This window comes from Anomaloglossus baeobatrachus, chromosome 10 (genome assembly GCF_048569485.1).
Source record: "Anomaloglossus baeobatrachus isolate aAnoBae1 chromosome 10, aAnoBae1.hap1, whole genome shotgun sequence".
Classification (NCBI taxonomy): Eukaryota; Metazoa; Chordata; class Amphibia; order Anura; family Aromobatidae; genus Anomaloglossus; species Anomaloglossus baeobatrachus.
Window position 1 is genome coordinate 156,366,683 of NC_134362.1, and position 72,089 is coordinate 156,438,771.

Genomic DNA, 72,089 nt, shown 5'->3' on the forward strand with positions numbered 1-72,089 from the left:
CTGAATGGGTGGGTGTGTGTGGGGCCCAATTTTTTGAAAAAAAGGGAGACTCCGCTTAGAGTAATCCTTGCTTACATTGTTTTTAAAAATGATCCAAGATGCACAGAGCTGGGATCAGGAAAGACTTTGCTACCTACCCCGGTGTTATCCTGGGGACGGTTAAGAATGGCGTATTTTTGAATGTGCTTGATGCAAATCTAGCTGTGAAGTGTACAACTGGGGCACAAGTGCTGCCACTGAAGGGGTGGGTGTGTGTGTGGCCCAATTTTTGGAAAAAAGGGAGACTCCGCTTGGAGTCACCTTGCGGTGTTTTACATGATTTTAGAAGGGCGTGCCATGCCTATATCTGTGTCTCCTTCTCTTTTTCCTTGTCCTGCTCTTTTGTTTTCACATGAGTATATGTCCTTGTCACTTTCCCATGTGTTTGTGTTGTGTTGTGAGTTGTTTGTCACCTTTTGGACACCTTTGAGGGTGTTTTCTAGGTGTTTTTATGTGTTTGTGATTGCCTCCCATTGTTTCCTATGCGGTTTGAGTGGTTCACCGAACCGGTTTGCCGAACCGAACTCGAACGAGACCTCCGTTCGGCGAACTGAACTCGAACGAGACCTCCGTTTGGCGAACCGAACTCGAGCCGAACCGCGGCCGGTTCGCTCATCTCTAGTAGTGGCCCACCGGAACCGAACCGGTGAGCCAACTGGATACCGGAGCACCAGGCAGGGTACTCAGACCCCGAACTAGGCTAGAAGCCACCACCATAGTCAAATTAACTGATTGCGGGCTGGACCTCAGGGGTTCATTCCCACCTAAGTCCCGATTGAAGGCAACAGCCCAACCATTCCGGATAAGTGCCACTGCCAAGAGCCAGAGATCCAAAAAGCCAGCGTCTGCGGGCAAATGGGCTCCTACGACAGGTACACACTGGGGAGCGGTCTACCAGTGCCTAGGCACAGGAGTCAAGATTCACATATAAAGGTGCAGGAAAAAGGCGGACATTACCAACCTAACCTGGGAAAAGCTGCAGCCGGCTGCGGGCCCCGTTTATCACTCCATTTGGTTTACCAGCGACTCCAGTGTCAGAGTGAGTACACCAGTGCCATCAGGCACCGCGCCGCGCTGCACCCGGGCCTCGGCCCACTGGACCCCGGGACCAACAACCCCTACCCACGGAGGGGTCAACACCTAGCTGCGCCATTACACCGCTCCCGGGATCCCCGTACCTTCACCGCAGCGGTGGTGTCCACAATCACCACAACCCGTGGGTGGCGTCATGAACTATCAACTCAAATCCAAACACCCCAAATCCCCGCGTGTAGCGCCAACTCCCTTGCAGAGCGACGTGACCCCCGGGTCCGTGAGAGGCTTGAGCCACCACCCGCAGTGCGAGCATGGATCCAAGCGACTCGGCGGTCACAGCCGAGCCCGCGGGGCGGTACATTAGCAATAGGCACCCATAACTACTTGTGGTTCTGGGTGCATATTGGACCTGACAGGTTCCCTTTAAATTACAAACAGTTTGACTCAACTTGCTAATTATGTGACTTCTGGAGACAGTGGGTCACTCAGGATTTGATTAAAGGGGGCTGATTACAAATGCACAATGTAATTTTTAGATTTATATTTTTAAAATAATTAGAAAACAATGTATAATTTTTATTACATTTCACAAATAATTGCACTTTGTGATGGCATATCACATAAAATTCAATAAAATACATTTTATTTTGTTCATGTAAAGTGAAAAAACAATTGAAAAGTTCATGGGGTTTGAATACTTTTTCAAGGCACTGTACATGCACTCACACGCTTTGGCATGCTATCAATAAGGAATGAAGCTATTAATAGTTTTCTAGGCAATGTTGTGCTATGCTAAATGTACTTGTGCACACAAATCATCAAGATCCGCTGTTGACAGCTCCTTTTGCAATTGCCAACCAATGATGTCCTTGATGTGCTTAATAGGAGACAGCACTGGAGAAGCTGCAAGCCATGGTAGGACGTTTCGGCCATGCAGGCTCTTCACAGTAGCACAAGTAACATGCAGCCATGAGTTTTCATGTTGAAAAAAAGATCCTGAAACATTTTCACATTCCCTTATGAAGGCCTCTTCATGGCTTTGTCCACCTGGTCTCCAAACCAAACTCTAGCTGTCTCTAAGTCCAAGACAATAGTGAGACTAAAGAGTGATAGACCTCCATTCCAGCCTCCATTCCTGTTTTTCTTTGCACCATAATAGCTTTTCAGAGCAGTGGCATGAGTTCAATGGACACATGTAGCTGGACGTCTGGCTCGTATCCCAATGTCATGGAAACATATTCTTCTGTTTTGTGTGGATACTGTTTGATGCCTTAGGCTTGATATGTGATGTCTAATTTCAATTGCAGACTTTTCCTTTCCTTCTTGGTGTTGCAATTTCAGTCTTGAGGAGTGTATTTGTGTGTACGGGTTATTCATTGCTGGATGCTTGTACATACTTATGTATATATTTACTTTGCTGCTCATATATATTTATTTGTACTTTATTACGTAGCTGGTTGCTGGTGTATACTGTATTTTAAGACGCACGTTTTCTCCTCAAAATTTGGGGGTGAAATGAAGGGTGCATCTTATAAGCAGAAAGAAAAGGGCTGGAGCGGGGGGCGCAGCCCATAGCGGAGGAACGGACATGACAGGGGTTTGTAAGAACAGGCACGTATGGGGTTAATTGGGACTTTGGAAATGAAGGGGTTAGCAAGGAGGGGGTGGGCTGATTTTCAAGACGAGGGAGTGTTAGGGTTTTTGAATAAGTCACGTGGTAAGTGGGTCTGAAATAGGATTGGAAGGAAGTTTGGGGTAGAGGTGGAGAGAAGAAAGTGCAGGTACCTTATTTCGAAGAGGAGGAGCCGTTGGGGATATCTAGTCGTGTGGAGCCAGGACCGGACGAAGACCCACCCACTTGCCCCTTTATTTATGTGTATATAGACTGGATTGATTAATATAATAAAAATTAGTAACTAAAAAAAAAATTTATAACGAAAGCGTTAAAGTGATTATATTTATTTTACAGTCTTGTTTTAGGTTAGATTTATGTCATGGCAGCTGAGGTGAGGAGGTCAGGGATGGCCTTGGTTAATGATGTAAGGGATCACATCGGAGGTATGTTGACCCTTCATACTTGGTTATGGTTTAGTTCCGGCCGGGACGGTTCCCGGGGAACAGGTTTAAAGTTGGAAGGGACAGCACTGTGACAATGGTCAGCCCCGAGTCGATGTGGTGCGACTGGGGATGGTTTCTGGTGCTGTTTCTAAGTGGGTTTAGGCCATCCAGGATCTCCTTAAGGAAAAATTAGAGTTATGATGGTTTAACAGTTTTAATATGTTGTTAATTGTTATTAATAAAGGCTGCTATGGCCGTATATTTCCATCGTCACTCAGCGTTGTGTTGTTATTGTGTGCATGGGGACACTTTATAATACCCTAGTCATGTAGCTTAACAGGTGGTGGAGAATGATCACAGGAGGCAGGGGCAATGATGCGGGCTGTGGGCTGTGCGCAGTGCTACAGATGGTGCTAGTGCTTGCTGTGCACGGTGAGACAGGGGCCATCCTGAAAATGTCGGCAGTGCGGGCTTCAAATAATGGGACCGGAGTCGGCAAATGCGCAGATGTCCATCCCATTGATCTCCCAGCAGTGGACTTAAAGAAAATGGCGCTGGAGGTGGGGTGTGTGCAGATGAAATCTCGGCTCATCATTGAGTCGAAAGCTCAATCTGCATACGCACTGACTACGGGCACCATTTCGTTGAATCCCGCACCGTCGATAGTTTCTGGATGTTCCTGCGTCAAGAGCTCCCGCAGAAAGAATCTGAGACACCTCCCGCACCGCCAACAGCATCACCCTACTCCATCACCGCCCCGGCCTCCTGTTACCTCACTGCAGCCACCCTAGTAAGACACCACTGGATTATAAGACAGATCCCATTTATTTTTTTCCCCTAAATTTGACGTGTATCTTATAAAATGAAAAAAACATTACTTATTTATCATTTTTTCACTACTGTTATGTTTTTATCTGTATGGTTATTTCATTACTTCATTCTGGTACATACTTATACATACAGTTTTTTAATAAAGGTACACAATTGCATGTAAGGTTTATTTATTGCTGGATACTGTTTTGGACAGGAAGGGTGGAATCATATACATTTTTAAGCATCAGAGAAGCTAATATCGGCCCTGTGGGCATCATATTTTTCAGGTGTAAAACTAGGAGAATCACTTGTAGAGAAGGATCTGGCTGTATCTGTAAATCAAAGACTAAATAGGAGCATGCAATGTCAATGAGCTGCTGCTAAGGCCAATGTGGCGCCCCTGACCTGGTCAGGCACCACTGAGTACTGCACCCATGCTGGGGACAGTACAATACAGGTAATCCAGAAGGCTGACCGGGGTGTGGAACACAGGCGCATAGTGATCAGGTCTCACACATGTACCCATGAGAGGACCCCTGGGGATCCCAGGAGGGGGAAAAGCCTTGACCTTCACTGGAATAGTGGAGGGGGCCAAAAGCCTCCATCTCCTCTCAAGGGGTGTGGTAAGAGAATCTGGTTGCTAGGTGGCGTAGGCAAGAACAGGAGAGGAGGGGCAGTGAGTCAGTTAGAGCAGAACTCCATAGGGCTCAGTGAGGAGCAGACCTGTGGGGCTGTTGCTGTCTAACAGCGCCCGCGCAGTGGCTACTGACGGGGGAGAACGGTCGACTAGGAGTGCTACCCGAAATCCATCTTCAGCTAGAGAGAGAGCAACGGAGTGGGAAGTAAGGAGACTGCTAGAGAGCACCAGGCCCAAACGGGCGGCAGATCCCGAAGCGGAGATAGATCCAGCTTTCTTTTGCTAAACCTGCCGGTGTGGGGCTCTCAAAGCCCACGCCACAACACCACAAAAGCCGCAGCCACGTAGCCACAGTTAGGGCCCATAGCTCACAGGAGGCAAGAAGCTGGAGTGATCTGGCCCAGGCAACAAGCACACGGCAAACGAAGGGGAGTGAGGCTTCAGCAACTTCCCTGGGTGACCCCCATAGGGACTCAAAGTCGGGGTCACCCCAAACCACCAAGGGCTAAGGAAGGCGAGTTGGTAGTCACCCTCATAAAGTCAGCCTGAAGGATACCTGGTTCCCACCTGGTTCATCTCAGCTACGCCCGGGCTACTCACCCTGCCATCAAATGTGAGTAAAGCCCTTGAAAGACAGTTCTGCCTGTGTGAGTCATTCTGCGATTTGTAGTACTACGCATCTACACCGGGCCCTGGGGCTTGCCTCACTCTCAGGAGGCTATTCCAACTAACTGCACACACCATCAGCCCCAGGCGACCCTCAACCTGCAGTGGCGGTCCCTACTGGCCGCAATACTGAGAGTGGCGTCACGATCAAACAGAAGATTTCCTACCAGTGACGGAGATCCAGCCGAGTGGAGTCCCTGAAGGTAATGCACCGACACTGCACCTGTGGGGCTTCACATCTGGCGTCACGAACAGGATAAGGACTAGACCTGTTCAGACAGGTGACCATGTGCCTGGGCGGTCCGCTTGAAAAATTGGAAGCGCCGCCATATTGCCACCATGAAAAGCGCGCTGAAAAACAACGGCAGCCCGCGCTGGAAGAAGTTACCACCCACGAAGAGGCGTGGCTACCCAGAGATCCCCTGCAGAGTTCTGACCTTGCCAGCTATGAGAGTGGAAGCGTCCAGAGACGTCGGGACAGAAAGGGAGCCACAAGCCTGCTGCTGGGAGAGGAGCTGCTGAAAGAGGCAGAGCAGAAACTGAACAGCTTGCTATCAGAGGCAACGGCGAGTCCACAGCTGGAGAGTCGTGCAGAAGAGGGCGCAGAAGAAATGGCGTCTGACCGCAGAAATCCAGAACCGGGCTCCGCTGCCTGGTGGTATCGGGAGCTGGCCCAGTTCTGCGACCGACTGGAGACCCGGGTTGTGGAGCAGATCCGGGAAGAACGAATGGAAATGCTGGAGATGACCGCGGCGGTTCGGGCCTATGAAAGGAGAGCCGCGCGCCGAGTGCCAGACAGGACGGCGATGACGCAGACCCCGATGCTGCCACCGGTGGGTGAGTCGAGTGATGCCCCGGCCAGCGCAAGTGCCCCGACCCCTGCTGCCACGCCCGCGGTCCCCGAAGAGGCGTCCGGTGCGGCGACGCTGAAGCAGGCCGCAGCCACGCCAGGTGCGGCCTTCCAAGCCCCAGCGGCCGCAGCGATGCCCTGCTCGGCCCACCAAGACCCGGTCCCTGCAGCAACGCCCAGTCCGGCCCGCAAAGAACCGGCTGCCACAGCGACCCTCATCCGCGTCGCAGGCGTAACGCTGACCCAGGCCGCCGCCCTGCTAGGCCCGGCCCGCCGAGACCCCACCGCCGCAGCAACGCTCGTCCGCGCCGCAAGTGAGGTGCTGAACCAGGCCGCAGCCACGCCAGGCGCGGCCCGCCAAGCCCAGACTGCTGCAGCGACGTCCAGCCCAGCCTGCACAGAGCCCCCTGCAACAGCGACACAGATCCAGGCCGCCGCCATGCCAGGCCCGGCCCGCCAAGACCAGGCCGCCGCCATCCAGGGCGCGGCCCGCCAAGACCAGGCCGCCGCCATCCAGGGCGCGGCCCGCCAAGACCAGGCCGCCGCCATCCAGGGCGCGGCCCGCCAAGACCAGGCCGCCGCCATGCCAGGCGTGGCCCGCCAAGAAGAGATTACCTCATCATTTACCCCGGCCTGCAAGGCCAGAGCAGACACCGCTCCCCAGTCCAAAGAGGTCCCTGCTAGGAAGACCCTGATAGGAGAGGACCCCGAATACTGGAAGCTGAAGGCTGACCTAGAGGCCCAGTTCCCACAAGAGATGGTGGATCGGTATCTGCTCCCTCCGCATACCCCCAAGGAGATTCAGGCAACCCCTGCAGCCGCGCCAGAGAGTCCACCGCCCAGACCAGCTGAGGAACACTCATCCCCAGCGCTGCCACGACCAGAGTGCAGCGAAGAACTAAGGGGGAGGGGAGGCCAGGAAGCTGAGAAGCTGACTCCAGAGCCACCGGCAGTGGAGCAATACTCAGAGCCGGAGATGTTACCCTACTCACGTTGGGATGAGGAGGACTTGACACCGTCTGCTGACGAAGATCAGCCCAGAAACCTCACCTGGGGCCCTGCAGGCATTGAGGTAACAGCCCAGCAGAACCCAGCCCGCAAGACAAGGCGTCGCAACCGAACAACGCTGTCCCCTGCACCACAGTCTCCAGAGCAGAGAGAAGTCACAGCCAGAGACCTACAGGAGAAAAGGTTCCTGAGAAGAGCCAAAGCCCAGGTCAGAGGACCCCTTTGCAGAGGAGTAGTGGAGGATTTCAATTTGAGAAGTGGATATGGATTCATTGTAGCCCCTGGTATCAAAGAAGGGATATTTGTCAACAGAAGAGATGTGAACGCTCATCTGCCTAGAGGACACCCTGGCAGAAACTTAAAGATGGGAAATACAGTACAATTCACTATGCATGAAGGCGAAAGAGGATTGTATGCGCTTGATGTAGTGCCATGTCCCAAGGAAGAAAGAAAAGACAGAGATAAAGAAACAGATGCAGCAAAGGAAACAGATGAAGATCAAGAAAGAAAAGACAAGGAACCTACAGATGAAACTACCTCAGACGACGACAAAGACCAAGAAAGCAACAGGTGCCGCAGCCCAACAGGCCCAAGCCCTGGTATGGAGGAGTAGAGAAAAGTAAAGTAAGAAGAGAAGTTACTGTTTTGACCAGTTTGAAAAGTTTGTTTTGCAACGTTTACGTTTAAGCATGTGCCCACAAAAACTATTGTGAGAAAACCATAAACCTTAAGGCTATGAACTGGCTATAGCCACAAACTCTCGCAGTGTAAATAGTTACACCAAAAGGGCACCACCACCACCAGAGTCAGCCTGTTTAGGGGCTTGGCTCGTCTGCAACCAGGAGGAGCCCGTCCGTATATAGGGCCTTGGCTCACCTGCGACCAGAGAGCATGCCTGTTTATGGGGCCTGGCTCTCCACCACAAAGAGGGTACCTGGTCAGCACCAACTGTGGAGGCCGCCTCTGCATCCTGCCAGAAGAGGCTGAAGGCGCGGATCCACCAGGCCAGGTATACCCTGAAACCACCAGCCCATGTAAGCCGCCTCTACATCCTGCCAGAAGTGGCTGAAGCCGCGGCCAACGTGAGAGGGTTTTGGGGGGGTTAACGGACTTGTGGGTGGAGGGTGGTGATGTATGGTACCTGGTGCTTTTAAAAATGTTTTACATGTTTTAATGTTTTATGCATTTTAAAATGTTGTCTTGCAGCCCGAGGACGTGCTGGTGATAACTAAGGGGGAATGTGGCGCCCCTGACCTGGTCAGGCACCACTGAGTACTGCACCCATGCTGGGGACAGTACAATACAGGTAATCCAGAAGGCTGACCGGGGTGTGGAACACAGGCGCATAGTGATCAGGTCTCACACATGTACCCATGAGAGGACCCCTGGGGATCCCAGGAGGGGGAAAAGCCTTGACCTTCACTGGAATAGTGGAGGGGGCCAAAAGCCTCCATCTCCTCTCAAGGGGTGTGGTAAGAGAATCTGGTTGCTAGGTGGCGTAGGCAAGAACAGGAGAGGAGGGGCAGTGAGTCAGTTAGAGCAGAACTCCATAGGGCTCAGTGAGGAGCAGACCTGTGGGGCTGTTGCTGTCTAACAGCGCGCCGCGCAGTGGCTACTGACGGGGGAGAACGGTCAACTAGGAGTGCTACCCGAAATCCATCTTCAGCTAGAGAGAGAGCAACGGAGTGGGAAGTAAGGAGACTGCTAGAGAGCACCAGGCCCAAACGGGCGGCAGATCCCGAAGCGGAGATAGATCCAGCTTTCTTTTGCTAAACCTGCCGGTGTGGGGCTCTCAAAGCCCACGCCACAACACCACAAAAGCCGCAGCCACGTAGCCACAGTTAGGGCCCATAGCTCACAGGAGGCAAGAAGCTGGAGTGATCTGGCCCAGGCAACAAGCACACGGCAAACGAAGGGGAGTGAGGCTTCAGCAACTTCCCTGGGTGACCCCCATAGGGACTCAAAGTCGGGGTCACCCCAAACCACCAAGGGCTAAGGAAGGCGAGTTGGTAGTCACCCTCATAAAGTCAGCCTGAAGGATACCTGGTTCCCACCTGGTTCATCTCAGCTACGCCCGGGCTACTCACCCTGCCATCAAATGTGAGTAAAGCCCTTGAAAGACAGTTCTGCCTGTGTGAGTCATTCTGCGACTTGTAGTACTACGCATCTACACCGGGCCCTGGGGCTTGCCTCACTCTCAGGAGGCTATTCCAACTAACTGCACACACCATCAGCCCCAGGCGACCCTCAACCTGCAGTGGCGGTCCCTACTGGCCGCAATACTGAGAGTGGCGTCACGATCAAACAGAAGATTTCCTACCAGTGACGGAGATCCAGCCGAGTGGAGTCCCTGAAGGTAATGCACCGACACTGCACCTGTGGGGCTTCACACCAACAAGATAGTTTCATGTATTATTAGAGGCATAGACTCATCTGGTCCCTATCTGGTATATTTAGTTGAGTTCTGGGTTCAACTTCATGGAAAGGAGGCCCTGGAATTCGAAAAAGTATAAAGAAGAGAGGAAAGACTAAAATAACTATGTTTATTTAGTCTTGAGGAAGGAAATCTAAAGGGGGGATATGATTTTTTTGTGCAAGTATGAGCATAGCCCATGCAAAAAAATATTTTCAACAGCAAGGGAGTATTCCGTCTAGAGAAAAAAAATGGTTCAATCTTTTGAGTAGGCAATGTTTTTTTACCATGGATCTCTTAATCTGTTTGAGAAGCCTACCTCAGGAACTGGTCGATGGTTTCAAAAACACCTAGTTGATTTCTTAGAAGAAAGTTTTTTCTTTGGACTACAAGACACCTCAAAGGTCTCTCATATGCCCAACAAATGGCAGCATCATCTCCTACTTGGGCTTTTATAATGGCTAGGAGTCATCAGTGACCTCACACCCATGAGTGACTATGCTGTAGGGTTGGCTGCATTCAAGGTATTATGTTGAAGCTCTTTGGGCTATTCCTAAGGTTTCCATATGATATTGTCTTATGCTCTCAGTAAGACAGTGGTGGTCATTTTTGGGTGATTCAGTCAAAACTAATGGAACGTTATTCAAAATTGTAAATTTTTACAAATTTCAAAATATTTACACAATCGACTTGTTCATTTCTATTTCTAACTATAAAAGAATTGCAAACCATAAATATTCCGAACATGAAGCCATTACGAAAATAGTTTAGTTATCAAGCTACAATTACATTAAATACCCACGAATTGTTTGCATGAGCCCACAACATTTTTTTTTTGCAGAATATATTTCTTTCCTCAGATTTTACACATGATTGTCTCCTCGCTCGACATCAAAGGCCGAAGACAGCCTTTATTTTCTATTTATCTTCAATGTCTCAGTTTGTGAGAGAAAAACAATATAGGTCACTGTCAGATATTGAATGTATAAATCTATTTAGGCTCAAGAAGACAATAGGAGCTAATGAAATATTCAAATAAAGAAACTTCCTTACTTTCCATGTATATTATACGGCACAGTAAGGGACCGAATTAATGATGGTTGCACAGCACTGCGCGAGCCATCATAGGAAGTAGCTATGCCTTTCTCAGTCAAACTCTTCTTACAGATAAAACCGGTATATATCTTACTGGAGTTTTATATATTATTGTACGCATATGGCACACATACCTTTCCAAAAAGTTTATTATCTGCTAAAGAGGACCTTTCACTGATTTTTTTTTTTCATTTGAACGGAGTTTCTTCTCCAATTGCTGCTCCATTCATTCTGAAACAGTTTTTCTTTTTCTTCTGTGCCCTTTCATTCCAAAGCTATGCTCCTTGATAGGTGTACGTTTTCCCTTCAACCAACTGGGCACATACCGCAGAACTTCTATTATTATTATTATTATTATAGCACCATTTATTCCATGGTGCTTTACATGCAAAAAAAGGGGGAGGCATACATAAACAAGTACAAAACTCATGAACAATTCAAGGCACAGACTGGTACAGGAGGAGAGAAGACCCTGCCCGCAATGGCTCACAGTCTACAGGAGGAGAGAGGACCCTGCCCGCGAGGGCTCACAGTCTACAGGAGGAGAGAGGACCCTGCCCGCAAGGGCTCACAGTCTACAGGAGAGAGAACCCTGCCCACGAGAGCTCCCAATCTAACTTCTGTGTGGGCATTTTCTTTTTCTCCTATGATGCTGGCCAACAAAAACATGGTGGCATTCACATAGTAGTTCTATCATATATGCCCAGTTGGATGAAGCAACAATGTGTATATTTATTTCCAAGGGGCGTAACCTTGGAAGTATACAGTGGAAAAACACAAAGTTTCAGAATCAGAGGAGCAGCGGCAATTCGAGGAGACTTAAGCTAAAAAATTCAGTGAAGGGTCCTCTTTAAGTCATGGTATTCATTAACAATCATATGTTTTCTTTTTTAGTATTAGGGCGGGACTGTTGTATTAATTTAAGCCTCTGCTCAAATCTGCATTATGGCCACCAAACTCTTTCAGACCATTTAGTGGAGTCCATCAGGGTTCTCTAGTGATAGGATGAAAAGCACTGCAAGCTTTGATATTAATCTTATGAACTTTGACTGTAGTTACCCATGGTTTCCCATCTCAAAAATGACAATACTATAGGTTTCAAAGTTTCATAGTTTTATAGTGTTTAAGGTTGAAGGTTGACTTAAGTCCATGAAGTTCAACCCATGACCTAATCTAACACCATGTCATACTCAGACTTGGGAAAGGCCAGGCATGGGACAAGACACACAACAATAAGGGGTTCACCAACAACAAACAAGGAGTACACTGGGAACACATAAACAATGATGGGCCCTGGTGTTAGGATAAGGAATAATAGGACACCTCACCTACAGCTGCAGCCTGTACTGCTAGCCAGTCCATAAACAGATTCTGTACCTGTCGACGAGCAGGATACCTGAAGCCCTGATAGACCCTGCAATAACCCTGGCTAGTCAGTTGGCAGATAAGGATCACTAAGTCCCACCACTGCACTAATACAACATGAAGGGAAGCAAAAAATAGAAAATTTCAGCTCCCTCACAGAAGATTTCTTTATCCAGATCCTGTATCAGTAGACGGTGCAAGGAGGTTGGCTCCGTGTTCAAGGAAGCACAATTCCAGTAGCAGAAAAAATAGTAGTTTCAGCATCATGTCTTATAAATAAAAAAAACTATAAATTGATTTTTTAGTTATAGGACATGATGCTGGAACTACTATTTTTTTTCAACATGAAGGGAAGGTACGACAGACAGGGGAAACAACAAAAGGATAAGGTCCAACTTTATGGCTGCAGTCAGCCACCAGGACTGCAGGCTACACTGCTTCACTTTCACAAGGGCTCCAGCAGCTCCTTCCATTTCGAAGCCTAGCTACAGAATGGATTCAGAATAGCCGGTGCTCTCTACTGGGAGATGTTATCAAATATAGGGGAAGGGAGTGGTCACCAACTGGAAGCACCTGAGGTCAGGAGTCAGAAACTGCTGGAACGTGAAACTGATATTAACCCTTTTAGCACCAAAGGAAAGGGAATACATTTAATGTGAGGAGTCTCAGATGTCAAAGAGAGACTCTGGCCCAGATCCTGTCACAAGTCTCTAGTAACAAAGCGAAGGCCATGATACATCACCTCTTTTACTTTCTAAGGGTGTCACCATGTGTAATAGTTAAAGATAAAACTTTAAACACCCAGGCAAATGGTATGTATATTTCCTTTCATTCATGGCGGTGGAGCGGCCTGAGCGAAGAATGGCCATGCCCAAAATGGACCCATGATGTGTGGTTCAGCTATGACTAAATGACAGTAAGTAATTCAACACAATGATATATACTGTTTTAGTCATTTTATTATAAATTTCATATTTTAAACTTATTGTGAATGGATCTTTGAAATTTTCTTTATCCAAACCATATTTATCGTGGATAATAGCAAGGACTAAAACATAGCTTTTAATAAATACATTAAAAAAGGGTACCAAGGTGCTAGTGCATGAATTGTGCAAATAACAAAAGGTGATGCCAAATGGCAATAAATCAGAAAAATCTCACCCAGATCTTCTCCATGGGTAAGATTAGACACCGGTCCAAGGTTGATCACTGGCTGGAAGAATCAGGGCAATGCGTCGGGTGATGGAATAACAAACCCTGTCGTGCCCCGTGATTGGACTTCCGCCCTGACAAGGGCAGCCCCAAATAAGTTGTCTGCCCCACAACCACAAAATGAAAATATATGTCCTCCCAACGCGTTTCCCTCTTAATAAAAAGAGTTCCTCAGGGGAGATAAGGGGGGAGATCAGCCTGCAATGGCAGGAGAAAGAAGAAGAAGATTTGCATAGCTTCGCTATTGCCTATTGGTGACCGTATGTTATTCCACAAGAAGGCACCGACAGGGTTAATCACCCATGTGTTTTAGATGCTTGCGTCACTATGAGCGCCTGCACTATTGGCTTCCTCAATTTTTTGTGCTTGATGCATGTCTGCGTCACCTATCACTAGGGACGCTAGCATTGGCAAATCCAGTTACAACCTATGGTTATGAGCTGATTTAGTAATACACGCCCCAATACTTTCTGATTGGTGACTTTGGTTGTCCCTCTCTTTGTGGGCGTCGCTGTGATATCAAACCAGAAGTCACGGCGCTTGTATTTGAAATACGGACACTGCGTTTATGTACTGTCCGTTACTATATATGAAGTGGGATGCGGCTAAACTTTTAAAGGCACGCTCCTATCAGCTTGCCATCTGATTGCTTGTATTCGCAGTATGGAATGAGTTCCGCTATACCGGAAGTGACCTCATGGTATGTTGTGACTGGGAACGAAGCGTTCCAGGGTGGAACGCGGAAGTCAGAGGTTTGTCAAACCGGAAATGACCTCAGACGCTAATGCTGCACTGAGCAATGGAGTCTATTGTGCCCTTTGAGGATTCTTCTTCACAGTTGGAGGTAATCATAATTATTGAACATGTATAAAGTGGTGGCAGGCTTTAGTGACTGTGTATCACCGTCTACCCGGGCACATAGGTCTTTTTGATCCATTAGCCTGTATTGATCCCTGCCACTGCAGGTCGATCTTCTTCTTTCTACTGCCATTGCAGGCTGATCTCCCCCCTTATCTCCCCTGAGGAACTCTTTTTATTAAGAGGGAAATGCGTCGGGAGGACATATATTTTCATTTTGTGGTTGTGGGGCAGACAACTTATTTGGGGCTGCCCTTGTCAGGGCGGAAGTCCAATCACGGGGCACGACAGGGTTTGTTATTCCATCACCCGACGCATTGCCCTGATTCTTCCAGCCAGTGATCAACCCTGGACCGGTGTCTAATCTTACCCATGGAGAAGATCTGGGTGAGATTTTTCTGATTTATTGCCATTTGGCATCACCTTTTCTTATTTGCACAATTCATGCACTAGCACCTTGGTACCCTTTTTTAATGTATTTATTAAAAGCTATGTTTTAGTCCTTGCTATTATCCACTATCATATTGGACTATTGGGCTATATTTTCTGCTTGGCAGAATCTGCTATTATACTCCAAACCATATTTAGTCTTAATTAACTGACATTCCTGAAATCCTATGCATCAAAAATATTAGATGTTATAATTTTCTTAAGGAAAGTAATCCAATATCATATGTCTGTGAGTGACAAAAAGATATGAACCTTAATGGTTAAACAATAACTTAACGATGAAAGACTGATGTTTTCAATCAATTGATTGATTGTGCATGGAGGATATTAAAGACCAATACTACCGTTCACAGGAGCGGTGAAGCAACAAATATCACTCAAAGAGCAAGGTATATAATAGACTGTAAGATCACAAAGGAACCCAAAATAATCTATAAGCAACCAAAGGCCTCCGTCACATTGCCTAATGAACTACAATGGTGGATATAGCAGGATTGCAAAAAAAAATCTAGTGCTCTCCAAGAAAACATTCTGCAGTTTGCTAAAGATCCTCTGGCTAATTCAGAAGACTGTTGGAGCAATAATTTGTGGATGGATGAGACCAAAACAATTTTTTTTGGGTGATTCTGAATTATGCCAGCAAATTTTAAAGTAAAGTGTCAGGACATCTGTTCATGAGATGAATCTCAAGAAAATGTGGGTTGTACAGCAAGACGATGATACAAAAGGCACAAGTCACTCTACAAAATAATGGTTAAAGAAGAATAAAGTTAAAAACAACCTGTCAAGTGAAAAAAATCAACATTAATTGGCAAATATAAGGTTAATCTGCAGGTTATTAGCATTTTTAACCTGCCCGGCGCCGGGACTGGGAGCCCCTTTATAAGGAGAAAAATAATTTTAATCCTCCTGGCAGCATTTGGGATTCAGTCATCAGGTAGGCGCCTGCACGGGTTCAGTCACCGCTATCGGCATCAAGAGTGCCAGCTGAAACCATGCCCCTCACACTGACTGACAGCCGCTCAACATTATAACAAGCTGTCAGTGCATTTACAGCAGCCGTTCTCAATACATAGAACAGTTACAAAAACCATGCCAGCACCACTCTCATCACTGAAGCCTGAATGCTGCCGGGAGGATTCAAGTTCTTTATCTCCAGGTAGAGGGACTCTGTGCTGGCACCAGGTGGGTTCAAATGTTATTAACCTGCAGATTAACGTCATATCTGCAGTTTAATAGTGTTTTTTTCACGTAACAGATTCCCTTTAAAGTTTTGGAATGGACAATCCTATAGAAATATTGTGAAAAGACCTGAAGCAAAAAGTTCATGGGAGAAAACTCACCAATGTAATACAGTTGAACCTTGTTTGGAGAGGGAAATAGGCTAAAATTCCTTCACACTGAAGTACAGGAGTAATCAGCAATAACTAAACATTTAAATGCAGTTATTCCTGTACAAGAGTGTCACACCAGATACTAAAAGCAAAGTTTTACATACACTACTCGGAAAAAGTTAACGATAGTTGACTCTTGGGTGAAATTTATGTAAAACGTAAAAAGTTCACCCTACAGTGATATTTTATCATGAAAGTAAGGCAATTATGTAGAAGCATGCAATGGTAATTTCCTAATCTCAAACAATTTATTAATACAAAAGCCAACAGTAGTGGGTATGCCCCCCAAAAAATGTCAATGTCTCAATAATTTGTCCTGTGGTCTTGAGCATCAATTACAGCTTGACAACAATATCTCATGCTGTTCACAAGTCGAGTTATTGTCTGCGGAGGCATGGCATCCCACTATTCTTGAAGGGCAACCGTCAGGTCATTGAGGTTTTGGGATATAGAGTTACGAGCCTCTACACAGTGACTTGGCTAATCTCATAGGTTTTCTATGGGATTCAGGTGTGGAGAAAGTGGAGGCCACTGCATTTGAGTCACCCCAGTCTCCAGCAGCCGTTTCCTAATGATGCAACCTCGATGAGTTGGAGCATTGTCATCTATGAAGATGAAATTAGGCCAGTGTTGTTCATGCAGAGGCACAATGACTGGATTGTTATTCAGGTATTAGGGGTAATATTCACAATGAAGCAGTCTATGCCTTTCCGTGACTCTTCCTGTCTCTTTGTATCTCTGTACAGCCTACTATTTGACATTCTAATCTAAGTGGCCCCTTCCATCTTAGAACATCCTGCCTAAAACCTTATAATGGCATGGTACTGTTGATCAATTGTTAGGTGTCGTCTTGCTCTCATAATGTCAAAATGGGAACAGCATGATGAGGAGGACTGTTTAAAAAGCAATTCTAATTGAACCCCAAAATTTATTGGGCGATTCATAGATCAAACACCTATTGTGAATTTTGCCATTAAGCTCCTTGTTAGAGAACAGCAAGTTGTAAAAAAGGTGCATCCCAAAGATTAGAGAAGGTCACATTAAGTTCACATGAAAATGTCAGAGGGCATTTTAGGATCATCTTGAAATTTCACCCGAAAGCCAAATATCCCTACCTTTTTGTGAGTAGTGTACTTTTATCACTCATATATATGTGATATTGGGTCATTTTTCTTAATAATAAAATTATAAATTCTAATATTTTTCATTCAGTTATTTATCTTGGTTCTTTTCAACAGCTTTAAAGTGAGCCATTGTCTCACTTCCGGTCATGCACAGAGCACCTCTTTGAAACCGGAATGCATACACCCAGCTTCAGAGGCTGAATGATGTGAATGAACAAAGGGGTGCGCATGCGCAAGATCTGTATAGCACTGGCGCATACAGCGGCTCTTGTGAAATTATGTTCTCACACCCACAGGTGCATGATGATGGCTTGGTGGGTCGTCTAATCTGGGGAAACTAATTCGCCATCGACTAGTCAAAGGGTTCATTTGTCTATGATAAATGGACTTTAGAAATACTTAAGCAAGGAATTTAGGTAGGAAGATACAACTGTTGGTAGTTCTGGGGGCACGGTGGAATGGCCAGGTTCCCTTTAAGTGCTTGTGTTTCAAATTGATGTAGTTTTAAGTCAAATATTTTGCAGAAGTATGAAACATTTCGAAGACTTCTTAAATGTTCAAGCAGTAATGTACTTGACAATCCAGAGACCTGTCAGAGGAGGATTCATGGGGCACATATAGCCAGTATTATTCTGCATGCTCTGGAGCTAGATGACAATGTAACAAAAACAGGATTTCAGATGGTGGATGGCCTTGTCCTCAGTGATATCTATCAAGCTTGGTTCAGTAGGTTTTCTGCAAGGCCCTTCTCGACTTTTCTCCTGAGCAGCTCCATCTGCATGATTCCAAATAAAGCACGTATGGCAAATACATTTTTTTTGTCAGTTTTGCTCCTACTATTACAGATGAGGATACCTGTAGAATGCAAATCAGGTAAAGTAATACAGTATAGTCATCATTTAAGGATCTAAAAAAAACATGACTATATTTTGGGAAAGTTAGGAGTTTATGGTATATTACTTACATAGTGATAAAACATAGACTGTATTTGGTAATTCTACAAGCTTCACCAAAGTTATTATTTAAAGACATTATTCTAAGTGAGCAGCACGGACTGGAGGCATTGATGCAGTGGAATTGCACATAAATTAGTTAAGATCACTAGACTGGAAATTTTGATTGACAGTTGGATTAGTAGAACTCGATATACTGGAAAGCACATGAATCAGAAGGGCAGAAGATACAGACAGATAACTGGAATAGCAAAGCCGAGTGTGCATACAACAAGCACATTGTAGCAGTGTGCGCTAGTACCCAAATACGAAGGAAGTGGCAAACACCTGAGTGTGCCACTAAAGTTCTAATGAGATGACGTCAAAGATGTGTTCCACACTACCATGAAAAACCGATGTGCATGAGAAAAAAGATAGCTGGCTAGAGAAAAAAGACACGTGAGCCATCACTAGAGCCAGGACAGGTGATTCACGGTCCTCCACTATTCATGAGTCTGTAAAGCCAGGACAGGTGATTAACGGTCCTCCACTATCCATGGGTCTGAATACTGGGAGCTCAATCAACACTGAGAACATTGCACGTATCTACATCGTTAGAATAGTGTGTCACTTCTCCCTTTTTTTGTCTGTTGTTGGACGATGAACAGTATGAGCAGTCCCATAGACTGCACCATATTGAAGGGAGGATGGATGGGGTCATGTATCGTGAGATTTTGGCTAACAGCTTCCTTCCCTCAGTTACAGCATTGAAGATGGGACATGGCTGTGTTTTCCAGCATGACAATGAGCCAAAACACACAACCAGGACAACTAAGGAGTGGCTCCGTAAGAATCATTTCAAGGTTCTGGAGTGGCCTAGCCAGTCTCCAGACCTGAACCCAATAGCAAATCTTTGGAGGAGTTGAAACTCAACAGCCCCTAAACCTGAAAGATCTGGAGAAAATCTATATGGAGGAGACGCAAAAATCCCTGCTGCAGTGTGTGAAAACCTGGTCAAGAACTACAGAACATATCCGACCTCTGTAATTGGAAAAAAAAGGTTTTTGTATAAAATATTCAGGTTTGTGTTCTAATTGTATCAAATAGTTATTTCAAGTAATAAAATACAAATTAATGATTTAAAAATAATACAATGTGATTTTCTTTATTTTTTTTATTCTGTCACAGTTGAAGTGTATCTAGAATAAAACTTACAGACCTTTCCATTCTTTGTAGGTGAGAAAACTTGCAAAATCAGCAGTGTATCAAATACTTATTTTCCCCATTGTATGTGCCCGCTATCCCATGTTCCAGGGCGGTAGTCATGGGTGAGGGATTAACTCCAGATGCCCAACACGCAACATGAAAGACACAGTCCTGGCTGGATGGACTTGTGTAATTTGGCCTGTACGCCCCTATAAGCCACATGTTGTTCAGCTTACCAGGACCGGACCAGGACTAGTTCCAACAAAGAGACCACCAGATCAGTTTAAAAGACAACACTTTTGTTCCTGATTTTACTGATCCTATAAGTCCAGGCACAATATAGCAAAGCACTGTAGTCCAATGTGTGTTGGTCACTTTTCCATTCTGCAGCTTCACGTCTATGCTTCTCGTAGAGAAGCAGGTATGTGGTTTTGTCACCATAGTCTGAGTAGAGCCTTGTTCACCCAGACACTTCAGAATCCACATTTCTTCTCCTCATAGTGGAGAGGGTAAGGGGTTAGCCAGTAGTGCCAGAATAGAGTCTTGCATTCTCAATCCCTTGGGGAGACACCACCCTGGAAAATCGACACCGTCCACGGACCTGTCTCAATCCGTTACCTTTTAGGTTAGGGCTTTGTTTATAAAGTCCCATCCTCTGGACCACTCTGCCTGGGACCACTTAGATAGAAGGTTGGTCTCCAGCCTCAGCATTGTCTCGTGTTCTGTGTCTCGGCTCAGAAACAGACTATCTCAACTCGGTCTCTTTTATCCTTCTTTTGCTGCCACAGGTCACCCACTGCATGACGCCATGATGACCTGTTGCACACTGGGTCTTAATTAACTTTCTAGAAGGGTACTGTCCCTTTCCCTATAAACTAACCTCTCCCATTGTGGACTAGTCTCAACACTTAACTACATCCTGCCCTACAGTCTGGCAACTACATACAAAAGTGATGTACACTATATATTACACAAGAACACATTATTTACAAAAGACGCAGAACAAAATTCACATTACACTACAGCAAAATACAATAACAGGATTGGTGTCTTAGGGAATGGAATGTTTGGTTGTTTGGTGCCGTGCTGAATGCTCTGTTACCCATCACCGGGTGAATACCATGGTGGATTATTGTAACTACCATTATTCCACCAGCTCATATACCATAGGCACCTCTTTTATAAGATAGCATGAGCTTTAACGAGAGGTAAAATTTTTATGTTTACTGTTTAAGGATGGATATCTCAGTTCCCATGGTCACTTCCTGCGACTCTCAGTCATCTCAATATATTTCCTTTGTACTTGGGTATCAAAGCATTTTATGTTCTCACAGTTGATTGTTTTTCTTTTTATTATTTGAAGCTTCTTAAAAGGGATAAAATAATCTGTACACATATGCTCCACTTGGAGGTTGCTCATATCTCGTCCTTTTCAACATGTACATTAGACAGGACATGCTCCCATATGCGAACTAACAATAATGAAGATCAAAGCCAGAGAGAAATTATATGCAAGGTAAAATCTTGAATTTATGAACTGTATTTTTTTTTTTTACAAAGTATTGTATTCTGTATATAGTTTTGAATGTGCAATTCAATGCGTTAAACTAGAGAAAAAAGTAGGTAAGTGTGAATGTAAAGGATATCATATAACAACATTTGCTTCCAATTTTGCTTTGCTTTAAAGGGGTGGTTCACTACTCAGCGGCCACATTAGTGGCCACATCGCTGTAAAGCTCCTAGGGAAGGCTTTTGTTAAATACTTTGTGTAGTACATTCTGCCTCATCCCCTCATGTGACCCCCAGGATCCGTGACCTCTGAGATCCGGTGATGTCACATCAACTTCCAGTTGACCCGACATCAACGAGGTTGGCCCCAGTCTTCCTGAGTGACTGGGCTGTGGGCAAGTTTCACTGCTTATTACAGCCCAGCATCACAGCCCAGCATCTCGCGTGCTCTCCTTCGCTGCAGAGCGCCACAAGCAGGAGCGATTCTGGGCTGTGACAAGCAGAGAAACGCCTCCCGCAGCCCAGTCACTCAGGAAGACTGGGGCGTGCCTTGGTGATGACAGGTATTTGAAAAAAGCCTTCCCTATGAGTTTTACAGCAATGTGGCCACTAATGCCGAGTAGTGAACCACCCCTTTAATTTATCCAAAAATTACTAAAGTTATTTTGCAAATAGTCTGAATTAAAAAAAAAAATTCAAAAAAATTGTCATTACGCAATGTTTGTGTAGTTATTTCTCTTTGTACATGAACATGAGTTGCTCTACTTGCATTACTCAACATCTTAGAAGACATGCACTATATGGGCAAATGTGTTGAGTCACACCATGTAATCATCAAACTGAGGATATTTGCTAAGAGTGGTGCTGTAAATTGAGGACACTGTTCTAAAAAGTCAGCTTGTGGAATATTTAGGAGGGAAAACATTCTCTACCACCTCTAAGTGGTATTATTAAGAAATTGAAGAGTTTAGAACCAAAGTAACTTAGCTACATAGTGATACAGTTCCCGAGCGGAGTCTCCCAAGTTCTGAGGCTCATAGTGCATAAATGTCGCAAATGCTCTGCTGACTCAATAGCTGAATACCTCCTTTGACTTTAACAGGAGCACAAAAACTGTTCACTGGAAGCTTCATTGTGTGGATTTCTATAGCCAAGCAGCTGCATGCAAGCCTTACATCGCCAAGTGCAAGGCCAGTTGGATAGAATGGTGTCCAGCTGCCACCACTGGACTCTGGAGTGGTGGAAACTCTTTCTGTAGAGTGACAGATCGCATTTCTCTATCTGGCAGTCTTATTCGTGAGTCTGGGTTTATCCTACAAAAATAAATATGTCCTGCATTTCTGTCCCCCATATAGTACTACTAATCCTTCTACATGGCCCCCATTGTGTAGCTTTGGTCTTCCGTAAAAATACTCCACTGCTATTCAAAAAACAACCAACTCTCTCATCTGTCTCCACTGCCATGCTGAATGGCTCCATCTCTTCCTTCCTCTCTTGTCTTCCTGGCTGACTTCCAGATTTTACTTTGTAGTCACAGACCAATCCGTGGTCTACAGCTGCATGGTACACTGGTGTCCATAACACCGGCATCAGAGTGCAAGCTACACCTGTGACATTGACGATGTGCTGGAGTCTTCTTCAGGTGCGACCTCTGATAGTGCCAGAGTCTTCTGCAGGTGCAACCTTTGATTGTGCCGGAGTCTTCTGCAGGTGCAACCTCTGATTGTGCCGGAGTCTTCTGCAGGTGCAACCTCTGATTCTGCCGGTGTCTTCTGCAGCTGCAACCTCTGATTGTGCCGGTGTCTTCTGCAGGTGCAACCTCTGATTGTGCCGGAGTCTTCTGCAGGTGCAACATCTGATTGTGCCGGTGTCTTCTGCAGGTGCAACCTCTGATTGTGCCGGTGTCTTCTGCAGGTGCAACCTCTGATTGTGCCGGAGTCTTCTGCAGGTGCGACCTCTGATTGTGCCGGAGTCTTCTGCAGGTGCAACATCTGATTGTGCCAGAGTCTTCTGCAGGTGCGACCTCTGATTGTGCCGGAGTCTTCTGCAGGTGCAACCTCTGATTGTGCCGGAGTCTTCATCAGGTGTGACCTCTGATTGTGCCGGAGTCTTCTGCAGGTGCAACCTCTGATTGTGCCGGTGTCTTCTGCAGGTGCGATCTCTGATCATCCGGCAGTTATAATGTGCAGCAAAGATCATTCAAGTAAAGACATATTCACACGTGATAAAGAATTCTATGTATCAAATACTGTAGTGAAAAGTCCGTTGTGCACGGTGGGCAATAAAGTCCTGGTGACTGAAACCCTATCAAACATGTGCCAGTGACCTTCTATTTAAAGGTCAGTCCATCAAAAACATCCAAAAATACCCTTTAATTTTATATAATCTCATCATTGGGTCTGGGTTGCTCTGAAAGAAGAACATTGATGACATTTTTTGCTTCTCCCATAGAAAATAATACGAAATGGAGAAGGTTGTCTATTTACAATGATTACTAAAATAAACATATACCATAGATTCCAAGAAGGATGTCGCAGAAGTAGGAATCAAATTACTATTTGCAATGTCTAGCAACAAAAGCAAAGATGTCAAAGATACTGTTGGTGAAGGTCCAGTATGAGATAACTTTTTTTTCTATGGCGAGACAGCCTGTGTATCTGACACTATAAAACAAGTTTTAATTATTAGCCTAAATACACAGAAGCAAAGCCAGAATAAATAGTGTAATGCAACGTAAATGCACGGAACCATCAGACAGACGCACAGAATGCGATAGAAGATAAGAAACAACACTTTGATCTTTATAGACCACCGGGGGTCTAAAAAGGAAGGAACCACACATTGTGAACTCGGCCCACAAACAGATCATCACACACAGATGTGTACTGTGTCCTTACTAGATTTTTCTTATGTGTGCCGGGAAATTACTCAGAAGTTTGAAGAAAACCACAAAGGACTTTTTTGGCAACAAAGAAAAATGGCAAAATGCCCAGGGTTAGCAACACAAGTTAAAAGGTATATGAATAGGAGATGAAGAGGAGTTAGACACAATTCTGGAACATAATAAAAAGCCAGGTTTTTAAATCCAGTAGAAATGTTCACGATTAAACATCTCAATAAATGTTGTGGGAGCACAATACAGTCACGTAAAGGTAAAGAAATATTTGTTTTATTCTTGTGGATACACCATACATAAGAAAAGTCCAAAATCAATAACATTGACTTCAGTTCTAGACTGCAATTCTATTTTAAGTACTTTTTGAAAACTTTCGAGCTGTTTATAACTATAGGAAGACTAAAGGTGGCTTTACACGCTATGAGATTGCTAAAGCAATCTCGTTGGGGTCACGGAATTTGTGACGCACATCTGGCCGCTTTAGCGTTGTTGTTGCGTGTGACACCTATTAGCGATTTTGAATCGTTGCAAAAATGTTCAAAATCGCTAATAGGTGACATGCCCCCCTCTTCCCAAATATCGTTGCTGCTGCAGTAACGATGTTGTTCCTCGTTTCTGCGGCAGCACACATCGCTCTGTGTGACACTGCAGGAACGAGGAACCTCACCTTACCTGCGTCCTACCAGCAATGAGGAAGGAAGGAGGTGGGCGGGATGTTACATCCCGCTCATCTCTGTCCCTCCACTTCTATTAGCCGGCCGCTTAGTGACGTCGCGGTGACGTTGCTGTGACGCCAATGCACCTCCCCCTTGAGGGAGGGATTGTTTGGCCGTCACAGCAATGTCGCTGCACAGGTATGTGCGTGTGACGCTGCCGTAGCAATAATGTTCGCTATGGCAGCGATCACCACATATCGTTACAATGAAGGGGGCGGGTGCAATCACATGCGAAATCGCTAGCAATGGCTAGCAATGTCGTAGAATGTAAAGCACCCATTAGATGTATAGAAAAGAGAAAACGCCTGAGAGTAAAGTGTTACACCACCACAGAACCCGCTACAGCTAAGTACAAGGTATATGAGCTGTGTCGGAAGCTGCGAATTGTATTGTACCAGGGGAAGTCACACTATACGAGCTCTCATGGAAACTAGGCCAAAGAGATCAGGTGAAGCCTGACTAATGTTATGGGGTTCTTCAGTATAAGAAGAAAAGACTGCAGTCACACTGTCATAATTCCCCTGTATTTCCCGTGAGTGCTCACATGATTGCATTTCTGCAATTTGAATACCTGCAGTCACGTAACAGCTAGATTCTCCAGATGCAAATCTCAAACGTGTGGTCACATGACCGCTAACTGACCCAGGGAATACAGGGAAATCATGACAGTGTGTGCAACACATGAAACACACAATATTGAATTTGTATATATACTTCAGTGTGTATGCACTGTATATATATATATATATTGTGAGACTCATGTGGGATTAGTCGATGAGGGCAGGTATATCTCACCCCGGTATCGGTCCTATGTGATTTAGCCTGGCCAGGATCACCTGGCTACTAATGGATTAATGGGAGGTGAAGGACGGAGGTAAAAGGAATCTGGGAAGTTGGGGGAGGGTCTCCATCTGGGAACACAGTAAGCCTGTCTGTGTAGGAGACACTTGTGAGGAGCAGTGCCTGATGTTTGTATGGTTTAGCTGGAAGGGAGAAGCCCTCCAGTTGGTAGTTAGGATATCATCCTGTATAGTTAGTGCCGGACAGGCAAGGATTTATTTTGTTGGTGTTTTTTTTTCTTTTTGTTTATGCTTCACTGCAATAAACCTGACCAAGCGTCAGTTACACCTTGAATTCGGCTGTCTGCCTGAGGTGAATACGTGCCCTTTGAACCCAGCAAAGGCGATCCCGGAGCGTGTTATCACATTGTGGTGGAGAATGCGGGCAGCACGTTACAGCGCATCATAATGGAGGACGTGGTGAAAGCGCTGGTACAATCCGCAGCTGTGCAGCAGGAAGCTAATCGCTTGATGTCGGCACAGTTGAAGGAACTGGTGGAATCGACGGTTAGAGACTGCCAACTTTTGCAGCAGGTGGCGCAGCGTCTGGCGACCGTACCGGAGAGTAATGCAGAGGCTGACCAGAGGGTGATTCATGTGAGTCGGTGCTGGCAGAAACTAACCACAGATGACGATGTGGAAGCTTACCTGACCACGTTTGAACGGACGGCGGAGCGGGAAAAGTGGCCAAAGGAGCGATGGGCCGACTTGCTTGCACCGTTTCTGGCAGGTGAGGCCCAAAAAGCCTACTTTGATCTTGAGCCTGAAGCAGCGCATGACTTTGATAAACTAAAAGCCGAGATCCTTGCCCGGCTGGGAGTGACGACGGCCGTGCGAGCACAGAGAGTTCATCAATGGACTTATCAGCCCGATAAACCACCGCGGTCACAGATGTTTGACCTCATTCACTTGACCAAGAAATGGCTACAGCCTGAGGTTTTGACGGCGCCAGAGATGGTACAAAGAATCGTTCTTGATAAATACCTAAGAGCTCTACCGCCATCTCTGAAGAGGTGGGTAAGCCATGGAAACCCCACGACAGCAGATCAGCTAGTGGATCTAGTGGAGCGTTATTCCTTGGCAGAAGGACTTATGGACGATGCTACACATCCTCACTCTTCCCCTTCTCGACGAGGATCTGGTAAGACTGTTCCAGGGTCATGGGGAGGAGGAAAATATCCTAAGGCAGTGGAGGAGGAAAACAGGACTGCTGGCCCTGTGAGGGCTAAGGTGCCAAACTATGGTCTTAGCAAGGGGCCCGTGAGGTGTTTCCGCTGCCAGGAGGCGGGCCACATTGCTGCAAACTGTCCAGTAACTGCAGAACCGATGCAGTGCGATGTCAAGGACTTTGAAAAACGCAGGGCTATGGTTGCACGGGTAGTGTGTGTTGCTGCATGTCAAGGCGATATGAAAAAAACACCTGTGTGAAGTGTCCATTGATGGCAATACTGTTGTTGCACTATTAGACTCGGGAAGTGTGGTGACTCTGGTAAAGGCCAGTCTGGTAGCAGTCCCGATGGGACCGTCAGATAAATTTTCTGTGACATGTGTGCATGGAGACACCTGCTCGTACCTCACAACGGTCTCCTGCATTACTACGCCCTATGGGTCTGTGCATCATAAGGTGGGACTAGTACCAGCACTATTGCATGATATCATTTTGGGCAGGGATTTTCCCCACTTCTGGCAGTTGTGGGAGAACCAATTAGTACCCCAGGGTAGCCGCACGGATGATCCTTCTCCCACACCTTGTGTGGGACCGGAGCCACTAGAGGATGCCCCACAAGAGGGTTCAGAGGAGGAATCCGCTGAAAACAACCCCCAGTTCCCCTTTTCAGTTCTGGCGGGTGATTCCGATGAACCCGGGGCAGAGGCGGACACGGGTGGCTGTCCCCCTTCCTCTTGGCTGAATTTGGAAGTCCAGAAAGATGACTTCCAAAGTGAGCAAATGAGAGATCCTACCCTTTCTCAGGCTATAAAAAATGTTAAAATGATAAACGGGGTGCAGGTGGATGCAGGTACTAGGCTGTCTTACCCCTACATGGCACTGGAGAATGACTTTCTCTATCAGATAGAGAAGAAGGGGGATGACACAGTACAACGATTGGTTGTGCCGAGAGCCTACAGGCGGAGAGTGCTGGACCTGGCACACGGACACATGATGGGGGGACACCTGGGGGTCCAGAAAACTACCGAAAGGATATTACACTGTTTTGTTTGGCCCGGCATGCATCACGATATTCGCACCTATTGTGAGTCTTGTCCTGACTGCCAATTGTCTGCACCTAGGCCCCGTTTCTGTAGCCCCTTAGTACCTCTGCCTATCATCGAGATCCCATTTGAGAGAATTGGGATGGATTTAGTTGGACCCCTCCCCAAGTCTGCACGAGGACACCAGCACATCCTTGTCATCTTGGATTATGCCACTCGTTACCCCGAGGCCATCCCTTTGCGTAACACGGTCACCAAGACCATTGCCAAGGAGCTGGTCCATGTGTTTAGTCGGGTTGGTGTCCCAAAACAAATACTCACAGACCAAGGAACCCCCTTTATGTCTAAAGTAATGAAAGAACTCTGCAGGCTGTTACAAATAGCACAGTTACGCACCTCCGTGTATCACCCTCAAACGGACGGACTGGTCGAACGGTTTAACAAAACTTTGAAACAGATGCTCCGTAAGGCGATAGACAAGGACGGGAAGAACTGGGACTACTTACTCCCGTATTTGCTTTTTGCCATCCGGGAGGTGCCCCAGTCTTCCACCGGGTTCTCTCCTTTCGAGCTTCTGTACGCCCGACGTCCCCGTGGACTGTTAGATGTCGCTAAAGAAACCTGGGAGGGACAGGTCACCCCGTTCAAAAGCGTAATAGACCATGTAACCCAAATGCAGGACCGTATTGCGGCGGTGATGCCCATCGTTAAAGAGCATATGATACAGGCTCAAGGAGCACAGAAAAGGATTTATGATAGGGGGGCCAAGATCCGTACTTTTGCACCCGGAGATAGGGTGTTGATCCTGGTCCCCACGGCAGAAAGCAAATTTCTGGCAAAGTGGCAAGGCCCCTTTGAAATTAAGGAACGGGTGGGTGAGGTAAACTACAAAGTGTACCAGGCTGGTAAAAGGAAGCCTGAACAGATTTATCACGTGAATCTGATAAAACCCTGGAAGGACCGTCCAGCTCTGTCAGCAGGTCTGGCCCTTCCGGTCTGCAAGCAGACCATACCGGATGTCGGGATTGCGGAGACGCTGTCAGAGCGGCAAAAGACAGACGTCAAGCAGTTTGTAATCAACAATCACGAGTTTTTCTCGGAAAAGCCCGGGCAGACCACTCTCATTAAACATGACATCATAACAGAGCCTGGAGTAACAGTTCAGGTAAAGCCCTACCGAATACCGGAAGCTCGGCGGGAAGCTGTCTCCCGAGAAGTGAAGACCATGTTAGAGTTAGGTGTAATCGAGGAATCGCATAGCGCCTGGTCGAGTCCGATTGTGTTAATACCGAAACCAGACGGCTCCATTAGATTCTGCAATGACTTCAGGAGATTAAATGCGGTCTCCAAATTTGATGCATACCCTATGCCACGGGTCGATGAATTAATAGATCGGCTTGGAAAAGCCCGGTATATCACGACCCTAGACTTAACGAAGGGCTATTGGCAGATCCCGCTAACAGAGGCCGCTAAAGAGAAAACTGCGTTTTCTACACCGGAAGGTTTATACCAGTATGTGTATATGCCGTTTGGACTACACGGGGCACCGGCAACCTTTCAAAGGTTGATGGACCGAGTCCTGAGGCCCCATAGGCAGTATGCTTCTGCGTATTTGGATGACATAGTCATTTACAGCCTGGACTGGGAGACGCACCTCCAGAAACTAGAGGCCGTGATTGAGGACCTGCGGGAGGCGGGTCTAACAGCAAACCCCAAGAAATGTCATATCGGGCTGGAAGAAGCCCGGTATTTGGGATACGTAATTGGGAGGGGAATTGTTAAACCCCAGATTGACAAGATACAAGCCATTCAGAAATGGCCGCAACCAGTCAACAAGAAGCAGGTGAGAGCGTTTTTAGGAATAGCCGGCTACTACCGACGGTTCATTCCCAATTTTGCGGCTACCGCTGTTCCCCTGACGGACCTTACCAAAGGGAAAGACTCTGTCATGATCAAATGGACCACGGCAGCCGAAGAAGCCTTCCATAACTTAAAACTAGCTCTTTGCTCTCAACCTGTGCTCATGACTCCTGACTTCCGCAGCGAGTTCGTGGTCCAAACGGACGCTTCTGATGCCGGTATAGGGGCTGTATTGTCACAACTGAAGGACGGAGAGGAACATCCGGTCCTTTATCTTAGTCGGAAACTTAATAAGCATGAACGCAACTATGCCATAGTGGAAAAAGAATGCTTAGCCATTAAGTGGGCTCTAGAGTCCCTTAAATATTACTTGATTGGAAGGAAGTTCCGGCTGATCACTGACCATGCCCCTCTCAAGTGGATGCACTTGAATAGGGAACGGAATGGCCGAGTGACCCGGTGGTTCCTTGCACTTCAGGCCTACCGTTTTACAGTGGAGCACCGCCCGGGGGTGCGGATGGGGAATGCTGATGCCCTGTCTCGTGTGCACTGTTTTGTGGGTGCTGTTGCTCAGCTGCAGTGGTCTGAGCAGAGGGGGGGGATATGTGAGACTCATGTGGGATTAGTCGATGAGGGCAGGTATATCTCACCCCGGTATCGGTCCTATGTGATTTAGCCTGGCCAGGATCACCTGGCTACTAATGGATTAATGGGAGGTGAAGGACGGAGGTAAAAGGAATCTGGGAAGTTGGGGGAGGGTCTCCATCTGGGAACACAGTAAGCCTGTCTGTGTAGGAGACACTTGTGAGGAGCAGTGCCTGATGTTTGTATGGTTTAGCTGGAAGGGAGAAGCCCTCCAGTTGGTAGTTAGGATATCATCCTGTATAGTTAGTGCCGGACAGGCAAGGATTTATTTTGTTGGTGTTTTTTTTTCTTTTTGTTTATGCTTCACTGCAATAAACCTGACCAAGCGTCAGTTACACCTTGAATTCGGCTGTCTGCCTGAGGTGAATACGTGCCCTTTGAACCCAGCAAAGGCGATCCCGGAGCGTGTTATCACAATATATATATATATATACACTACAGTTCAAACGTTTAAGGTCACTTAGATATTTCCTTATTTTTTAAAGGAAAGCACATTTTTTTTCAATGAAGCTAAAATTAATTTAAACAGAAATACCGTCTATACAGTCATATGGAAAAGATTGGGCACCCCTATTAATGTTAACCTTTTTTCTTTATAACAATTTGGGTTTTTGCAACAGCTATTTCAGTTTCTTATATCTAATAACTGATGGACTCAGTAATATTTCTGGATTGAAATGAGGTTTATTGTACTAACAGAAAATGTGCAATCCGCATTTAAACAAGATTTGACCGATGCAAAAGTATGGGCACCCTTATCAATTTCTTGATTTGAACACTCCTAACTACTTTTTATTGAGTTACTAAAGCACTAAATTGGTTTTGTAACCTCATTGAGCTTTGAACTTCATAGGCAGGTGCATCCAATCATGAGAAAAGGTATTTAAGGTGGCCACTTGCAAGTTGTTCTCTTATTTGAATCTCCTATGAAGAGTGGCATCATGGGCTCCTCAAAACAACTCTCAAATGATCTGAAAACAAAGATTATTCTACATAGTTGTTCAGGGGAAGGATACAAAAAGTTGTCTCAGAGATTTAAACTTTCAGTTTCCACTGTGAGGAACATAGTAAGGAAATGGAAGAACACAGCCCAGAAGCCCAGAAGTGGCAGGCCAAGAAAAATATCAGCAAGGCAGAGAAAAATAATAGTGAGAACAGTCAAGGACAATCCACGGACCACCTCCAAAGACCTGAAGCATCATCTTGCTGCAGATGGTGTCAATGAGCATCGGTCAACAATACAGCGCACGTTGCACAAGGAGAAGCTGTATGGGAGAGTGATGCGAAAGAAGCCATTTCTGCAAGCACACCACAAACAGAGTCGCCTGAGGTATGCAAAAGCACATTTGGAAAAGCCAGTTACATTTTGGAAGAAGGTCCTGTGGACTGATGAAACAAAGATTGAGTTGTTTGGTCATACAAAAAGGCGTTATGCATGGAGGCAAAAAAACACGGCATTCCAAGAAAAGCACTTGCTACCCACAGTAAAATTTGGTGGAGGCTCCGTCATGCTTTGGGGCTGTGTGGCCAATGTCGGCACCAGGAATCTTATTAAAGTTGAGGGTTGCATGGATTCAACTTAGTATCAGCAGATTCTTGACAATAATGTGCAAGAATCAGTGATGAAGTTGAAGTTACGCAGGGGATGGATATTTCAGCAAGACAATGATCAAAAACACCGCTCCAAATCTACTCAGGCATTCATGCAGAGGAACAATTACAATGTTCTGGAATGGCCATCCCAGTCCCCAGACCTGAATATCATTGAACATCTGTGGGATGATTTAAAGTGTGCTGTCCATGCTCGGCGACCATCAAACTTAACTGTACTGGAATTGTTTTGTAAACAGGAATGGTCAAATATACCTTCATCCAGGATCCAGGAACTCATTAAAAGCTACAGGAAGCGACTAGAGGCTGTGATTTTTAGCAAAAGGAGGATCTACAAAATATTAATGTCATTTTTAAGTTGAAGTGCCCATACTTATGCACCTGTCGAATTTAGTTTAAATGCGGATTGCACATTTTCTGTTAGTACAATAAACCTCATTTCAATCCAGAAATATTACTCAGTCCATCAGTTATTAGATATATGAAACTGATATAGCTGTTGCAAAAACCCAAATTGTTATAAAGAAAAAAGGTTAACATTAATAGGGGTGCCCAAACTTCTTCATATGACTGTACATTGTTAATGTGGTAAATGACTATTCTAGCAGCAACTGTCTAGTTTTTAATGCAATATCTACATAGGAGTATAGAGGCTCATTTCCAGCAACCACCACTCCAGTGTTCTAATTGTGTTTGCTAACTGTGTTAGAAGGCTAATGGATGTTTAGAAATCCCTTGAAAACCCTTCTGCGAGTATGTTAGCACAGCTAAAAACAGTTTTGCTGATTAAAGAAGCTATAAAACTGACCTTCCTTGGAGCTAGTTGAGAATCTGGAGCATTACATTTGTGTTACGAACCGGCGCCGCCATAGCCGCAAGCAGCCTGCTGCGGTTCCTGTTGCGCCCAGGCGCCGGCTGCTGTTCTTGGCCGTGCCTCGGATCATCCAGTTGGCTGCTCCTTCCACCACGTCTAAGTGTGGAGAGGCGGCTAGTGCGCATGCGTGCGCCGATTTACCCCAGCCAGAGTCTAAGCCCGGTGTTTTGCCTAGTGAGCATGCTCAGCCTGATTGTGTTATGTCCAGGGCTGTATTTTGCCTTCGTGCTGCCCTAGGCACTTTAAGTGGTCGCGCCCCTTAGTGACAATGTAACACTATGAGTTTTCGCACACGACATCTGTTTAAGGCAGATCTAGTCTGTAAAACACTTGCAAAAGTATCAATGAGAAACTAAGGGCACTAACCCACCCAATGGGGATCACCACAGGCACATCAAAACATAGCATGAGTATAAAATATTCCCACCACACCGTCCCCACTTATATACTGTGACTGTCACACTGCCCCTAATAAGCTACACACTGCCCTCCCTTATAAATTATACCCACCACACCTTCCTCAATTATGAAATATGATCTGCCCCCTCCTCACAATGTCCCATGCATGCTGCCCCAACCCATGAGCTCCTAATGCTGCCTTCCTCTTTTCCATAATGACACCTCCATGCTGCCCCATTCATCATACTAAGACCACCACACTAACGCTTATGCTGAGACACCCCACCACACACACACACAACACTACCCCACTCTTGATATTGACTCCCCTACATTGCTCCACTCCATACTGAGCCCACACATGCTGCCCCTTCTCCATAATGAGCTCCCAATGCTGCCCCCCTCTCATTCTGAGTCCTTACACTCCCCCCATCGATTTTGTCATTGCACTATCCCTCAACCCTTATCCTCTGTCTCTAGCATAGGCCCCTCTCTCCCATTCCCCCAGCAGCAGCCTCTCTCCCCCGCCTTCAGCAGCAGCCTCTTCCCCAGCATCAGCCTCTCTTCCCCAGCCCCACCAGCATCAACCTCTCTCCCCCCAGTGTCCCCCAGCATCAGCCTCTCTCCTCCAAGCCTCCCCCAGTTTCAGCCTCTCTCCCCCAGCTTTCCCCGGCATCAGCCTCTCTCCCCCAGCTTCCCACAGCATCAGCCTCTCTCCTCCAGCTTCCCCCAGCATCAGCCTCTCTGCCCCCAGCATCAGCCTCTCTGCCCCCAGCATCAGCCTCTCTTCTCCCAGCCTCCCCCAGCATCAGCCTCTCTCCTCCCAGCCTCTCTCCTCCCAGCCCCCACCTCCCAGCCTCTCCCAGCATCAGCCTCCCCCCTCCCAGCCTCTCCCAGCATCAGCCTCCCCCAGCATCAGCCTCTCTCCTCCCAGCCTCCCTCAGCATCAGCTTCCCCCTCCCAGCCTCCCCCAGCATCAGCCTCTGTCCTACCAGCCTCCCCCAGCATCAGCCTCCCTCAGCATCAGCCTCCAGCCTCCCCCAGCATCAGCCTCCCTCCTCCCAGCCTCCCCCAGCATCAGCCTCCCTCAGCATCAGCCTCCCTCAGCATCAGCCTCTCTCCTCCGAGCCTCCCGCAGCATCAGCCTCTCCCAGAATCAGCCTCCCCCAGCATCAGCCTCTCTCCTCCAAGCCTCTCCCAGCATCAACCTCTCTCCTCCCAGCCTCCCTCAGCATCAGCCTCCCTCCTCCCAGCCTCCCCAGCAGCAGCCTCCCTCCTCCCAGCCTCCCCCAGCATCAGCCTCCCTCGTTCCAGCCTCCCCCAGCATCAGCTTCTTTCCTCCCAGCCTCCCCCAGCATCAGCCTCCCTCAGCATCAGCCTCCCTCCTCCCAGCCTCCCCCAGCATCAGCCTCCCCCCTCCCAGCCTCCCCCAGCATCAGTCTCCCCCAGCATCAGCCTCCCACCTCCCAGCCTCCCCCAGCATCAGCCTCCCTCCTCCCAGCCTCCCCTAGCATCAGCCTCCCTCAGCATCAGCCTCTCTCCTCCCAGCCTCCCCCAGCATCAGCCTCCCTCAGCATCAGCCTCTCTCCTCCGAGCCTCCCGCAGCATCAGCCTCTCCCAGAATCAGCCTCTCTCCTCCAAGCCTCTCTCAGCATCAGCCTCTTTCCTCCCAGCCTCCCCCAGCATCAGCCTCCCTCAGCATCAGCCTCCCTCCTCCCAGCCTCCCCCAGCATCAGCCTCCCTCCTCCCAGCCTCCCCCAGCATCAGCCTCCCTCGTCCCAGCCTCCCCCAGCATCAGCCTCTTTCCTCCCAGCCTCCCCAGCATCAGCCTCCCTCAGCATCAGCCTCCCTCCTCCCAGCCTCCCCCAGCATCAGCCTCCCCCTCCCAGCCTCCCCCAGCATCAGCCTCCCTCCTCCCAGCCCACCCCAGCATCAGCCTCCCTCCTCCCAGCCTCCCCCAGCATCAGCCTCCCCCAGCATCAGCCTCTCTCCTCCCAGCCTCCCCCAGCATCAGCCTCAGCCTCCCTCCTCCCAGCCTCCCCCAGCATCAGCCTCTCTCCTCCCAGCCTCTCTCCTCCCAGCCCCCACCTCCCAGCCTCCCCCAGCATCAGCCTCCCCCCTCCCAGCCTCTCCCAGCATCAGCCTCCCCCAGCATCAGCCTCTCTCCTCCCAGCCTCCCTCAGCATCAGCTTCCCCCTCCCAGCCTCCCCCAGCATCAGCCTCTGTCCTACCAGCCTCCCCCAGCATCAGCCTCCCTCAGCATCAGCCTCCCTCCTCCCAGCCTCCCCCAGCATCAGCCTCCCTCCTCCCAGCCTCCCCCAGCATCAGCCTCCCCCCTCCTAGCCTCCCTCAGCATCAGCTTCCCTCAGCATCAGCCTCTCTCCTCCGAGCCTCCCGCAGCATCAGCCTCTCCCAGAATCAGCCTCCCCCAACATCAGCCTCTCTCCTCCAAGCCTCTCCCAGCATCAACCTCTCTCCTCCCAGCCTCCCTCAGCATCAGCCTCCCTCCTCCCAGCCTCCCCAGCAGCAGCCTCCCTCCTCCCAGCCTCCCCCAGCATCAGCCTCCCTCGTTCCAGCCTCCCCAGCATCTGCCTCTTTCCTCCCAGCCTCCCCCAGCATCAGCCTCCCTCAGCATCAGCCTCCCTCCTCCCAGCCTCCCCCAGCATCAGCCTCCCCCCTCCCAGCCTCCCCCAGCATCAGTCTCCCCCAGCATCAGCCTCCCACCTCCCAGCCTCCCCCAGCATCAGCCTCCCTCCTCCCAGCCTCCCCTAGCATCAGCCTCCCTCAGCATCAGCCTCTCTCCTCCCAGCCTCCCCCAGCATCAGCCTCCCTCAGCATCAGCCTCTCTCCTCCGAGCCTCCCGCAGCATCAGCCTCTCCCAGAATCAGCCTCTCTCCTCCAAGCCTCTCTCAGCATCAGCCTCTTTCCTCCCAGCCTCCCCCAGCATCAGCCTCCCTCAGCATCAGCCTCCCTCCTCCCAGCCTCCCCCAGCATCAGCCTCCCTCCTCCCAGCCTCCCCCAGCATCAGCCTCCCTCGTCCCAGCCTCCCCCAGCATCAGCCTCTTTCCTCCCAGCCTCCCCCAGCATCAGCCTCCCTCAGCATCAGCCTCCCTCCTCCCAGCCTCCCCCAGCATCAGCCTCCCCCTCCCAGCCTCCCCCAGCATCAGCCTCCCTCCTCCCAGCCTCCCCCAGCATCAGCCTCCCTCCTCCCAGCCTCCCCCAGTATCAGCCTCCCTCAGCATCAGCCTCTCTCCTCCGAGCCTCCCGCAGCATCAGCCTCTCCCAGAATCAGCCTCTCTCCTCCAAGCCTCTCTCAGCATCAGACTCTTTCCTCCCAGCCTCCCCCAGCATCAGCCTCCCCCAGCATCAGCCTTCCCCCGCATCAGCCTCCCCCGCATCAGCCTCCCCCAGCATAAGCCTCCCCTCTCTTAGCCTTCCCCAGCATCAGCCTCCCCCAGCATCAGACTCTCTCCTCCCAGCCTCCCCCAGTATCAGCTTCTCTTCCCCCAAGTCTCCCCCAATATCAGCCTCTCTCCCCCCACCACATGCGCAGATCTCCAGTCTGCATGAGAGACACCCCCACGCTCCTTATGAATCTTCAGCTCTGCGAGCACTTACCTGCTCCAGGGCCCGCTGTCATCTTCCTGGCTCACGTGAGTATCCTCTTCTGACACCGGCTTCCATCGCGGCGTCCTCTGCGGCGTCCTGCTGTGAGCTCTGCATGTGAAATCCACACAGCATTGGACGCAGCACAGAGGAATGAGCTGATTGGCGCGCCTTTCACCCTGGAAGTGCCGGCGCCGGCAGTTCCGGGGTCAATCAGCTCTCTGTGCCTGGCCACCGCAGTTTGTCTGCATTTGCATCTTAATTGATGCGGATACAAATAAATGGAGGTGCGCCTCTCCCCCCTCCGAAAATACAGCGGATTTAATGGATATGTAAAAAAAAAAAAATATTTTTTTTTTACTGCTAGAAGGTGCCGCCCCCCCGCATCCTGCCGCCCCAGGCACGGGACCATGGGTGCCTAATGGTAAATACGGCCCTGGTTATGTCTGAGACTAAGTCCTCAGTTCAGGCTACTGAGCATGCTCCCACAATTAACCCTAACAGCCTCTTTGCACAGGTACTTGGACTTCGTGCTGTGTCTAAGTTCCTGGATTTGCCTACTGAGCATGCTCAAACTGATAGTCTGCTTTCTGAGCCTGTTGCTCAGGCTACTGAGCATGCTCAGGCACTTAGTGCATCAGAGGCTAGGTCCGGTAAGGACCTCACTGAGCATGTCCGTGAGGTGGCAGGCCCTTATACCGCAGAGGGTGTCAGGTGTCCTGATGACGTGGCAACTCCGGACTGGCTCGCAGAGGCCCGCCCCTATGATCTGGCACCTCACCATTGGTCGTCAGACGATGACTGGTGAAGTGTTTGGGGTGTGGCTGCCATAAGGTCATCAATGACGTGGCAGTTCCGGATAGGTCGCATGTGACGTCACTGATGACATGGCACTCTGCTATTGGACCTTGGTGGTTCCACCCTGGGTTTGGGGCGGACTCAGGTTATAAAAGGGGCTGGAGACGACATGGAGGTGCACAGTCTTCATTTAGAGTTCTTGGTGGCATAAGCCTTGTTGGAAGCGGTAGGTAGGGCTAGGCGAACGGTGCCTGTCATGCCAAGATTCGTGGCTCAGCACATGAGGGCCAGGCGCCGTGCTTCCTTGCTATCGTTCCTGTTGTGCTAGAGCAGTCCAGTGGCGTTAACTGGGCTGCGGCTGCTGCGTCACCTGTTCAGTTGTGCCTCCTATGCACACGGACAGAATACCTGTTGCCTCACCTGTCCGATAGTGCCCTCTACGCACACGGACAGTGTACCTGCTGCGCCACCTGTCCGGTTGTGCCCTCTACGCGCACGGACAGCACACCCCAGAACCCCTGTGAAGTTAACAGGATGTTCCTGGATTGGGTGTGTGAACCCTATTATCCTCCTCGGCTTCCCAGTCAAATGCTACTGGTGTGACTACCTGGTCTGATGTGTCTTTTACACACGTGGCCAGTCGAGTGGTTGCCAGAAACGCTAATCGGAGGACCGCTCGGCCTGACATGTCTTTCACACGTGGCTGACAGGGCGCTGTCGCAGCGGTCTTCTCAGTCAACGCTAACTGGTTACCATCCGGCCTGACGTGTTGTTACACACGTGGTCGGAGTAGCGTCCGCTCCACTGAAACGCTAATTGGGTTGTCGTCCGGTCTGACGTGTCCCTACACACGTGACCGGTTCCTTGAGTTATCTCAGAGCCATCCAGCTCTATAGTCTCCGCCTAACCCACAGGGTGCCAGCAGCTCCATTACCATCTGGAGCACGGTGGGCCCCGACCGGCAGATTTGGACCCCTGGTCCTAATCTGCCGGTCCCCCCATAACAGTAAGACTGCGTCAGGGTCTGGCTGGCATGGCGGAGATGGAGCAGCTACGTCAGTTCATACTGCAGCTTGATGCCAGAGTGGTGTCTTTGGAGAAGTCTGCTCTTGCTGCTGATATGGATGATGTGGTGGCTCAAGCGGCTGCAATGGTGTCCGTCACCAAGCCTACTCCAACCCTCCCTCACCTCTTGCTGCCCAACAAGTTTACGGGGAACAGCAAGGCATGTAGGGGATTCGTGAACCAGTGCTCAGTCCATCTAGAGCTGTTGGCTGCACGGTTTCCTACAGAGAGGTCGAAGGTGGGGTTTATCATCTCCTTGCTCTCTAATAGAGCACTGGAGTGGGCTATACCATTGTGGGAGAGGAATGACCCTGTAGTACAGGACTCTAAGGAGTTTTTGGAGTCCTTGCGACAAGTGTTCCTGGGGCCTCAGGTCACTCACGACTCGGCCCTACAGCTACTGACTTTGGAGCAGGGGCGTACCTCCTCAAGTCAATATGCTGTGAGTTTCAGGACACTTGCTGCAGAACTGGGGTGGTCAGAGAGGACTCTCATTCCACTGTTCTGGAGGGCATTAGCCTCGCACGTGAAGGACGCATTAGTGTCGCATGAGGTACTAACTACCCTTGAGGGCCTCATGACTCTGGCTACCCGCATTGATTTGCTGACCTCCGAATGTCAGCTGGAGCGCACGTCAGAGGGTCGTTCAGCCACTGTAGTGGTCTCTCCTACTGCACCTCCCTTAGAGGACATCTCTGTCCCTATGGACATTGCTAGGGTTGGTGTTGCTAGGTCTTCGAGTCGCAAGGGCATTTCCTGTTTTGCTTGTGGGCAGTATAGTCATTATGCCAACCGTTGCCCAAAGCGTCAGGGTAAGCGACCGCGATTGGTGACCATAGCTGGAGGTAGACTGGACTCTGTGTCATCCATTAGGGTGACGTTTCCCGCGTCCATTTTCTTTAAGGGGTCAACATGGTCCACAAGGGCAAGTGTGGACACAGGTGCTGGGGATAGTTTCATCTCCTCCTCTTTTGCCCGGCGGCATGCCATCCCGCTGGTGCAAATGCCAAGGCCAGTGAGAGTTTGTGTGGTGGATGGGTCCTTGTTGCCCAAGGTAATTCACCAGCGGACAGTGCCGATTACCCTTGCCATGTCATCTGGGCATAGGGAGACCATTTCATTTCTGGTTCTCCCCAAGGGTGCAGATGATATTTTGCTCGGTATTCCTTGGTTGAAGCGACATTCCCCACAAATCGACTGGTCGTCTGGGGTGATTACGCGGTGGAGCGAGTCTTGTAGCTCCCACTGCATGTCTCCATCTTCCGCCCGTCGCTCAGTGGTATCTGTGGCGACTATAGACCATTCGAGTAGGAGGGCCGCTAGAGGGGGGTACTGTTACGAACCGGCGCCGCCATAGCCACAAGCAGCCTGCTGCGGTTCCTGTTGCGCCCAGGCGCCGGCTGCTGTTCTTGGCCGTGCCTCGGGTCGTCCAGTTGGCTGCTCCTTCCACCACGTCTAAGTGTGGAGAGGCGGCTAGTGCGCATGCGTGCGCTGATTTACCCCAGCCAGAGTCTAAGCCCGGTGTTTTGCCTAGTGAGCATGCTCAAGCCTGATTGTGTTATGTCCAGGGCTGTATTTTGCCTTCGTGCTGCCCTAGGCACTTTAAGTGGTCGCGCCCCTTAGTGACAACGTAACACTATGAGTTTTCGCACACGACATCTGTTTAAGGCAGATCTAGTCTGTAAAACACTTGAAAAAGTATCAATGAGAAACTAAGGGCACTAACCCACCCAATGGGGATCACCACAGGCACATCAAAACATAGCATGAGTATAAAATATTCCCATCACACCGTCCCCACTTATATACTGTGACTGTCACATTGCCCCTAATAAACTACACACTGCCCTCCCTTATAAATTATACCCACCACACCTTCCTCAATTATGAAATATGATCTGCACATTGACCTCACATCATGTTGCCCCCTCCTCACAATGTCCCATGCATGCTGCCCCCTCCTCACAATGTCCCATGCATGCTGCCCCCTCCCCACAATGTCCCATGCATGCTGCCCCCTCCTCACAATGTTCCTGTATTGGGTGTGTGAACCCTATTATCCTCCTCGGCTTCCCAGTCAAATGCTACTGGTGTGACTACCTGGTCTGACGTGTCCTTTACACATGTGGCCAGTCGAGTGGTGGCCAGAAACGCTAATCGGAGGACCGCTCGGCCTGACGTGTCTTACACACGTGGCCGACAGGGCGCTGCCGCAGCGGTCTTCTCGGTCAATGCTAACTGGTTACCATCCGGCCTGACGTGTTGTTACACACGTGGTTGGAGTAGCGTCCGCTCCATCGAAATGCTAACTGGGTTGTCGTCCGGTCTGACGTGTCCCTACACACGTGACCGGTTCCTTGAGTTATCTCAGAGCCATCCAGCTCTATAGTCTCCGCCTAACCCACAGGGTGCCAGCAGCTCCATTACCATCTGGAGCACGGTGGGCCCCGACTGGCGATTGGAATATATACCCCTGGTCCTAATCTGCCGGTCCCCCCGTAACAATTTGTTGGTTCCATTAAACTCTCAAAATGGCCAGAAAAAGAGAACTTTCATGTGAAATTCGACAGTCTATTCTTGTTCTGGGAAATGAAGGATATTCCATGCGAGAAATTGCCAAAAAACTGAAAATTTCCTACGATGGTGTGTACCACTCCCTTCAGAGGAGAGCACAAACAGGCTCTAACAAGCGTAGAAAGAGAAGTGGGAGGCCGCGCTGCACAACTGAGCAACAAGACAAGTACATTACAGTCTCTAGTTTGAGAAATCGACGCCACACAGGTCCTCAACTGGCAGCTTCATTAAATAGTTACCCGCAAAACGCCAGTGTCAACATCTACAGTGAAGAGGCGATTCCGGGATGCTGGCCTTCAGGGAAGAGTGGCAAAGGAAAATCCATATCTGAGACTGGCTAATAAAAGGAAAAGATTAATACGGGCAAAACAACACAGACCTTGGACAGAGGAAGATTGGAAACTAGTGTTATGGACAGACGAATCAAAGTTTGAGGTGTTTGGATCACACAGAAGAACATTTGTGAGATGCAGAACAATTGAAAAGATGCTGGAAGAGTGTCTGACGCCATCTGTCAAGCATGGTGGAGGTAATGTGATGGTCTGGGGTTACTTTGGTGCTGGTAAAGTGGTAGATTTGTACAAGGTAAAAAGGATTTTGAATAAGGAAGGCTATCACTCCATTTTGCAACGCCATGCCATACCCTGTGGACAGCACTTTATTGGAGCCAATTTCATCCTACAACAGGACAATGACTCAAAGCACACCTTCAAATTATGCATGAACTATTTAGGGAAGAAGCAGGCAGTTGGTATTCTATCTGTAATGGAGTGGCCAGCCCAGTCACCAGATCTCAACCCTATTCAGCTGTAGTTGGAGCAGCTTGACCGTATGGTACGCAAAAAGTGCCCATCAAGCCAATCCAACTTGTGGGAGGGTGGAAGCATGGGGTGAAATATCTCCAGATTACCTCCGCAAATTAACAGCTAGAATGTCAGAGGTCTGCAAAGCTGGAATTACTGCAAAGGAGCATTCTGTGCCGAAAGCAAAGTGTGAAGGAGAAAATTATTATTGCAAGTAAAAATCACTATTTCTAACCTAGTCAATGTCTGGACTATATTTTCTATTCATTATGCAACTCATTTGATAAATAAAAGTATGATTTTTCATGGAAAAGACAACCTTGTTGACCCCAAACTTTTGAACTGTAGTATGTATATACACACACACACACACACACACACACACACACACACAGTGTTATAAAGAGTCTACCCCCTGGAAATGCCAGGTTTTTTTCATGTATGAAAATCAGACCAAGCAGAAGAATTTCAGAACTTGTTCCACCCTTAATGTCAGCTAAAATCTATATAGTAGGAAAGATGCATAGTCTGCTCCTCACGCATCTATGGAAGACCGTGCTACGGATTCAGCTAGTGCAAGCTAATGAATCTTATAAAAAGAAATCTGGGACCTGGGCTCAATTAACCCAATTTACTCAGAAAAACCACAGAAATGATATTTCCAAAAAGTATAAAAATCCATTGAACAAATTAAAAAAACAAACATGTTTCAGACTTCGTGTCCTAATTCTTTGTATAATGAACTGTACAGTAAAGAGTAGATGTTTAAAGTGATCTGCTGGTCTCCTTGTGTGTAAGTTGTCAACCAATCCTGGTCAGCCTATGTCACTGGCAGTATGTGACCTACATTCCATACTGTGAAAGTGTGTAGAACATCCAACCAAAACCAGGTATTTCATGTAGCGCGCCGGGGCATGCAAAGTTTTTCAATTGCCCACGACTATCGCCCACTGCCACTCTATACTTGGCGTAGTTGGTAGCGATGTGCAGACCTGCAGATACTCATGACTGATAGGTCCAACCGGGTTTAAAAAAAAACCCAGTTTGAGTCCGGAATTGATCCGGGATATCTGGCTGGACCCTTGTCTTCATATAAGTCTATTGGGACCCAAATCAGGTGCTTTAAAATGGTAGTAGAAGGGATATGGGAATTTGGAATAAGCGCATTATACTTACCAGTCTCCAATGCGACTGTAATGCTACTCCTGGGGATGCTCATTAGCCTTCATACATATGCACTGCATGTGTATCTAGATTGGTGTAAAAACAAATAAAAAAATGTAAATAAATTGGCATAGGGTCCCCCCATATTATATTACCCAGACCATTTAAAGCATACGGCTACAGGCTGCAGCCCCCAGCCGTGTTATCTTGGCTGTGTATCAAAATAAAAGGCACACCATGCGGCTTTTAAAAAAAAATTAAATCATTTTAAAAAAATGGCTTGCAGATCTCTCTCAAATTTTATACCCAGCCATGATAAAGTCAACAGCTGGGGGATGGTATTTTCAGGCTGGGGAAGCCAATGGTTATTGGGCCCTCACCCAACCTAAAAATAGCAGCCTACAGCCACCCAATATTGTCGCATCCATTAGATGCGACAATCTTGGAACTTTACTAGGCTCATCCTAATTGCCCTGGTGTGGTGGCAATCGGGGTAATAAGAGGTTAATGACAGCTCCCAGCTGCCATTAAGCCTTAGATTAGTAATTAGGAATATATGAGAGCCACCCATTACTTATCTGTAAGTGACAAGAAGTAAACACAAACACCGAAAAAAACCTTTTATTTGAAATAAAGTACAAAAAAACCCTTCTTTCACCAATTTATTGCCCCCCAAAACACCAAGTTCTGACGTAAGCTACACAAGATGCCATGACATTTCCAGCTCTGCCACATACATACTGAATCTATATGAAGTGAGAGCTGAATACCAAATTCAGAGAAATATAAACAAGCATAACTGCTTTATAATACATAAGGAATGAAAAATACAATTAGCCATATGAAAAATTGAAGAATTGAAATATGACATTGCATAACTGCTGAGGATAATTTGATAAAAGAGATATTTAGCTAATGTATTGATCAAGTGATTACTGCCCCATACCACTTCATGGTAATCTCTTATTTATGGGGTCCCTAACTATACTGAAGTCACAGTATATGGGTGTAGGAGAGTGTATAGAGATATGCGTGTTGGTGTTAACTATGAGCAAAAGGCACACCACTGTAGGAGAGTGTATAGAGATATGCGTGTTGGTGTTAACTATGAGCAAAAGGCACACCTGTAACGATGGCATCTGACCACTAGATGTCAGCAACACTCACTGTTGTTCTAAATTTTATTAAGTGTTAACAAAATAATACTTGAATAATTTTGTGAGTACTGTGATGTAAATAATAGCCGAACTGTTCAGTGGAAATGCAATTTTGCGACTTGATTTATAAAATACTTTTATTACACTATTGCTCTGTCAGTCAAGTTGAGGATGAATAAAGTTTTGTTGTGAATAGAAGTCGGTTGGTTGCCACGGAGACGAAGCTGAGACGAGCAGTGTTTTGTGTGTGGTCCTGTGACTGGTGATGTCTGGGACAATAATCCTCAATTTGCGTTCGGTGGAGAGCATGAAAAAGAAAACCAACAACAGAAGATCATTTAAAAGAGCCAACCAGTTTGTGAAGTGTGACACGGTGACCGTGGAAGGATAAAGCACTCCATATCAAAAACAAGCAGGAGGTACCTCATGTTCTTCGTTCTATCTTAAATTCTCCTTAACCGGTCCAAAGAGTTTAGCTAGGGTTAGCTAGGTGTTTAGACCAACCTAAATAACTGGTCTCTATGGGACAGTGTCAGCGAGGCACGAGCTGTATTCATCATCTCAACGACTGTTAATGCCGCGGTGCGAAGTGCAGAAAGGCCACAGTGCGTGGTAAAGTTCGCCAAGGCACCCTCCTGTCAGATTGGATTTTCTCGCAGAGCATGTTAATCAAAAGAAATTGTTAATATTGGTGTTCCTTGTAAATGAGAATTGAATATGGTCACTTATTTTATGTTATTCTTGTTGGTAAACTTGGGTTAAATTCTGCTTAGCTGTACAGCTGAGTTTGGTCATATTGGGATCCCCGGGAGTTTATTGATCGGGGATAGTGTTAAGATTGTGAACCAGCAGAAAAGACACATATTACGGCTTCCCCTTTGGAACTAATCCTGTGTAGATCCAGACATATTTAGTGGAGGGGGGTGGCATTATTGGCCCCAGGGAAGACATCTCATTTTAGGGACCAAGAGTACGTGGCTGTTCTCCTGGTAAGAAAATTAGAAACATAATTTTCTTGTATGAGTTGTTTGATTTTTACTCTTTATTTTACTAGTTTCTATTCCTTCCCATACAAACAGGGGCGAGTTTTGTGACAATAAACCTTGTTATTGTTTTACCATCATTTTCAGAAAAACTCAACTGTCCTGTCAGTGGCATCACTGTATCATAGTGGAATCTTATCCCCGCCGTTACCCGGAAGTTTGGAAAAAAAATAAAAAGGGGACCTTCTTACATTTTTGGCGTAGTCGGCAGGATACAGTGTTCACCATGGACAGGGACGATGGTGTGTTGGCTCTTAGAGCTCCCCCTGGCGCTTTGTTGAACTATCTTATGAAGTTTGACGGTTACAATATGCTGCTGCCAGATTGGACAGAGAGGCTGAAAAGCGCTCTTGCCCTATACAGAATTGCTGCTGATGTACAGGTAGAGGTGGAACTTAATGCTCTGGAGGGGGATGCCAGGAAGGCAGTGTTATTGAAGCCGGAACAGAAGCGTAAGACGGTGGATAATATCATAGAGATATTGGAAGGCTCTTTTGATCATTTAGCCACCGCTGGATACTTAACGGTCAAGCTGTTCGCTCGCGTACAGAGGGCTGGGGAAAGTCTGGTGGAATATGCTATTTCACTAGAGGAGTTATATTGAGATGTTCGAAAGAAATCCTCATCGGTAGTAGCGACTATTGTAGATGAAGATCATGCTTTGCGAGATCATTACAAAATGACATCTTGCAGGGTGAACTGTCCGCACTAGTGCGGAAGAAACCTGATATAACTTATGAGGAAATACAGAAAGAGGCAATGGCTCGCAATATGGAAATGAGAGGGGATACCTCTCATAACTGTGTTGAAGTGGTAGGAAAAGGACAGGATCCCCAGAACATGGTGCAGGAACAGATGTTCAGCATGCAGAAGTCAATTGAGCAGTTGGAGGAAAAGCTGACTCGAATGACAGCTTGGGATAATCTCATTGACCGCCCAAGGTTCGGTTCCGGCAGGTCGGCCCCTTCACCTTCTTCGGAATATTTGCCTTGGGACAGACGCGGGCAGGGAAGACCCCTTTGGGTAGGGAATGAAAGATCCCGTGCCAGAGGCTCAGAGTATCGGAACCAGGGTGTGAGGCGCTGCTGGAACTGCCAGGAACCTGAACATTTAAGATGGGACTGTCCAAGGCAGGGCCCAAGAGACCCGGCAGATTCGTTAAAAAAGAATCCCTCGCTGTAGTTGGGCATACGGCGAGGCAAGGGCTAAATCACTCGTCCGCTAAGTACCCAACCGACTTGATTGCGGATAGCCCGGTATTAGAAATAAGTCTAGAGGAGAAAGCAGTAATATGCCTGGTAGACACGGGATCAGAAGTGACCACTATGCCAGTAGAGTACTTCGAATAACACTTTGGACAATTGGTTAAACCAGAGTCTGGGCATCGGATTAACCTTTCAGCAGCTAATAATGAAGAGATCCCGGTGACAGGGGTTGCCTGGATGAAAGTAGAAGTATGTGGACAGGAACGGGGCATCAAGAGGGTGGTGCTGGTGAAAACTCAGGCCAGACCGGACCTTCCAGTGGTCTTAGGAATGAATGTTCTGAGAGAACTTGATTCCCGGTTGTTTGCACAGGAAGGTCCTGGTTATTGGAGGAGGGCTATGCCTCAGAGGAAAACCCAACGGGTGTTACGTCACATGGTACGTACCTGTGGCATAAAAAAAAGTGCTACCAAGGGGAGAGCTGTGGGGGTAGTATATGTGCCTTCTGTTGCGAACGCTAAGATAGCAGCAAGCCAGGAAAAGGTATTACTGATGCCTGTTGGAACAGACAAGTGGTTAAATGGCATAGAGGTTGTCCTGGAGCCTATATGTAGGGCAGAGAACTCGAGTGGGCCGCTTGTGTCTCGTACAGTGGCCATTGTAAGACATGGGAATGTGTCTGTGAGATGTCTGAATCTTCAGGAACATGAAATAACCATGTTGGCTGGGACAAAGTTGGCTGAGGTGTACATTTGTAATGAAGAAATTGTTCCCCGAAATTTGTTTACTCTGGACACGAGCGGGCATACGACCTGGATGGTGACACGGTGTCACGCTCCCGGAATCCCGGTGCCCCCCGTCACTCACCGATCCAGTCCCCGGGCGCCCTGGCCATGGCTGCTGCCCTCGCTCTCCCTCCTGTGCGTCCTCCGTGCTACCCTCCCGTCGGCCCCGGCGTCCCGCTGCAGTCCGGGACTCAGCTTCTGCTTCCCCTGCATCTCCTCCGCTCTCTCCCCTGTGTCCTGTGTTGATCTCCGGTGCTCGGGCCTCGCGCATGCACACTAGGGTGCAGGCGCGCTCACTCACCTCTTCTTAAAGGGCCAGCGTCACTGAAACAGGATATGGCTGATTACAGGTGCAAGGTATATAAGACTTCCTTTTGCTTGTGGGCGATGCCTGTTCAACGTGTTCTTGTAGTTTATCTCTTGCACTAGATGTTCAGGTGCCTTTGTGCTTTGTACCCAGGTTAACCCTGTCTCTGCCCACAGTGTCCGACTGCAAAACGAAGTGTGTCCAGCCTGCCACTTCCCAGGAGTTGCCCCGGTGACTATCAGCTGTGGATCCCGTCATCTTCCGTCAGCCTGTACCCGTCATTGGTTCTGGATTCCATCTGGCCACATCTACCTGCACTCCTCGCTGGACCCGGACTCCGTCTGCTGTTTCCACTCGGCACCTGTACCCGATTCCGGTCATCCATCCTGCTCACGGCTACCCTTGGACTAGTCGCTATATCCCGTACGGACATCTCTAAGACGCGAAACCCGAACTCGCTTGTGTCCCGGCTGCTGTGCATCTTAGGCCCTCTGGGAAGGCCGCCAGACAGTCCCTGTATAGGGAAAACCAAGAAAAATCCCAGTGATCACTTGTACCAATGTATAGAGTAAAAGGAAGGAAGACCGCTGGTATAAAGGAGACCAAAAAGCAAAATATATGGTGAAATACACAGTATTTTTAATAATAAAGTGAGCGTGACAAAAGGACAGACAGTACAGGCAAAGAGAGTGTTACAAATGCCAGACACAAAGGATGCACAAACCGCACCAGCAGATGGAAGACCAGCCACTAAACACGTGGACCAGATTCTAACAGGCCAAATAGCCAGGAAAAATAAGGGAGAGACAAAAGAGTCAAAGGGTAGATTCCCCATATAAAGCTCTCCCTTAAAACAATGTCAATAACCTGTCATATCATAAAGTTATGGTAGATTTACCTTGAGACATATTAAAGCTGTTTAGTGGGCAGGCTGGTGGTGGTGGGCGGGGCCTCGATGCGCGTTTCACCGGGCGTGGCTTCGTCAGGAGGCTGGCCATCGTACATAGCATGTGGGTTTATAAAGTAAATGACAGGGATCAAAAGCAAATCGGCGCGCTCCGCGTCATGTTGCCCCGCCTTCCAGGGCAGGGGCCGCCGGGCACCACGTGAAAGAACAGAGGGAGGACAGACGTCATCCCTCCATTCGTCACAGGAGTACCTGGAAGCCCCCACCGCAGAAGGCACGGACAGCGCATGCGCGCGTCGCGTCTGTGCACTAAGTAACACCCACCTAATAATGACGTGGGGTAAAGATAATTAGAGAAGGGGAGGAACAACTGGACGTATATGTCACGGAGTTGAGGCATAAGGACCCTCCTATCACAGAGAACGCTGATCGCGCATGCGCGCGTCGCGTCTAGGCCCTGGATATAGCCAGCCAGACAAAACACGGGGGAGTGTCAGATGACAGGATAATTACGTCACGGGGTTCCAAGACCAGAATCCCCCTATCAGAGGGCGCAGAAGCGCGTACGCGCATCGCGTCAAGGTCTCCCAGCAACCATACAATAAAGAACATAATAGCGTATCTGGGAGTGTAGATCCAAGCACCTGCGTGTTAACCCAGATGCATGAGTACTCCAAAAATGGAAACGGGGGACCGTTTGAAGGGCAATAAGCTGTAACCTGGGTAAAGTAAAGGGGCAGAATAAAGGGACCAGTCCCTCCCTAACCCAGAAAAGGGCACAGAGCTCCAAAATAACTGGACAGTAGCAAATGCCGCTCGTCTCAAATAAGACAAAAGAGGCCAAAGTATGTAGTATATGAAATGTAAAGGGGTAGAGGAGTGGGGGGGAAAGGGAGGGTGGGGGGGAAGGGAAAAGGGGGGGGGGAAGAAGAGTGGTGGTGATGAAAATCAAAATACAGGAAGAGGCATGATAGATGTCCAATCAGGACAAAAAGAAATACAAAGACATAAAGATAAGTGTCATAAATATACACATAATAGTAAAGCATAAATTTAGAAATTCCAATAGCCGTCTTCAAAAGTCCATATTACATCAATCCACTCAAATATGTGTCCAGTCGGTCTGAGGGGGCGCAATCAACACGGAGCAAGTCGGTCAATAAGTACATAGATGGAAAGGTCCCTGGAAATATAAACCACACAAATTAAAATCGAGTTAAAAAACATACAAGGATGGCCAAAGGCCCCAATTAAAATTTGCGCAACTTATTACAGAAAGGATTTGAAACTAATCGCCTCGTTCAGGCCCATGGGAGTGACAGTGTCCAAGGTGACCATCCACCTTGTCTCTTTTTGTAGGAGTCTCTTTGTTATGTCACCTCCCCTAATGCCCATATACACGTGATCAATTCCACGTATGCACAGGCCACGAGGATTTCTAGAGTGATGGAAGAAAAAATGTTTGGGGATGGTTTTTAATTTTTCTGGTTCAAGGGTTTGAGCAGCATTTCGGATATCCCTGACATGCTCCTGTGACCGAACTCTCAGGCTGCGTGTGGTCATGCCAATGTAGATCAACCCACACGGGCATGTGGCATGATAGACGACTGCCTCCGTATTACAGTTGATAAAATGTACTATCCGAAACTGCTTATCACCACGGGAATTGCTAAAATCAAGTCACTTGGGAATATATTGACAGGCAGAGCATGAGCCACATGGAAAAGAACCCCAAGGGGGTCCACGACTGCCAAATATAAATTTACTCCTTGGGGGAATATAGTGGCTCTTAGTAAGTAAATCCCTTAAATTGCGTGACTTGCGCCAAGTAATGGAGGGATGTGATGTAAGGGTAGTTTTCAAATCCCTATCCGTGAGCAAAATTGGCCAATGTTTTTCCAGGACCTTTTTAAATTCTTGTGATTTACAATTAAAGGAGGTGATAAACCTGACAGTGTTATCTCCCGATCTTCTCTGAGTTCTATCTCTCGACAGCAAAGTCTGTCTCGAGATGCCACATGCCCGCTGGTATCCCCTATTGATGTCCACAGACCGATATCCCCTATCTTTAAACTGGCTGGACAAGATGGAGGCTTGATTGTGAAATGTCGTGTCATCCGAACAAATCCTCCGTGCACGGAGGAATTGTCCGATGGGGATAGAACGCTTTAACTGTGGGGGGTGTGAAGAGGAAAAATGCAGAAGTGAATTAGTTGCGGTTTGTTTACGGTAGATATCAGTCCGGAGAGAGCCGTCAGGTTGTCTACAGATAGATATGTCCAAAAAATCGATCGAGGTTTGACTAAACTGCCAAGTCAGACGAATATTACGGTCATTAACATTGAGAAGTTGTAAAAAGGTATCGAGCTGCGATGTGGAACCCTGCCAGATGAAAAGCACATCATCTATATAGCGCATCCATGAGACAACATGTTCATGGCCCATCGTGTCAAGGACCGCTTCTCTTTCCCACAGGCCCAGGAATAAGTTGGCATATGAGGGTGCGCACGCAGCCCCCATAGCCGTTCCCTGGAGCTGTAAGAAGGGGCGGTCCTTAAACACGAAGAAATTATGGCTGAGAATGAACCGAAGGAGAGATATAATGAACTCCTGGAGAACTGGTTCAAAGTTAGTCATATGTAAGAAAAATTCAGCAGCCTCAATGCCCTGTGGATGACGTATAGAAGTATACAGGGATTCCACGTCGCAGCTCACCAACCACATGTCCTCCTCCAAAATCACCCCGTCCAGTCTTCTCAAAACGTCGTTTGTGTCCTGTACAAATGATGGTAAAGTTTGGACACACTGCTGGAGAAAAAAATCAACAAAGCGACAGATTGGTTCACAAAGACCCCCAATGCCAGAGACAATGGGTCTACCAGGTGGGGCATGGGGGTCTTTGTGAATCTTGGGAAGGAGATAAAAAGTAGCCACGACAGGATGAGTAGGCAGCAATGAGTCATACATTTTTGGGGTGATGGCATGTGTTTCAACACCGTCATCCAGTAAAGATTTCAGTTCCCGGGTAAAGGCAGCCATAGGGCAGCTGGTCAACCGTTGATAACAAAGTTTGCCATTAAGTTGTCTGAAGGCTTCCGCCTCATACATCTGCACCGGCCATAGCACAACATTCCCGCCCTTGTCCGCCGGTTTAATAACAATGTCACGCATTTGCTGTAAAGAGCGAATAGCGTGTCTTTGGTTGTGAGATAGATTGTCATGATCAATGTTGTTGGAAAAATGAGATAACTCTTCTTTTACCAGGTGGGCAAAGATCTCAATCTGTGAGCTACCATATTTGGGCGGGAAGTGCTGCGATCGCCGGTGCAGATGTATGGGAAGTACTGAGGAATTACCCCCCTGTTCACGGGCGAGTGCCTCAAGGTCTCTAAGGGCCTGTAGTTCCTCATCAGATGTAAAGGGGGGAGGGTCATTAGAGAAATATTTCTTAAAGGTAAGTTTCCTAGCAAACAATTCAAGATCTTTGACAGCATCAAAGTAATCAAACCTCCCAACGGGAGAAAATGATAAACCCCGGGATAATATATCAATCTGAGATTGGGTAAGAACGTAGCTGGATAGATTAATTACCTTTAATATCTCTTGTGATTCCGTTTCCTTGTATTGTACCTGTATGGCTGATTTCTGCCTACAGAGGCTTTTAGTAGAAATTCGGGACCACGTCCCTCTCCAGGGGCGGACCGTTTGTCTAAAAAACGGGCCCCACATTCTTCCTCAGAGACAGAGGATGTAGTGGAAATAGATTGAGAGCGAGGACCACCACGGGTCTTGGGTTGCCACCGATACACAGACTTATTTTGATAGTCTCCAAGATCCCGTTGGAACTTTTTGGTTTTTAAAGTCTGTATATCGAGTTCCCACTTATTTAAAGTATCCTCTAGGGAGCTATCAAAGCTCCTCAGCTCATCCGTGGTGAAAGCAGTTTGAAGTTTAAGTCGGGTACTCTCAATGTCTTTCTCCAATTGGTCCAAAGTCTTTTTGTCAAGGCCGATCAGAAGTTCCAAGAGTGTGAGGGAGCACTTGGATAGTGTCTCCTCCCACCTCTGAACAAATGAGGGGTCCTGGATATTAGGGGTGGGAAAAAGTTGGACCCGTAGGCCTCTGGGGATAATCCCCTTTTGTAAATAATTTTCAAGGGCCGCCTTATTCCACCAAACTTTTGCTCGTTTTTTGAGCAAGTTTTTAATTTCACTTTTCAAATCTGTAATATTTTGTGTCTCAGTACCACCTGCCACTTGGTCACCAAATACTGAACTGAGTTGTGATGCCCAGGCTTTGTCACGTTTTTTGTAATCCATGAATCCAGAAACGGACTCTGCAATTAGAAATTCAAAGATTGTAAACCTACAGCTTCCCTAGAAGGGAGGGTCCCATTGAAAATGCAAAACCAAGAAAAATCCCAGTGATCACTTGTACCAATGTATAGAGTAAAAGGAAGACCGCTGGTATAAAGGAGACCAAAAAGCAAAATATATGGTGAAATACACAGTATTTTTAATAATAAAGTGAGCGTAACAAAAGGACAGACAGTACAGGCAAAGAGAGTGTTACAAATGCCAGACACAAAGGATGCACAAACCGCACCAGCAGATGGAAGACCAGCCACTAAACACGTGGACCAGATTCTAACAGGCCAAATAGCCAGGAAAAATAAGGGAGAGACAAAAGAGTCAAAGGGTAGATTCCCCATATAAAGCTCTCCCTTAAAACAATGTCAATAACCTGTCATATCATAAAGTTATGGTAGATTTACCTTGAGACATATTAAAGCTGTTTAGTGGGCAGGCTGGTGGTGGTGGGCGGGGCCTCGATGCGCGTTTCACCGGGCGTGGCTTCGTCAGGAGGCTGGCCATCGTGCATAGCATGTGGGTTTATAAAGTAAATGACAGGGATCAAAAGCAAATCGGCGCGCTCCGCGTCATGTTGCCCCGCCTTCCAGGGCAGGGGCCGCCGGGCACCACGTGAAAGAACAGAGGGAGGACAGACGTCATCCCTCCATTCGTCACAGAAGTACCCGGAAGCCCCCACCGCAGAAGGCACGGACAGCGCATGCGCGCGTCGCGTCTGTGCACTAAGTAACACCCACCTAATAATGACGTGGGGTAAAGATAATTAGAGAAGGGGAGGAACAACCGGACGTATATGTCACGGAGTTCAGGCATAAGGACCCTCCTATCACAGAGGACGCTGATCGCGCATGCGCGCGTCGCGTCTAGGCCCTGGATATAGCCAGCCAGACAAAACACGGGGGAGTGTCAGATGACAGGATAATTACGTCACGGGGTTCCAAGACCGGAATCCCCCTATCAAAGGGCGCAGAAGCGCGTACGCGCATCGCGTCAAGGTCTCCCAGCAACCATACAATAAAGAACATAATAGCGTATCTGGGAGTGTAGATTCAAGCACCTGCGTGTTAACCCAGATGCATGAGTACTCCAAAAATGGAAACAGGGGACCGTTTGAAGGGCAATAAGCTGTAACCTGGGTAAAGTAAAGGGGCAGAATAAAGGGACCAGTCCCTCCCTAACCCAGAAAAGGGCACAGAGCTCCAAAATAACTGGACAGTAGCAAATGCCGCTCGTCTCAAATAAGACAAAAGAGGCCAAAGTATGTAGTATATGAAATGTAAAGGGGTAGAGGAGGGGGGGGAAAGAGGAAAGGGGGGGTGGGGGGGAAGGGAAAAGGGGGGGGGAGAAGTTTTTTAACTGCATGAGAGGACACACACAAGCTAGGGACCCCAACGTAGAGAAATACTTTGGCGTAGTGTTGGGGCTCTTCTGCATTGATCAATTCAGTAGCTAAATTTCTCTTTATTCATATATTCATGGCAGTAATGCAGGTTCCATTTTTCACATTTCATTCTTACAAATAGCTATTGAATTTTTCATGTCAGTATTCACACAGCAGTTTCTGCTATTCCATGTATTCCCCTTCCATAGTCACTGGTGTGCATAACTTATCTCCCCATTGTGCATCCTTTGTGTCTGGCATTTGTAACACTCTCTTTGCCTGTACTGTCTGCCCTTTTGTCACGCTCACTTTATTATTAAAAATACTGTGTATTTCACCATATATTTTGCTTTTTGGTCTCCTTTATACCAGCGGTCTTCCTTTTACTCTATACATTGGTACAAGTGATCACTGGGATTTTTCTTGGTTTTGCATTTTCAATGGGACCCTCCCTTCTAGGGAAGCTGTAGGTTTACAGTCCCTGTATAGGGGTTTGCTCCGGGTTGTCTCTCTGGGGGAGTCCGGGGCACGGTCCTGTGGATCCACCTCTGGACTGAACATTACAGTTTGAACAGGCAATGGATTCCGCCGGATCACAAGCTTCCCAGCTGGCCGGTTTACAACAAGAACTGGTGCAACAACACGAGACCCATTCTCGCATGCTGGCCTTTATGTCGTCAGTGGATACCCGTTTGAACAATCTTCAGGCAACAGCCACATCCCTGTCGGATCAGAACACGGCAGCGGCTTCCATAGTGGCTTCCTCTTCAGCCTCGAAACTCCGCCTTGCTGCTCCGCCCCGATATGCCGGGGACCCCAATACCTGTCGAGGCTTCCTGAATCAATGCTCGCTGCATTTTAAGTTGCTCCCACACCTCTTTGTCTCTGATCAAGCAAAGGTGGCCTTCCTGATGACCCATTTGGAGGGTGAAGCATTGGCCTGGATAAATCCCTTGTGGGAGAAAGAAGATCCGGTGACTACCAACATCCAGGGATTTCTAGAGGTTTTCCGCAACACCTTTGACAAAACTGGACGTACCACCACGGCCGCCTCTTCGCTCCTTCGGCTACACCAAGGGTCCCTAACGGTTGGCCAATATGCCATCCATTTCCGTACGCTTGCCTGTGAGTTAGGATGGAACAACGAGGCATTGACTGCAGCCTTCTGGTAGGGTCTCTCCAGCTGCAACAAGGACGAGTTGGCTGGTCGTGATGTTCCTTCTACCTTGGACGGCCTGATCTCTCTGGCCACCTGGATTGATCTCCGTTTCCAGGAAGTACTCCGGGAGAAGAGACCAACACGTCATGCTCCTACTCCGCAGAGATCCACCGTTCCTCAGTCGATGCCACCTAACTACTCTACTCCCGAACCTATGCAAATAGATCAAAAAAAGGGAACCAGCACGATCTGAAATTGGCATGCATCATATAAAAAGTGAAAATTCACAAATTTATTCCAACTGTACTATAATAAAAAAAAAAAAAAAAATGAGATTTTTAGCAAATAATTGATCAATTTTTTGAGCCACCCCTGCCAACGTCACGGCAAATCTCAATAGGGGGGTCCTACTCTTTTATACTTCACTTTTTATATGATGCATGCCATTTTCAGATCGTGCTGGCTGCCCTCTCTCTCTGTTTGGTTGTAGTTATGCTACAAATGTCTGGTGGCTGGTCACCACCATGCTATGCACGCCTGATCTTGGTTTGCAATATATTCCTCCTGTTGGTAGCTGTACACATTCAGTTGCCTCACCCTTTCCACAAGCATTGCTAATTAAGCACCATACTTGGATCTGGTCCGCCTTTATCAATGGTTGCTCTCTGGCACTGGGAAGGTCAGTTCTGATATAGTCCTGGTATGTGTAGAGCTTGCTCCACATGCTGGGACCTGGGCTGGCCTCTATCCACAATTGCCTCTTTTGCAACATGGAAGCGGCTATATATACAGGTTACAGGTATGTGTGCTCCATTATGGTTCTGCTTTTAACTTTATCTAGGAGGCCGCATGGCACATGAAATACAGAATATAGAGTAGGACCCCCCTATTGAGATTTGCCGTGACGTTGGCAGGGGTGGCTCAAAGAATTGATCAATTATTTGCTAAAAATCTCATTTATATTACAGTACAGTTGGAATAAATCTGTGAATTTTCACTTTTTATATGATGCATGCCATTTTCAGATCGTGCTGGCTGCCCTCTCTCTCTGTTTGGTTGTAGTTATGCTACAAATGTCTGGTGGCTGGTCACCACCATGCTATGCACGCCTGATCTTGGCTTGCAATATATTCCTCCTGTTGGTAGCTGTACACATTCAGTTGCCTCACCCTTTCCACAAGCATTGCTAATTAAGCACCATACTTGGATCTGGTCCGCCTTTATCAATGGTTGCTCTCTGGCACTGGGAAGGTCAGTTCTGATATAGTCCTGGTATGTGTAGAGCTTGCTCCACATGCTGGGACCTGGGCTGGCCTCTATCCACAATTGCCTCTTTTGCAACATGGAAGCGGCTATATATACAGGTTACAGGTATGTGTGCTCCATTATGGTTCTGCTTTTAACTTTATCTAGGAGGCCGCATGGCACATGAAATACAGAATATAGAGTAGGACCCCCCTATTGAGATTTGCCGTGACGTTGGCAGGGGTGGCTCAAAGAATTGATCAATTATTTGCTAAAAATCTCATTTATATTACAGTACAGTTGGAATAAATCTGTGAATTTTCACTTTTTATATGATGCATGCCATTTTCAGATCGTGCTGGCTGCCCTCTCTCTCTGTTTGGTTGTAGTTATGCTACAAATGTCTGGTGGCTGGTCACCACCATGCTATGCACGCCTGATCTTGGTTTGCAATATATTCCTCCTGTTGGTAGCTGTACACATTCAGTTGCCTCACCCTTTCCACAAGCATTGCTAATTAAGCACCATACTTGGATCTGGTCCGCCTTTATCAATGGTTGCTCTTTGGCACTGGGAAGGTCAGTTCTGATATAGTCCTGGTATGTGTAGAGCTTGCTCCACATGCTGGGACCTGGGCTGGCCTCTATCCACAATTGCCTCTTTTGCAACATGGAAGCGGCTATATATACAGGTTACAGGTATGTGTGCTCCATTATGGTTCTGCTTTTAACTTTATCTAGGAGGCCGCATGGCACATGAAATACAGAATATAGAGTAGGACCCCCCTATTGAGATTTGCCGTGACGTTGGCAGGGGTGGCTCAAAGAATTGATCAATTATTTGCTAAAAATCTCATTTATATTACAGTACAGTTGGAATAAATCTGTGAATTTTCACTTTTTATATGATGCATGCCATTTTCAGATCGTGCTGGCTGCCCTCTCTCTCTGTTTGGTTGTAGTTATGCTACAAATGTCTGGTGGCTGGTCACCACCATGCTATGCACGCCTGATCTTGGTTTGCAATATATTCCTCCTGTTGGTAGCTGTACACATTCAGTTGCCTCACCCTTTCCACAAGCATTGCTAATTAAGCACCATACTTGGATCTGGTCCGCCTTTATCAATGGTTGCTCTCTGGCACTGGGAAGGTCAGTTCTGATATAGTCCTGGTATGTGTAGAGCTTGCTCCACATGCTGGGACCTGGGCTGGCCTCTATCCACAATTGCCTCTTTTGCAACATGGAAGCGGCTATATATACAGGTTACAGGTATGTGTGCTCCATTATGGTTCTGCTTTTAACTTTATCTAGGAGGCCGCATGGCACATGAAATACAGAATATAGAGTAGGACCCCCCTATTGAGATTTGCCGTGACGTTGGCAGGGGTGGCTCAAAGAATTGATCAATTATTTGCTAAAAATCTCATTTATATTACAGTACAGTTGGAATAAATCTGTGAATTTTCACTTTTTATATGATGCATGCCATTTTCAGATCGTGCTGGCTGCCCTCTCTCTCTGTTTGGTTGTAGTTATGCTACAAATGTCTGGTGGCTGGTCACCACCATGCTATGCACGCCTGATCTTGGTTTGCAATATATTCCTCCTGTTGGTAGCTGTACACATTCAGTTGCCTCACCCTTTCCACAAGCATTGCTAATTAAGCACCATACTTGGATCTGGTCCGCCTTTATCAATGGTTGCTCTCTGGCACTGGGAAGGTCAGTTCTGATATAGTCCTGGTATGTGTAGAGCTTGCTCCACATGCTGGGACCTGGGCTGGCCTCTATCCACAATTGCCTCTTTTGCAACATGGAAGCGGCTATATATACAGGTTACAGGTATGTGTGCTCCATTATGGTTCTGCTTTTAACTTTATCTAGGAGGCCGCATGGCACATGAAATACAGAATATAGAGTAGGACCCCCCTATTGAGATTTGCCGTGACGTTGGCAGGGGTGGCTCAAAGAATTGATCAATTATTTGCTAAAAATCTCATTTATATTACAGTACAGTTGGAATAAATCTGTGAATTTTCACTTTTTATATGATGCATGCCATTTTCAGATCGTGCTGGCTGCCCTCTCTCTCTGTTTGGTTGTAGTTATGCTACAAATGTCTGGTGGCTGGTCACCACCATGCTATGCACGCCTGATCTTGGTTTGCAATATATTCCTCCTGTTGGTAGCTGTACACATTCAGTTGCCTCACCCTTTCCACAAGCATTGCTAATTAAGCACCATACTTGGATCTGGTCCGCCTTTATCAATGGTTGCTCTCTGGCACTGGGAAGGTCAGTTCTGATATAGTCCTGGTATGTGTAGAGCTTGCTCCACATGCTGGGACCTGGGCTGGCCTCTATCCACAATTGCCTCTTTTGCAACATGGAAGCGGCTATATATACAGGTTACAGGTATGTGTGCTCCATTATGGTTCTGCTTTTAACTTTATCTAGGAGGCCGCATGGCACATGAAATACAGAATATAGAGTAGGACCCCCCTATTGAGATTTGCCGTGATGTTGGCAGGGGTGGCTCAAAGAATTGATCAATTATTTGCTAAAAATCTCATTTATATTACAGTACAGTTGGAATAAATCTGTGAATTTTCACTTTTTATATGATGCATGCCATTTTCAGATCGTGCTGGCTGCCCTCTCTCTCTGTTTGGTTGTAGTTATGCTACAAATGTCTGGTGGCTGGTCACCACCATGCTATGCACGCCTGATCTTGGTTTGCAATATATTCCTCCTGTTGGTAGCTGTACACATTCAGTTGCCTCACCCTTTCCACAAGCATTGCTAATTAAGCACCATACTTGGATCTGGTCCGCCTTTATCAATGGTTGCTCTCTGGCACTGGGAAGGTCAGTTCTGATATAGTCCTGGTATGTGTAGAGCTTGCTCCACATGCTGGGACCTGGGCTGGCCTCTATCCACAATTGCCTCTTTTGCAACATGGAAGCGGCTATATATACAGGTTACAGGTATGTGTGCTCCATTATGGTTCTGCTTTTAACTTTATCTAGGAGGCCGCATGGCACATGAAATACAGAATATAGAGTAGGACCCCCCTATTGAGATTTGCCGTGACGTTGGCAGGGGTGGCTCAAAGAATTGATCAATTATTTGCTAAAAATCTCATTTATATTACAGTACAGTTGGAATAAATCTGTGAATTTTCACTTTTTATATGATGCATGCCATTTTCAGATCGTGCTGGCTGCCCTCTCTCTCTGTTTGGTTGTAGTTATGCTACAAATGTCTGGTGGCTGGTCACCACCATGCTATGCACGCCTGATCTTGGTTTGCAATATATTCCTCCTGTTGGTAGCTGTACACATTCAGTTGCCTCACCCTTTCCACAAGCATTGCTAATTAAGCACCATACTTGGATCTGGTCCGCCTTTATCAATGGTTGCTCTCTGGCACTGGGAAGGTCAGTTCTGATATAGTCCTGGTATGTGTAGAGCTTGCTCCACATGCTGGGACCTGGGCTGGCCTCTATCCACAATTGCCTCTTTTGCAACATGGAAGCGGCTATATATACAGGTTACAGGTATGTGTGCTCCATTATGGTTCTGCTTTTAACTTTATCTAGGAGGCCGCATGGCACATGAAATACAGAATATAGAGTAGGACCCCCCTATTGAGATTTGCCGTGACGTTGGCAGGGGTGGCTCAAAGAATTGATCAATTATTTGCTAAAAATCTCATTTATATTACAGTACAGTTGGAATAAATCTGTGAATTTTCACTTTTTATATGATGCATGCCATTTTCAGATCGTGCTGGCTGCCCTCTCTCTCTGTTTGGTTGTAGTTATGCTACAAATGTCTGGTGGCTGGTCACCACCATGCTATGCACGCCTGATCTTGGTTTGCAATATATTCCTCCTGTTGGTAGCTGTACACATTCAGTTGCCTCACCCTTTCCACAAGCATTGCTAATTAAGCACCATACTTGGATCTGGTCCGCCTTTATCAATGGTTGCTCTCTGGCACTGGGAAGGTCAGTTCTGATATAGTCCTGGTATGTGTAGAGCTTGCTCCACATGCTGGGACCTGGGCTGGCCTCTATCCACAATTGCCTCTTTTGCAACATGGAAGCGGCTATATATACAGGTTACAGGTATGTGTGCTCCATTATGGTTCTGCTTTTAACTTTATCTAGGAGGCCGCATGGCACATGAAATACAGAATATAGAGTAGGACCCCCCTATTGAGATTTGCCGTGACGTTGGCAGGGGTGGCTCAAAGAATTGATCAATTATTTGCTAAAAATCTCATTTATATTACAGTACAGTTGGAATAAATCTGTGAATTTTCACTTTTTATATGATGCATGCCATTTTCAGATCGTGCTGGCTGCCCTCTCTCTCTGTTTGGTTGTAGTTATGCTACAAATGTCTGGTGGCTGGTCACCACCATGCTATGCACGCCTGATCTTGGTTTGCAATATATTCCTCCTGTTGGTAGCTGTACACATTCAGTTGCCTCACCCTTTCCACAAGCATTGCTAATTAAGCACCATACTTGGATCTGGTCCGCCTTTATCAATGGTTGCTCTCTGGCACTGGGAAGGTCAGTTCTGATATAGTCATGGTATGTGTAGAGCTTGCTCCACATGCTGGGACCTGGGCTGGCCTCTATCCACAATTGCCTCTTTTGCAACATGGAAGCGGCTATATATACAGGTTACAGGTATGTGTGCTCCATTATGGTTCTGCTTTTAACTTTATCTAGGAGGCCGCATGGCACATGAAATACAGAATATAGAGTAGGACCCCCCTATTGAGATTTGCCGTGACGTTGGCAGGGGTGGCTCAAAGAATTGATCAATTATTTGCTAAAAATCTCATTTATATTACAGTACAGTTGGAATAAATCTGTGAATTTTCACTTTTTATATGATGCATGCCATTTTCAGATCGTGCTGGCTGCCCTCTCTCTCTGTTTGGTTGTAGTTATGCTACAAATGTCTGGTGGCTGGTCACCACCATGCTATGCACGCCTGATCTTGGTTTGCAATATATTCCTCCTGTTAGTAGCTGTACACATTCAGTTGCCTCACCCTTTCCACAAGCAGTGCTAATTAAGCACCATACTTGGATCTGGTCCGCCTTTATCAATGGTTGCTCTCTGGCACTGGGAAGGTCAGTTCTGATATAGTCCTGGTATGTGTAGAGCTTGCTCCACATGCTGGGACCTGGGCTGGCCTCTATCCACAATTGCTTCTTTTGCAACATGGAAGCGGCTATATATACAGGTTACAGGTATGTGTGCTCCATTATGGTTCTGCTTTTAACTTTATCTAGGAGGCCGCATGGCACATGAAATACAGAATATAGAGTAGGACCCCCCTATTGAGATTTGCCGTGACGTTGGCAGGGGTGGCTCAAAGAATTGATCAATTATTTGCTAAAAATCTCATTTATATTACAGTACAGTTGGAATAAATCTGTGAATTTTCACTTTTTATATGATGCATGCCATTTTCAGATCGTGCTGGCTGCCCTCTCTCTCTGTTTGGTTGTAGTTATGCTACAAATGTCTGGTGGCTGGTCACCACCATGCTATGCACGCCTGATCTTGGTTTGCAATATATTCCTCCTGTTGGTAGCTGTACACATTCAGTTGCCTCACCCTTTCCACAAGCATTGCTAATTAAGCACCATACTTGGATCTGGTCCGCCTTTATCAATGGTTGCTCTCTGGCACTGGGAAGGTCAGTTCTGATATAGTCCTGGTATGTGTAGAGCTTGCTCCACATGCTGGGACCTGGGCTGGCCTCTATCCACAATTGCCTCTTTTGCAACATGGAAGCGGCTATATATACAGGTTACAGGTATGTGTGCTCCATTATGGTTCTGCTTTTAACTTTATCTAGGAGGCCGCATGGCACATGAAATACAGAATATAGAGTAGGACCCCCCTATTGAGATTTGCCGTGACGTTGGCAGGGGTGGCTCAAAGAATTGATCAATTATTTGCTAAAAATCTCATTTATATTACAGTACAGTTGGAATAAATCTGTGAATTTTCACTTTTTATATGATGCATGCCATTTTCAGATCATGCTGGCTGCCCTCTCTCTCTGTTTGGTTGTAGTTATGCTACAAATGTCTGGTGGCTGGTCACCACCATGCTATGCACGCCTGATCTTGGTTTGCAATATATTCCTCCTGTTGGTAGCTGTACACATTCAGTTGCCTCACCCTTTCCACAAGCATTGCTAATTAAGCACCATACTTGGATCTGGTCCGCCTTTATCAATGGTTGCTCTCTGGCACTGGGAAGGTCAGTTCTGATATAGTCCTGGTATGTGTAGAGCTTGCTCCACATGCTGGGACCTGGGCTGGCCTCTATCCACAATTGCCTCTTTTGCAACATGGAAGCGGCTATATATACAGGTTACAGGTATGTGTGCTCCATTATGGTTCTGCTTTTAACTTAATGTAGGAGGCCGCATGGCACATGAAATACAGAATATAGAGTAGGACCCCCCTATTGAGATTTGCCGTGACGTTGGCAGGGGTGGCTCAAAGAATTGATCAATTATTTGCTAAAAATCTCATTTATATTACAGTACAGTTGGAATAAATCTGTGAATTTTCACTTTTTATATGATGCATGCCATTTTCAGATCGTGCTGGCTGCCCTCTCTCTCTGTTTGGTTGTAGTTATGCTACAAATGTCTGGTGGCTGGTCACCACCATGCTATGCACGCCTGATCTTGGTTTGCAATATATTCCTCCTGTTGGTAGCTGTACACATTCAGTTGCCTCACCCTTTCCACAAGCATTGCTAATTAAGCACCATACTTGGATCTGGTCCGCCTTTATCAATGGTTGCTCTCTGGCACTGGGAAGGTCAGTTCTGATATAGTCCTGGTATGTGTAGCGCTTGCTCCACATGCTGGGACCTGGGCTGGCCTCTATCAACAATTGCCTCTTTTGCAACATGGAAGCGGCTATATATACAGGTTACAGGTATGTGTGCTCCATTATGGTTCTGCTTTTAACTTTATCTAGGAGGCCGCATGGCACATGAAATACAGAATATAGAGTAGGACCCCCCTATTGAGATTTGCCGTGACGTTGGCAGGGGTGGCTCAAAGAATTGATCAATTATTTGCTAAAAATCTCATTTATATTACAGTACAGTTGGAATAAATCTGTGAATTTTCACTTTTTATATGATGCATGCCATTTTCAGATCGTGCTGGCTGCCCTCTCTCTCTGTTTGGTTGTAGTTATGCTACAAATGTCTGGTGGCTGGTCACCACCATGCTATGCACGCCTGATCTTGGTTTGCAATATATTCCTCCTGTTGGTAGCTGTACACATTCAGTTGCCTCACCCTTTCCACAAGCATTGCTAATTAAGCACCATACTTGGATCTGGTCCGCCTTTATCAATGGTTGCTCTCTGGCACTGGGAAGGTCAGTTCTGATATAGTCCTGGTATGTGTAGAGCTTGCTCCACATGCTGGGACCTGGGCTGGCCTCTATCCACAATTGCCTCTTTTGCAACATGGAAGCGGCTATATATACAGGTTACAGGTATGTGTGCTCCATTATGGTTCTGCTTTTAACTTTATCTAGGAGGCCGCATGGCACATGAAATACAGAATATAGAGTAGGACCCCCCTATTGAGATTTGCCGTGACGTTGGCAGGGGTGGCTCAAAGAATTGATCAATTATTTGCTAAAAATCTCATTTATATTACAGTACAGTTGGAATAAATCTGTGAATTTTCACTTTTTATATGATGCATGCCATTTTCAGATCGTGCTGGCTGCCCTCTCTCTCTGTTTGGTTGTAGTTATGCTACAAATGTCTGGTGGCTGGTCACCACCATGCTATGCACGCCTGATCTTGGTTTGCAATATATTCCTCCTGTTGGTAGCTGTACACATTCAGTTGCCTCACCCTTTCCACAAGCATTGCTAATTAAGCACCATACTTGGATCTGGTCCGCCTTTATCAATGGTTGCTCTCTGGCACTGGGAAGGTCAGTTCTGATATAGTCCTGGTATGTGTAGAGCTTGCTCCACATGCTGGGACCTGGGCTGGCCTCTATCCACAATTGCCTCTTTTGCAACATGGAAGCGGCTATATATACAGGTTACAGGTATGTGTGCTCCATTATGGTTCTGCTTTTAACTTTATCTAGGAGGCCGCATGGCACATGAAATACAGAATATAGAGTAGGACCCCCCTATTGAGATTTGCCGTGATGTTGGCAGGGGTGGCTCAAAGAATTGATCAATTATTTGCTAAAAATCTCATTTATATTACAGTACAGTTGGAATAAATCTGTGAATTTTCACTTTTTATATGATGCATGCCATTTTCAGATCGTGCTGGCTGCCCTCTCTCTCTGTTTGGTTGTAGTTATGCTACAAATGTCTGGTGGCTGGTCACCACCATGCTATGCACGCCTGATCTTGGTTTGCAATATATTCCTCCTGTTGGTAGCTGTACACATTCAGTTGCCTCACCCTTTCCACAAGCATTGCTAATTAAGCACCATACTTGGATCTGGTCCGCCTTTATCAATGGTTGCTCTCTGGCACTGGGAAGGTCAGTTCTGATATAGTCCTGGTATGTGTAGAGCTTGCTCCACATGCTGGGACCTGGGCTGGCCTCTATCCACAATTGCCTCTTTTGCAACATGGAAGCGGCTATATATACAGGTTACAGGTATGTGTGCTCCATTATGGTTCTGCTTTTAACTTTATCTAGGAGGCCGCATGGCACATGAAATACAGAATATAGAGTAGGACCCCCCTATTGAGATTTGCCGTGACGTTGGCAGGGGTGGCTCAAAGAATTGATCAATTATTTGCTAAAAATCTCATTTATATTACAGTACAGTTGGAATAAATCTGTGAATTTTCACTTTTTATATGATGCATGCCATTTTCAGATCGTGCTGGCTGCCCTCTCTCTCTGTTTGGTTGTAGTTATGCTACAAATGTCTGGTGGCTGGTCACCACCATGCTATGCACGCCGGATCTTGGTTTGCAATATATTCCTCCTGTTGGTAGCTGTACACATTCAGTTGCCTCACCCTTTCCACAAGCATTGCTAATTAAGCACCATACTTGGATCTGGTCCGCCTTTATCAATGGTTGCTCTCTGGCACTGGGAAGGTCAGTTCTGATATAGTCCTGGTATGTGTAGAGCTTGCTCCACATGCTGGGACCTGGGCTGGCCTCTATCCACAATTGCCTCTTTTGCAACATGGAAGCGGCTATATATACAGGTTACAGGTATGTGTGCTCCATTATGGTTCTGCTTTTAACTTTATCTAGGAGGCCGCATGGCACATGAAATACAGAATATAGAGTAGGACCCCCCTATTGAGATTTGCCGTGACGTTGGCAGGGGTGGCTCAAAGAATTGATCAATTATTTGCTAAAAATCTCATTTATATTACAGTACAGTTGGAATAAATCTGTGAATTTTCACTTTTTATATGATGCATGCCATTTTCAGATCGTGCTGGCTGCCCTCTCTCTCTGTTTGGTTGTAGTTATGCTACAAATGTCTGGTGGCTGGTCACCACCATGCTATGCACGCCTGATCTTGGTTTGCAATATATTCCTCCTGTTGGTAGCTGTACACATTCAGTTGCCTCACCCTTTCCACAAGCATTGCTAATTAAGCACCATACTTGGATCTGGTCCGCCTTTATCAATGGTTGCTCTCTGGCACTGGGAAGGTCAGTTCTGATATAGTCCTGGTATGTGTAGAGCTTGCTCCACATGCTGGGACCTGGGCTGGCCTCTATCCACAATTGCCTCTTTTGCAACATGGAAGCGGCTATATATACAGGTTACAGGTATGTGTGCTCCATTATGGTTCTGCTTTTAACTTTATCTAGGAGGCCGCATGGCACATGAAATACAGAATATAGAGTAGGACCCCCCTATTGAGATTTGCCGTGACGTTGGCAGGGGTGGCTCAAAGAATTGATCAATTATTTGCTAAAAATCTCATTTATATTACAGTACAGTTGGAATAAATCTGTGAATTTTCACTTTTTATATGATGCATGCCATTTTCAGATCGTGCTGGCTGCCCTCTCTCTCTGTTTGGTTGTAGTTATGCTACAAATGTCTGGTGGCTGGTCACCACCATGCTATGCACGCCTGATCTTGGTTTGCAATATATTCCTCCTGTTGGTAGCTGTACACATTCAGTTGCCTCACCCTTTCCACAAGCATTGCTAATTAAGCACCATACTTGGATCTGGTCCGCCTTTATCAATGGTTGCTCTCTGGCACTGGGAAGGTCAGTTCTGATATAGTCCTGGTATGTGTAGAGCTTGCTCCACATGCTGGGACCTGGGCTGGCCTCTATCCACAATTGCCTCTTTTGCAACATGGAAGCGGCTATATATACAGGTTACAGGTATGTGTGCTCCATTATGGTTCTGCTTTTAACTTTATCTAGGAGGCCGCATGGCACATGAAATACAGAATATAGAGTAGGACCCCCCTATTGAGATTTGCCGTGACGTTGGCAGGGGTGGCTCAAAGAATTGATCAATTATTTGCTAAAAATCTCATTTATATTACAGTACAGTTGGAATAAATCTGTGAATTTTCACTTTTTATATGATGCATGCCATTTTCAGATCGTGCTGGCTGCCCTCTCTCTCTGTTTGGTTGTAGTTATGCTACAAATGTCTGGTGGCTGGTCACCACCATGCTATGCACGCCTGATCTTGGTTTGCAATATATTCCTCCTGTTGGTAGCTGTACACATTCAGTTGCCTCACCCTTTCCACAAGCAGTGCTAATTAAGCACCATACTTGGATCTGGTCCGCCTTTATCAATGGTTGCTCTCTGGCACTGGGAAGGTCAGTTCTGATATAGTCCTGGTATGTGTAGAGCTTGCTCCACATGCTGGGACCTGGGCTGGCCTCTATCCACAATTGCCTCTTTTGCAACATGGAAGCGGCTATATATACAGGTTACAGGTATGTGTGCTCCATTATGGTTCTGCTTTTAACTTTATCTAGGAGGCCGCATGGCACATGAAATACAGAATATAGAGTAGGACCCCCCTATTGAGATTTGCCGTGACGTTGGCAGGGGTGGCTCAAAGAATTGATCAATTATTTGCTAAAAATCTCATTTATATTACAGTACAGTTGGAATAAATCTGTGAATTTTCACTTTTTATATGATGCATGCCATTTTCAGATCGTGCTGGCTGCCCTCTCTCTCTGTTTGGTTGTAGTTATGCTACAAATGTCTGGTGGCTGGTCACCACCATGCTATGCACGCCTGATCTTGGTTTGCAATATATTCCTCCTGTTGGTAGCTGTACACATTCAGTTGCCTCACCCTTTCCACAAGCATTGCTAATTAAGCACCATACTTGGATCTGGTCCGCCTTTATCAATGGTTGCTCTCTGGCACTGGGAAGGTCAGTTCTGATATAGTCCTGGTATGTGTAGAGCTTGCTCCACATGCTGGGACCTGGGCTGGCCTCTATCCACAATTGCCTCTTTTGCAACATGGAAGCGGCTATATATACAGGTTACAGGTATGTGTGCTCCATTATGGTTCTGCTTTTAACTTTATCTAGGAGGCCGCATGGCACATGAAATACAGAATATAGAGTAGGACCCCCCTATTGAGATTTGCCGTGACGTTGGCAGGGGTGGCTCAAAGAATTGATCAATTATTTGCTAAAAATCTCATTTATATTACAGTACAGTTGGAATAAATCTGTGAATTTTCACTTTTTATATGATGCATGCCATTTTCAGATCATGCTGGCTGCCCTCTCTCTCTGTTTGGTTGTAGTTATGCTACAAATGTCTGGTGGCTGGTCACCACCATGCTATGCACGCCTGATCTTGGTTTGCAATATATTCCTCCTGTTGGTAGCTGTACACATTCAGTTGCCTCACCCTTTCCACAAGCATTGCTAATTAAGCACCATACTTGGATCTGGTCCGCCTTTATCAATGGTTGCTCTCTGGCACTGGGAAGGTCAGTTCTGATATAGTCCTGGTATGTGTAGAGCTTGCTCCACATGCTGGGACCTGGGCTGGCCTCTATCCACAATTGCCTCTTTTGCAACATGGAAGCGGCTATATATACAGGTTACAGGTATGTGTGCTCCATTATGGTTCTGCTTTTAACTTTATCTAGGAGGCCGCATGGCACATGAAATACAGAATATAGAGTAGGACCCCCCTATTGAGATTTGCCGTGACGTTGGCAGGGGTGGCTCAAAGAATTGATCAATTATTTGCTAAAAATCTCATTTATATTACAGTACAGTTGGAATAAATCTGTGAATTTTCACTTTTTATATGATGCATGCCATTTTCAGATCGTGCTGGCTGCCCTCTCTCTCTGTTTGGTTGTAGTTATGCTACAAATGTCTGGTGGCTGGTCACCACCATGCTATGCACGCCTGATCTTGGTTTGCAATATATTCCTCCTGTTGGTAGCTGTACACATTCAGTTGCCTCACCCTTTCCACAAGCATTGCTAATTAAGCACCATACTTGGATCTGGTCCGCCTTTATCAATGGTTGCTCTCTGGCACTGGGAAGGTCAGTTCTGATATAGTCCTGGTATGTGTAGCGCTTGCTCCACATGCTGGGACCTGGGCTGGCCTCTATCCACAATTGCCTCTTTTGCAACATGGAAGCGGCTATATATACAGGTTACAGGTATGTGTGCTCCATTATGGTTCTGCTTTTAACTTTATCTAGGAGGCCGCATGGCACATGAAATATAGAATATAGAGTAGGACCCCCCTATTGAGATTTGCCGTGACGTTGGCAGGGGTGGCTCAAAGAATTGATCAATTATTTGCTAAAAATCTCATTTATATTACAGTACAGTTGGAATAAATCTGTGAATTTTCACTTTTTATATGATGCATGCCATTTTCAGATCGTGCTGGCTGCCCTCTCTCTCTGTTTGGTTGTAGTTATGCTACAAATGTCTGGTGGCTGGTCACCACCATGCTATGCACGCCTGATCTTGGTTTGCAATATATTCCTCCTGTTGGTAGCTGTACACATTCAGTTGCCTCACCCTTTCCACAAGCATTGCTAATTAAGCACCATACTTGGATCTGGTCCGCCTTTATCAATGGTTGCTCTCTGGCACTGGGAAGGTCAGTTCTGATATAGTCCTGGTATGTGTAGAGCTTGCTCCACATGCTGGGACCTGGGCTGGCCTCTATCCACAATTGCCTCTTTTGCAACATGGAAGCGGCTATATATACAGGTTACAGGTATGTGTGCTCCATTATGGTTCTGCTTTTAACTTTATCTAGGAGGCCGCATGGCACATGAAATACAGAATATAGAGTAGGACCCCCCTATTGAGATTTGCCGTGACGTTGGCAGGGGTGGCTCAAAGAATTGATCAATTATTTGCTAAAAATCTCATTTATATTACAGTACAGTTGGAATAAATCTGTGAATTTTCACTTTTTATATGATGCATGCCATTTTCAGATCGTGCTGGCTGCCCTCTCTCTATGCAAGTAGATCGTCTGGGACAAGCTGAACAACGCCGGGCAGAGCGGCTCTCCAAGGGTCTGTGCCTGTACTGCGGAGGTGATACACACCTGATTCGTTCCTGCCCTGAGAAGCCGTGAAACTTTAGGGCCTACGGTTGGTAGGAGAGGTCACCCTGGGCACCGGAGCCCTCTCATCCCCGGTAACACTGACCGTCCAAGTGACGACGGAGGAGACCCAATTCACGGCAGAGGCATACCTCGATTCAGGGTCAGCGGGCAACTTTATCCAACAGGCTACGGTGGACAAATACCGGATACCTGTCATGCCGCTCTCAAAGCCCCTTATGATCGCTTCCGTGAATGGGAAACCCCTCTCCGAAACTGTATCGTTTGTCACCAAACCAGTGGAACTCCGTATTGGTGCACTGCATACCAAACAAAATTTGCCTTATATGTTCTTCCGAGGTTGGCTCACTCATTCCTACTGGGGCTACCCTGGTTCCGAGCACATGAACCTGTAGTCATTTGGCACTCCGGAGAGATTACACGTTGGGGCCAGTCTTGTCACGAGAACTGTCTGCAGTCTGTCTGGCCCATTGATCAGTCTCCGGCACCGGAGTCTCTACCGGGACTGCCGTCCGCATATTGGTTCTTTGTGGATGTCTTCAACAAAAAGGAGGCAGAGGTATTGCCGCCACACAGACCATACGACTGTGCCATAGACCTGCTGCCAGGGGCCACTCCCCCTCGAGGACATATCTATTCTTTGTCACCAGCCGAGACCCAGGCCATGTCGGACTACATTGTTGAGAACTTGGCAAGGGGGTTCATCCAGAGATCATTTTCCCCTGCAGGAGCCGGGTTCTTCTTCGTGAAAAAGAAGGACGCATCCCTCCGGCCATGCATTGACTACAGGGGTTTAAACCAGATCACCATTAAGAACAAATACCTCCTTCCTCTCATCCCGGAGCTGTTTGATCGGCTGAGAGGGGCTCGCATCTTCACCCAGCTGGCTCTCCACGGAGCTTACAACCTGGTCCGTATTCACCCAGGAGATGAATGGAAGACGGCACTACGAATATTATGTGATGCCGTTCGGTCTCTGTAACGCCCCGGCTGTCTTCCAGGAGCTGGTGAATGACTTCTTCAGGGATCTACTGTACGTCTGTGTGGTCATCTACCTGGACAACATCTTGGTCTTCTCTCCAGACTTACCGACCCATAGAAAAACGTACGACTCGTCCTGCAAAGACTTAGAGAAAACCGCCTGTATGCCAAGTATGAAAAATGTTTGTTTGAACAGACGTCTCTTCCCTTTCTTGACTACATCATTTCCGACAGAGGCCTACAGAAAGAAACTGTCTTCCATTCTCACCTGGCCTCCCCCTTCTGGACTGAAAGTGTACTGCTCCGCGCTCGGCTGCCAGCCGAGCCGCTCGGATCCGGGCTCGTTTTGGTGGGTGACTCGAGCGCCTCCAGACCCGGGGGTCACGTCGCTCTGAAGGGAAGCTGGCATTAAGTGTAGGGATTTTGGTGGGGAGGTTCACAGCTGAGGTCGTGGTGTTTTAGGGATGTAAGTTCGTGACGCCACCCACGGGTTGTGGTGAATGTGGACACCACCGCTGCCGTTAACTAGGCTCCCGGGGACGGTGTTGTGCAGCCTGGTGTTGACCCCTCCGTGGGCAGGGGGTGATGGTCCCGGGGCCCGGTGGTTGCGAGGTGTGGGCGTGTTGGTGCTGTGCGGTGTGGTCCGCAGCCCGAGGGCACTGTTGTACTCACTATGACAGATACACCGGAGTCTCTGGTAAACCAAAGGATGGTGGTCTCTGCCAGCAGCCGGCTGCGCTTGGTCCCCCACCAGGTTGGTGGTCCCCGCCTTTCTCCTGCACCTATTTTTGCAGAACTTGACTGCCTATGCTTCAGCAACGGTAGTCCGCTCCCCGGCTGTATGCATGTCCGGGAACATGTTTGCCCGCAGGCGCTGGCCCGTGGATCTCTCTGCCTGTGCGGTGGCTTTCTCGGTGGGCTGTTGTCGTTTTTTGGGTCTTGGGATGGGAAAAGACCTAAGGTCCAGACCTCAATCAGTAAATTCGACTTGGTCCAGTGGCTTCTGGACCTCGTACTGGGTTTGAGTACCCCTCCTGGTGCTCCGGTTTCCAGTTGGTTCCCCGGTTCGGTACCGGCGGGCCACTACCCTGTCCCGCTCCCTTACGGTTCCACCAGCCATCTTCCCGGCTCCTGCAGGCGGCAACCACCGTCTGCCTCCTGGTCACAGGGTATCTGGGCTACGAC